Source organism: Dermochelys coriacea, chromosome 2, assembly GCF_009764565.3.
Source record: "Dermochelys coriacea isolate rDerCor1 chromosome 2, rDerCor1.pri.v4, whole genome shotgun sequence".
Taxonomy (NCBI): Eukaryota; Metazoa; Chordata; order Testudines; family Dermochelyidae; genus Dermochelys; species Dermochelys coriacea.
The window spans coordinates 179,812,017-179,879,142 of NC_050069.1; the positions used below are offsets into that span (position 1 = coordinate 179,812,017).

Genomic DNA, 67,126 nt, shown 5'->3' on the forward strand with positions numbered 1-67,126 from the left:
GCTGGGGGAAAAAAATGTCCTGTACCCTTAAAGGGGTATCACTGATTGCCTCCCAGCAGTCCCTGGTTGCACAGAGGGTAGCACAATCTGCCTCTAGCTACATGCCCCCATCCAGTCCAATACAGGAACAGAAACCAGCACTGAAATGAACTTGTCTGCCTACTGAGAGAACACTTCTTTCACTGAAAATGATACTGAGTTTGTAACTCTGAGTGAAGGATAGTTTTATTGGCGAGGACAAAATTCAAACCTCTCTTAGTGACGCGGATTGCAATGTAAAAAATGACAACTGAACTGGTGCCGTTTCAAAAACATCAAAACTGTTCGTTTGCGAGAGCTGTCAAGCTTGTGAAAAACCTATGGTATGTGAGTCTGGTGAGCTTTTCTTTTCTTTTTCCAGCTTAGCCATGTTTGCCTGGCTTGACTCAAGCCTGAGGTGAGCTCAGTTAGCACTAACTGGCTTTTGGAGAGGTCATGATTCACAATCAGTGTACTCAGCTAGCACATATGGGTGCAGTAGAAATACATGTATAAAGCTGGGGCTAGCCCACAGCATTTTGGCACCTGAGGCGGGGAGCTCAAATGATGCCCCCATTCCCCCTTGCTTGGGCCAAAACTTTGAAACTCTGGGTCCTAGTGGCGCCCTTCCCCCCCCCCCCCACGGTCTGGCACCTGAGGTGGCTGCCTCAGTTCGCCTCATGGTAAGGCCAGCCCTGTATAAAGCATACATTTGTTGTGTGTGTGCATCAGGAGGAAGACCCTGACAGTCCCTACTCCATAGAGTTTATAAGCTACATAAATAAGACAGACAAAAAAGTGGGGTGAAAAGAAATGCTATTATCCCACATTACAAGATGGAGTAGCAAAGCACATGTCATCTTGTAACATGGGGATAATAGCATTTCTTTTCACCCCACTTTTTTGTCTGTCTTATTTATGTAGCTTATAAACTCTATGGAGTAGGGACTGTCAGGGTCTTCCTCCTGATGCACACACACAACAAATGTATGCTTTATACAGGGCTGGCCTTACCATGAGGCGAACTGAGGCAGCCACCTCAGGTGCCAGACCGTGCGGGGGGGGGGGCGCCACTAGGACCCAGAGTTTCAAAGTTTTGGCCCAAGCAAGGGGAAATGGGGGCATCATTTGAGCTTTGCTACTCCATCTTGTAACATGGGGATAATAGCATTTCTTTTCACCCCACTTTTTTGTATGTTCACCCTTTTTACAAGACTATGATAAATTTTGTACAAAGCATGCCTTGTGAAGTATCACTTGAAAACTCATAATCTGCTGAACATTATTGTCCTGTTAAAATATGTGTATCAACATTGTATATAAAGTTATAAATTTCGACTGTATAACATTGCCATAACATGTTCCAGAGTTAGAAAGGCAGGCCTAAACCTGTTCTTTGGAGACAAAGACATGCTGGCACCCCAAAATAGGTATTAACAAAGTCAAGTGGGCTATCATTTACTTAAGCAGCCATTTTCTGGCAGGGGAAAGGCATGAACAAGAAATTTGCATTTCGTCACAAGGACAGTTCAAACCTCACGTCCACAAGAGACTGTTTGGACACCATGACTCAGCAAATATATTTCTAGCTCAAGAAATTGAATTAGAAAGAGAGGAGAAAAACACTTGATCTCACTCGTCTCCTTCTTCATCTCTGCTCATGACATCAGTGACACATAAAAAACTGAATGGGGGGGGAGTGGGAGACTTTTCAGTTAGTACAGACTGCTCTAAGTTTATGGTGAGGAAAAACATTTTAAATTCACTTAGTTTGTTAAGTTAAGCAATTAGTGTGTGTTTTATCTTATTTCTTTTGTAACCAATACTAACTTTTATGCCTCATTACCTGTAGCCACTTGAAAACTTTCTTTTCTTTTGGTAGTTAATAAACCTATCTTATTGTTTTATCTTAACCAGTGTGGATTAAAGTGTATAGAAAACTCGATTTGGGATAACAAGGCTGGTGCATATAATTTTCCATTGATGAAATGACAGACTTTATATGAGCTTGCATTGTTCAGCAGTGTTGGACAGCACAAGATACACATTTCTGGGGGAAAGTCTGGCACTAGAGAGCTTGCTGGTATTGCTCTGCAGTTTAATTCATGAGTGGCTACCTAGTCCCATTTACAATGGAGTTCTAATGGGACCAATCCGGGAGGAGAATCTCAACCCAATGTCAAGGTTAATTTTAGTGAAACAATCTCTTTGTAGTACTGCATTCCAGTCCACTAGTACAAATTGTTTTTTCCCCCTTTAAAGTTCAATGCATTCTTGTGGCTACACCTACACAAAACAAGGGTACAAATATTTTTCTACCCAGCGGAGAAACAAAAATGCCACACAATGAACGCAAGTTAATCACCAACTGCTAGAATTTTGCTGCCAATTTTAGATCAATCTCAAGTTCAGTAGCAGTGCCAGTTTCCATCCAAACCTTGCAAGAGAAACTACAATTTCATATAAACAACAATTGTGTAAGCATTACGTCAAATGTAATTGGGGACGTTCAGGACCTCTGCAAATGAGACCAGTGAGGTACCTAAATGTGGACTTTGGGTCAAGTTTCTCAGAAATTGGTGCCTAATTTAGGCATCTGAGGTAAATTTTTAAAAAACACCTCAGTGACTTATAAGCCTAAGTCCCACTGACAATTAGTTTGCTGCTACTTAATTTCAGTGGGTAAAATTTTCACAAGTGCCTAACTGAATGACAATGGGACTTAGGCTCTTAATTCTCTTAGGCTCTTCTACAAATTTTACCCTCACATCTATATTAAGGCACCTAAATAAATGGCCTGATTTTCACAAAAGCTCCCTACCATGAAGCCCTCATTGATTTCAATGGGAAAAGAAAATGTTTGATTACTGTATTACACCCAGGATAGTTGTTGTGAAGAAATTACTGTCCCAAAGTCTCATTTACAGGAAAGCCCCTTTACATCAGTCAGGCAGTGGAAATGGACCTTAAAGTGGGCATAAATGTAATTTACTCCCACTATAAAACACTTAACGCTGCCAGAGTGGTGTAAAAGAGTCAATAAGCAATGTTAAGGGCCTCTGTTGAAGACTATGATAACAAACTAAGCAAACTTTTTGGTTAATGACACACTCATTTAGAACAATGAGAAAACAAACCCAAGGCTCTTTGTTCTTTCTTTGACAAGTCCCTTTATTGAATATATAGAGCAGAACTCAAAAATTCAAAAACAGCATTGTTTTAAACCGTATATATTTTGCCATTGAAAATTAACTTGGATGTCACTGCAAAATTTTTAAAAGCACTTTGTGTTACAGACTTCTGCAAATGAATATTAAAAGACCATCTAATATTATTGTTAGAACCAATATAATTATAGACATGGTATTACACCCGCACGCAGAGAGATTACATAGTTATCTGTTAAACCACAACAAAGCCTTATGATGTGGAATCACAGTTCTATGTTTGCTAGCCAAGTTTATTATATTTTCCAGCTTTCAACAAGAAGCCCTAATGAAAACAACATGCAATTAGTATTTAAGTTGTCACAAAATTACAGAGGAATCACATAGATTAAATTCATACTAAATTGATAGGAAATCCAATTCTATTTCCACTAGCACATCTCAATAAACTTTAATGTTTGGGAAAATATCATTAATTAGTTATATTTCAGCTAGTTCACATGTATACTTGCAGGAAGAGCTCCACTAAAGAAAATTCCTTCATGACTCCAGCTCTGAAAGGAAAATACACATTGTGCTACAGTGTCTAAGTGATAAAAGCTAGTACTGCTAAAAATGTACATTACCTGGGACTTTTTGGTTTTAGTTCGTTTATTTATTTATTTATAACTAAGCTCTCATTCCTTCCACCAGCAAATAGCTATATGTGGATGATAATGTTTTGGAATGCTGATTTAACAATGAACATGTTCAGGGATCAAAGGAATGTGTGCAAACAAAAGCAGGATTGTCATTCGTGTTTGGCTCATAGTGCATTGTAATCATACCATGCAAAAGGCCTTTAAAATACCATTTTCCCTTTTGTCACACATTTAGGTTTTTCATTTGAATTGCAATGTGAGGAGCTGTATGTGCATTAATATAGCTTTGACTAGTTAGGTGACAGGAGCAGGTGCTTTTTACTTCTACCTGAAATTGTAAAGGCCTTTCATACTCTCTGAAAAAAAGAAAGACTTCTGAAAATAGGAGTTACAGACAATTATAGCAATTCAGCATGCAGCATCTAATAATTTCCTTGCATAGGTTAAAAGCAAAAATGCCTTGACAAAGCATGAATTAGAAATGAATAAAACAGAAAAATGTCTAATCAGAAAGGCTTCACTGAAGGATTAGTAAATGTAAAAAAACTTTGGCTTAATTTTTTATTTTCCACTCATTAAAGTATTACATCAGTCATATCGTATTATATGAATAGTCACTCTGGTTTCTTTGCAAAAAACCCAACAACCTCAAACCCCTGTACACTTGACTGACAGCTTTTTGAAGAGCAAGGATAAAAAAAACAAGAGAATGCATTTAATCATTCTGATGTAGTCTTTTTAAGCTATGCCATTTTATGGTTACGGTTAAGCTCTTAGCAGAATATATTTTACCAACTCCATAAAACCCTCCAAACAACTTTTCTTTTATGTTAATAGGAGCACAATATACTTTTGTGTTGGTATTTTAAAATATTAAATAATGAAACTTTCAAAAAATATTCACAGCTAAAATAGTGCCTATAAACATTTCTTCTTCAGTAACAAACACACCAAGTGCATCGTTGAACAGAGTTTAATTTAGTGAAACACTGAAATAAAGATATCCTTTCTGTTACACACCTTACCTTCCTGTTCAATTAAATATTGTGTTCTCTTTCAAATGAAAAATCACAATTCCAAAAAGAGCAAAAATCAGGTTGAAAATCAGGTTACATGTCAGTTGCGGATTATTAATAATTATCCTCCATGTTATTGTTTGCATGTGGCAACCCATTGTCCATAATCAGCATTCATCTTTCATCTTTATTGGCTGGGCTTCCTGGCAGGTGCTGGGTGGGGTAAACACAGAGGGGTCAGTAATACCCAGCTGTAGATCAAAAAAGCGGGTGGAGGTGGTCACGCTGTAGTTCTTGGTGTAGGTTTCCTGCACTGGGTAACAGTCCTTGACTGTATAAACGCCAACCCAGGACTCAACTATAATGAAGCACAAAATGTGACTATTTTATGGGACAAGCATGAATTATTTTAAAGTTGTTATTAAAGAGACAAAAGAACATTTGTACATTTTCCTGACTTCAGTGACAACTTTCCGGGGATTTTGGGCACCTAGAACTTTGAAAATCCCAGTCTTAATGGAGAAATGAAAAGAAAAATGTTTGTCATGCTGTTTCAAGATAAAATGTTTAGTCATGAGCTGAATATTAATTTCTGGAGCAGTTTTTGAAAACTCTGTGTACTGTATACATATCTTAAGCAAGACATGAGCTGGACTGATATCTGCTACTCTAATGGACATCAATCAATTTAGGATTGGGTTAATCCAATAGGAGTTAATCCCTAATTACCAGGAAATTGTTCTGATCAGAGAATCATGTCTGCAGACTCCCATTTTTCGATCTAATATTGCCCTAATTTGTGCCAATACTGCCTCCCTAACCCCTCCTCTCTTCCATTACTTTTCCTTCCTCAACTCATTCTCTCAGTTCTTTGGACTTTTCTGACATAATGCTTCCTTTGCCTTTATATTCACCTAAAACAAGACATGACCTATAAGTAGGGCTGTAAGTTTGTCTGGGTGGTAAAAATGTCATGGATGCTCTTACTTTTCTGTTTGTCTGAGACTTTTCTTTGTGCCCATTATTTTAATAAAGCAGTTATATTCCAAACCCTGGGTCATGACCCATAGTGGGTTGTGGGAAGCCTCTAGGTGGTCGCCAACCTGGTAGAGAGGCGAGGCCCCAGTGGAAGGGGTTGGAGAGCAAGCCCACCCCATACTCATCCCATGATGGCAGCTCCTGTCCTGCAAGACTGGCCCTGGCTCCCTCACATCATGATGGATTGGTGGCGAGGCCAAATTTGAGTGAGTTGCACTGTGACACGCATGACAGATGGCAACTCCCAGTGTGGGGAGCCAGGCCCAGTCCTGTGGGACAGGAACTGCTGCTGTGGAGTGAGTGTGGGATGGGCTTGCTCTCCAGCCCCCTCACTCCAGGGCCTTCCCTCCACACTGAGCGGGGATTAGGGCTGCTGTACCGAGGCAGAGGGAACTGCTGCAAGGTCAGTGCCTCCTCCCGCCCCTGCATTGCAGTGAGGGCAGTGAAGAAGGAGGCATTTATGTATATTGTATTTAAAGAGGTATAGTTGAATTTTCATATCCATGAATTTACAAACTGGTTTCCCCTAAACCTGTGACTTTTACTAAATTTACAAATGAGTTTTGATCAAAAAGTGCGTTGGCAAATCTGCAGCACCACCTATAAGTATCCACTTCTCATCCACGTAATCAAGAAAGTAGGTTTCTCTCACCTCTCCATCTGACTCTCTCAAAGCTCCCACATGCCCCTCACTTGGAGGGACATCACTTATTTTAATCCTAAATTTACTTACCTTTAACACAAATTTACATCATCTCCTTTTTATTCTCAAAAATTATCTACCTCACAAATAAAGAACAATGAAATTGAAGTTCTAGAAGGAGTTATTTACACTAAAGGGTGGAACTCCACAGCATTTTGTGTTTCCTGCATGAAAAATGTTTTGGGTCCCACATTTCGAATAAACATCAAACACTGCATCCCACATGTATTCTGAGGTAGTTTAAGAGGTCTGAGTATCCTTGATGGTCACCATAACTTGAAAACATCTCTCTTTCCCGTAGTTAACACATTGTCAAATGTATTTCTTCCTTCTGCTACTGAAGGCTCTTTCTCCAGTCTCATACTACTGGGTATCAGAGCCATCTTTGACAATATGCAATACTCAGTTTCCATAGCTATGTATCTGATTCCCTCTTACCTATGAAGTCGCTCATTCTCTGTTTCGGTGGGAATTCCTTCTCTACACCAAGACTCCTCCTTTGTGGAGACCCACAACCTTCTACCTTCATTCCTTTTAGTTATCTTAATTCCTAACTGTGACTTTTACACTGATGAACTTCAGCTGTAAATATTTTGTCTTTTGTCACATCTTTAATGAAAATATACATGGCTTCTTTTCATCTTCTTCTAACTAACTATCTCAAACTCAGAAGTGTTCATCCTGGAAAAGAAGGAGCATTCCCGAACACAACTCAAACTCTGCTACCTCTTTCCTAGACTCATTCCTCCCATCTCCCTATAAACCCTTGGGACCATCCTAATCCCTAAAATTTTACTTCTCCCACACTCTTTGTCTGCAAATCTGCCCATCATCCTCTCCACAGCATTTCCCATATAAGCCTTCCCCTTGCCTGTCCCCATTGTGGAAATCTTTACCCATACCTTCCTTAGGGCAACTTCCACCTCCCTAAGCATCTTCCCTGGCTCTCCATTCATTTGAAATCCTGTTCAAAACTGCACTCCTTGGACCCTATTCTCCACTGCAAGATACAAGTCAAGAACACAAAATTTGTATCCTGAGATGGAGAATACATCATGGACTAAGTCTCAGACCTCCCCTCTCTCTCTGGTCCTCTACCACTAGTTTTCCCTTTGTCAATTGATGTAATCTTGCCACTGCTGATGCAAGAATTTCTCTCTCTGTAGCTTCCGCCGTCTAGAAGGGCTTCATTGATTCACCGTTCTTTTTAAAATCTCACCTCAGAGCATATATTTTCTCTTTTGTCTGCACCTCTTAACTTTTCTCTTCTCCTTTTTTAACTTGGTGACTGTATAGTTTTAGGGATGTGCTCAAACACCTTGATGACCTAGAGCCTGCTTTTGCACATTATTTGGGATATAGTTTGTATGAAAGAGGTGATTCAAAGCTGAATTTTATTGTATTTTATTATACAGATTTTAAAAGGTGCCATAATTAAACACTGGCAGAACAGATATTTTTCCTTTGGTGTAATAATTAAGGGATTTCTTCTGTGGAAGGCTCTTTTGGGATTATAAAGATTGATAAAAAATTGGTTACTGTCTAACAAATCATTTGAAAAAAATGAGTTTCTAACAGTAAGACTAAAGGTGAAGAATTTAGGGCACTTTAAAGCTGTTGATTCTATCTTGGCTTTTTAAAAAATGTTATACTTCTTGAATTTGGATGTGTATATTATTTCAGCACTGTATCCTTACATAAGCTAGAATCTGCACTGAAATTTCAAAATTGGCCAGTGCACCAATTCCCATGTGTCTCCTTGCTCAATCACAAGGAGGTTAACATACATTACAAATTAAATTATAAGACATGCAGAGGGAGAATACATCTGAACATAACCACTTGATACTTTTTAAGTTTTAAACCCTAGATGCTACCAAGTCCAGAGATCTTTCCAGTAAACCCTAGTGCATTTGATTAGTATTTCTTATTACAAAAACCCTGATTCCAGCCCCTAATGGATGAAAAATATACACCATCATGCTAGATGCAGTGACAACCTCATTTCAGTAATCCCTATTAGTGACAATTTTTTTCTTTCTTCCAGCCCTTTAGTGGCCTCTACCTTCTCTTATCCAAATGGTCATGCACATATATTCTATCATTTTAAAATTCAGTCCACATTAACAACACAATTTGAGTGGTGATATACACACAGAACATCTAAATAAAGGCTGATAAAATGAGCAATAATTCAACACACTTCTCAGAAAGTCGTAATACATTCGTGAACATATATAAATAAACAAACAGTCTATAGGATCCTTTTCAGACCTGCTCATTATGGTTTTTGTGAATTTCATATAAAAATGAATGCAAAATAAAATGCTATTGAAATACAATATATTTCCATTGAAACCAGAATAACCCTACCATAATAACAACCTCCAGAACCCAAGCCAAATTAGTTCTGAGGGAGGGAGGGATGTATGGATACATAGACATGAACAAGACATTGTTTTCTTTCAATATTATCATATGAAACACACAAAAATAACTGTTGGTGTACAATATAGCCGGGCATATTCAAATGACTTCAAGAGTGCAAATTGATACTATCTGGATATCAAGTACCATAAATCTGCCAATGATACTGGATCTGAATAACAAGTTTCCTAGTGTGGGTGATGACATGTCTCTTGTGGAATGTTGGAGGATGCATCCAGTCTAGTTAGAGTTCTATCAATCTTTTCCTTTGTTTTATTTTTTAATTTTATTAAAGAAATATTTTCCCTTGGCTGAGTATTAAGGTTCATAACCAGCCATATAATTTGTTGGTCATAACCATAAGTATTGCTTAACTGGATAATGCTGTAAATTCAATTTAAATTCAGGGGGGGTTAAGAACTATTTTTTATAGTTAAGGTTTGGGTGTGATGCTTCCCAGAGGTACCCAGGATTGTGAGGTATCTTGCTACTACCTACCCTTAGCGCAAAGAAGCTTTGTCTATGCCTGCCATGGGACAGCTACCCAGTTCTTTCAGTTAGAGACAACACAAGCATCCCCCTCTAAGTCTACGTAGGCCCCACTGTCTCTCTACAGGTTAGCAACAGGCACACTCTAACCTACGACCTCTTCAAGCCTCTCCCTGGAGTGTCCAGTCCCTGATACACTGGACTCTGGTAGTATTCACAGATTCGCTGTTTCCAAAGAAACAGTACATCCCAGATTACCATTTCCACCTAAAATCACGGCTCTGCTTAAAGCACAGCACTTAGATATTGTGACAGGGTCGGGCCAGATGGCTACAAGAGAGTGATTCTATTGGGATCCGGGAAGTGGGTGGGTGAAGCCCGCCCACTGCTAAAGGATCCCCCTGCCCAGCCTAAGAGGGGGATCCACAGGACCTGGACACCAAGTAAATATGGGGAACAACTAATGAAATAACAGGGACAGGAGTGTGGTCAAAGGGTCGAATGAAGGGAACTGGACGGGGACACCAAGCAGAGAACCCCGGACAGCGCCCACTGCTCCTCAAAGGCGTCAAGGGAGTCAGTGGACGCCGCCCAGAGGAACTCTGCCCGGATATGTGAACGGACCGAGGATCGGAAATAGGCCCCACAGTCACGGGAGACTCCATTGGCCAACCTCCTCACTCTGGTTTTATAGATGGCTATTTTAGCTAGGGCCAGGAGGAGGCTGACCAGGAGATCCCGTGACTTTCTGGAGCCACAGATAGGGAGTGCATAAATAAGAAGGTGAGGGGAAAAGTGCAACCAAAAATGTAATAAAATATTGGTGAGGAGCCAGAATAGGGGCTGCAGCCTGTCACACTCCAAATATATGTGTGCCGGGGTTTCCCTCACGCCGCAAAAGGGGCAGGTGTCTGGAATAGGGGTAAACCGTGCCAGGTACACGCCTATGCTCACGGCTCCATGAAGGAGCTGCCAACTGATATCCCCGGCGGGCCTTGGGACCAACGTGAATATAGGCTGGCCCACCGGGGCTCTTCACCCTCCAGAGGTGGCAGGAGGTCCTGCCATTTTTTATCGGGGCGGGATGCGAGGGTGAGGACGTGAAGGGTATGGAGCACGAGCGTGTATAGATGTTTCCTTGGCGCGGTCTGGAAACAGATCGGCTGCAGCTCACGCAGCCACAGACCTGGTCATTGAAAGCAGTTTGCAGGTCCGGAGGAGGTCCTGGTAGAAGACCGGCAGCCCGGAGAGGTCTTGAGGAAGACCTCTCAGGTGGAGATAAAGGAGCTGCCGGTCGTATCGGAGCCCTCAGAAGGCACAGGAAGGCGTGCGCCAGTATGCTCCATGCAGGACCACCTGCACCAAAAAGGAGCCTCTGCAGGGCCTGGAGGCGGAAGACATGGACCTGAGCGCGCAGACACTTCAGGCCCTGCCCTCTCTCCTCCAGGAGTAGATGGAGAACCCCTGCAGGGACCCAGTGCAGTCCTGACCAAAAGAACTCCAGAATTGATGTCTGGAGGTTGGCCAGGAAACCCGGGGCTGGGACCAGGGTGTTGAGTCGGTACCAGAGCATGGCAGGACTAGTTGATTAAGCACCAGGCTCTCCCTTGAAGGGAGAGGCACCGGAGTAGTCCTGTCCATTTCCAGAGCTGCTCTATCACCCTGCCCTCTAAATCGTGCCAGTTCTCCAGCGGAGAGGGATGTGTGACAGAAAGTTAAACGCCGAGATAGAACAGCGGATCCATGCTCCACCGGATGGCCTGAAGCGCGGATGGGAGGGAGCTCGCCTGCCAGCCATCCCCGACCACCAGGCCAGAGCTCTTGACCCAGTTGACCTGGGTCTACAAGAGAGTGATCCTATTGGGATCCGGGAAGTGGGCGGACGAAGCCCGTCCACTGCTAAAGGATCCCTCCCAGCCTAAAAAGGGGATCCACAGGACCTAGATACCAAATAATTCCAGGGGACAACTAATGAAATAACAGGGACAGGAGTGTGGTCAAAGGGTCAAACGAAGGGAACTGGATGGGGACACCGAGCAGAGAACCCCGGACAGCACCCACTGCTCCTCAAAGGCATCAAGGGAGTCAGTGGACGCCGCCCAGAGGAACTCTGCCCGGATACGTGAACGGACCGAGGATCGGAAATAGGCCCCACAGTCACAGAAGCCTCCATCGGCCAACCTCCTCACTCTGGTTTTATGGATGGCTATTTTAGCTAGGGCCAGGAGGAGGCTGACCAGGAGATCCCGTGACTTGTGGGGCCACGGATAGGGAGTGCATAAATAAGAAGGTGAGGGGAAAAGTGGAACCAAAAACATAATAAAATATTGGTGAGGAGCCGGAATAGGGGCTGCAGCCTTCCACACTCCAGGTATGTGTGCGCCAGGGTTTCCCTCATGCCGCAAAAGGGGCAGGTGTCTGGGATTGAGGTGAACCGTGCCAAGAACACGGCCGTGCTCACAGTTCCATGAAGGAGCCGCCAACTGACATCCCTGGCGGGCTTCGGGACTAAGGTGGAATATAGGCTGGCCCACCGGGGCTCCTCACTCTCCAAAGGTGGCAGAAGTCCCGCCATTTTGTATTGGGGTGGGACACGAGGGTGAGGGCCTGAAGGATGTGGAGCACGAGCGTGTATAGATGTTTTCTTGGCATGGTTTGAAAGCAGACCGGCTGCATCTCGTGCAGCCGGCTTACAATGAAGGAGCGAGGGGGTCAGTTGGGTCCATGGGACAGGGGTCCAATTAAAAGGTCCGGTGGGCCTGGGGTAGTGGGTGGGCGGGGTGTGCCCTCATGCAGGACCCGGTCGAGATAAACCTGAGCAGCGGGCGGCAAAGCGGCCTTCACCTCCTGAAGTATGCGCCGGGGAGTATGAGGTCTGGAGAGCCCCATGCGCTAAGCAAGCATCAGGGGATCAAGCCAGTCTCCCCGGTCATAGTCCAGGAGGTCTCCGACTCTTGTGACTTCTGCCAGGACCAACCTCTGGCACACTGAGCGGGACTCCACCACTTGCACACGGAGCTGGGGGTTGTGTAGCAGGGGCTCCGCGAGGAGATCTGCCCCCTCGGTGGCCGCCACGGACCTGGTCGTTGAAAACAGATTCCAGGTCCGGAGGAGGTCCTGGTAGAAGACCGGCAGCCCGGAGAGGTCTCGCAGAAGATCTCTCGGATGGAGAAAAAGGAGCTGCCGGTCGTATCAGAGAGTGATAGAAGGCAAATATATTGGCCCCAGTAGGTCCCTTTTCCCTGGGTAAGGTAATAGGGAAGGTTCCAGAACAATCAGGAACTTTCTGGAAACAATTAAGGCAGACAGACTGATTAGAACACCTGCAGCCTACACAAGCAAGCCAAGAAGCTGCTAGAATAAAATTAAGGCAGGCTAATCAGGGCACCTGGGTTTAAAAAGGAGCTCACTTCAGTTTGTGGTGTGCGTGTGAGGAGCTGGGAGCAAGAGGCATTAGAAGCTGAGAGTGAGAAGGCGTACTACTGGAGAACTGAGGAGTACAAGCATTATCAGACACCAGGAGGAAGGTCCTATGGTGAGGATAAAGAAGGTGTTGGGAGGAGGCCATGGGGAAGTAGCCCAGGAAGTTGTAGCTGTAGCACAGCTGTTCCAGGAGGCACTCTAGACAGCTGCATTCCACAGGGCCCTGGGCTGGAACCCAGAGTAGAGGGCAGGCCCGGGTTCCCCCCAAACCTCCCAACTCCTGATCAGACACAGGAGGAGTTGACCTGGACTGTGGGTTCACGAAAACAGCCAAACTGAGGTGAATCTCTGAGGTGAGCAAATCCGCCAATAAGCACAAGACCCACCAAGGTAGAGGAGGAACTTTGTCACAATATGTTTATAGTGAAACCAAGTATAAGTTTATTTAGTATAAGTATAAGTGTAACAAAGCACAGTGATTCAAGTAATAACAAGTGGAAGTATTGGAAACAAATGGTCAAATATCAAATAAAATCATAACATGTTTTAGAACCCGGACTTAATTAACTAGATAGTTTCATGTCTTGTAGAGCAATGCTCACCCAAAGTCCTTCCAGTGTTTTTCAGCCAGGTTGGCTGTGACCCAATTTTCATGAGGCAAAACATGGTGTCAATTTGCCTTCTCAGCAAAGGATCCAGGGTGTTTGCACCCATAGAAATATCAGAACAATCCACTGTCCTTATTCATAAACAGGATGCCTATATACTCCTTTCTTGTAGACTTTGAAATCTCTTAATCAACAACTGGCTCAATATGCAAATAGGTCTACATTGTGAGCACACAATACACAATACCCAAATGGCCATACAGGGAGATAGGCATCTGCTACCCCTGTGCCTGAAAGGAATCCGCCCAAGGTATGTCACCTCCTGGTGATCTGCCTTAACACCAGGGCCTTTGGAACACAATTTCCAGTTCAGATACATAACTTCTCAAATATTATCCATGCACACATTTTGAAATGATTAGGATTACCATTGGGCTACTGGCTCTCAGCAGAGACCTCACGTGCTACCCTTCAGCGATTATTGTGCATATATCTGACCCAAGGGAGCCCTGTAAAACCCTATGGAGCCCCAATGCCCTCTGTCAGTTGACTCCAAGAAGTCCTTGGGTCACACTGAGTAATCTCCAAGCCACACAGGTCACGTGTAGTTACTCCTGAAACTGTGAAAGACTCTATTATATAGATTTTCTTATGAATAATTCTGGGATCAGATTACTGGACTCTAATGGGAAAATGGTGTGATTTCATCCCAAACTTTGTCTGAGACATGCAAACAACTCCATTATATGCTCCTGTAGCTATTTAACCCTTCTTAGATAATGGGGATATTTTCTTAATACAATACAATGAATATGATATACAGTATGTGCTGGATATTTATTACATGTTATTTCTTCCTGCAAATTTTGTGGTACTATGAAAGCCAATACTAACAGTCAGTTGGAAAATTATATCTTGGGTAAAGGAGATGCAGACATTTTTTAACAAAACCAAACCAAACACTTACATTTCCTGGCTGGTTTTCTATCAGACCATTCCTGTACCATAATTTCATCTCCAGGCCCCCCGATGTAGTACTGATCTTCATAAGTGGAGTTGTCAGGAATATCATAAGGATCCCATGGCTCAGTCAGAGCAATCTTTGAGCACAGCTTTGTGACTTGTTCAATCTGAAACATCACTGCATCTTTATAGAGAAATATATATTCAAAGAATCTGAAACATTTAAAAAAAGAAAACAGTTAACGTTTATGATGTTTTTACAGCTGGTAGCACTCCCTGTAGTTAACATTGCCTGAGACTTCTCTTTATAACACCCTGTTTTTAGTCGCTTATAACTTTGTCAAATTTTAACCATTTTGCCTGAAATTTTCCATACTGGGTATCTGCCTCAGTATGAAGGGTTTTATTTTTTTTTTTAAAAAAGTTTCAGCTGAAGTCCTTCAGCCATTTCTGAGAATGAGGTGAGGGGAAAATATGTTTTAAACAACATTTTAGTTTCGAAGCCCTATCACCTGCCAGTTTTGTGGAGCAAGGGCTTGACATTTGGCAGGAGGATGGCCTTTGTGTCAGGGTTATATCATTTGCGTCCCTGTGAAAGTCTGTCCAAATTTGGGCAAGGTATAAGCCTTTTAAAAATACCAGTTTCCATACTCTCAACTTGTTTGAGTTTAGTGGTTAAATTCTCTGAAGATTCTGTCCTCAGTGAGCATGCTTAGTCCCCTCACAGGTCTTACCATGTGAACTGAGGCACAAGGAATTGAGGCTTAGGGTAATTAAAGCCAAAATTTTCAAAACGTCCTCTAATTTTGGGTGCCCAATTTGGGACACATAGTGAACAATTTTCCAGAGTATTTAGCATGTATTTAGCAGAGTACAGCATATTATATGTTCAAAGCACAGCTCCAGTCAGATTTTCAGTCCAGTTGCAGTTGTAAGCACTCAGCACTTCTGCAAATCTGGTGTCAAGTGCAGAAACTGAGCACAAAGTTAATGGCCATCTGTGAACATTTTAATGTAAGTATTTGGCTTAAATGATTAAGCTAGATCACAACTCTGAAGTATAAGAAAAGACAGAATCCAATTCTTCAGGGTGGCATTCAACTTCCTTAACCAGAAAACCATTTCTTCTTTTCCTGGAATCACCTGCCTCGTTCACAGCACTTGCAACAGTGAGGCACGGCTCCTACAAACAACAGCCTTACTTGCTATACAACCTTGATTCATTCTCAGAGTGCCATCTATCCCCTGCACTGATGTAGGGGGCCTGTGGAATGATGTAGGGGTCCTGTGGAAAAAATAGGGTGTGATTATGTAATTAAAGACTCTGTCATAATGCATATGGAAAACCCTAATTGTGGCATTTCCTAATTTTTGAATGCTTGACTTTTCAACCCTGAACATTCCTTTAATGTAATTTTTTTAATGTAATATTACATAAGACCAGGTGGAAGTCAATGCAATTCAAAATTTTATTAATTCACCATATAAAATATATATGTAGGAATCACTTCACCCACTGCTCAGGTGAAGTTATTTAAAGGTTAAAACATGGAAAACATTTAACAGTGGTTAAAAGCCATTTAGCAACACTCACAGTGGCTCAAGAGAGAAAGTGAAGAATAGCGCATTCAAATACAGTAGGAAATGTAGGCAAGTGAAATGTAATTAGACAAACTGGAAGTTGATTAAGACATCCTGATTCTTGCGAAAATTGCCACAGAATCATTACTGGCCTAAAGTAAATTTACATTCTCTTTGTTGAAAGAAAAGTTCACACCATTGTGATGGGGTCAGGAGAACTACCTAGTATCTGGTCAGTAAAATGCTGAATTTGTGAACACTTAAGCATGTGCATAACTTCTGTTCCACTGAATTCAGTGGAGCTACTCATGTAAGTACAATTATGCATATGCTTAAGTGTTTTCAGGATCAGGTTTTAAGGGTTTAAATCCAGCTCAGCTTCCTCTTCTGCTTGCATAAGTTCAGCAGTGGCTTCTTGAGATTCAGAGAGAGAGAGAATGCCTTTGGGAAAGTGAGCTGCACACGTGCAGCTGAGTCTCATGGCATAGCAATAACTTTTGACCTTGAATTATCATCTGGAAAATTTGCAAATTAACCAAAGATAAAAATGCTGATTTATCTTTTAAAATGATGTGACATACACATTACATCCTGTCTGGTTTTAAAGGATTTCACTTCTCTTTCTTCCTTCAAATCCCTCCTCAAAATCTATTTTCTGTGGAAATTCTTCCTACTTTATTTCCCCTAACAATAATCTCTTCATACCTTCCTTTCCCTGAACTGTTATCCAGGGTCTTGCCTTCTCTATCTTGTCTCTCATATATTATAAGGTATTTGGGGGAAGGGAATATGTTTTACTCTATATTTTGTAAATCAAATTATATATTATTGATATTGCATAAGAGATATATTCTCAAAAAGAAAAGCAGTACTTGTGGCACCTTAGAGACTAACAAATTTATTAGAGCATAAGCTTTCGTGAGCTACAGCTCACTTCATCGGATGCATCCGATGAAGTGAGCTGTAGCTCACGAAAGCTTATGCTCTAATAAATTTGTTAGTCTCTAAGGTGCCACAAGTACTGCTTTTCTTTTTGCGAATACAGACTAACATGGCTGCTACTCTGAAACCTGAGATATATTCTGCCACCCTTACTCAAGTGGAGAGTACCTTAGGCTTCAATCCTCCATATGCTTATGCATGTACTCAACCTTAAGCACATGAGTAGTCAGTCTAACTTCAGTGGGACGACCTGCATGTTTAAAGTTAGGAGTGTGTATAGCTATGTGCAGAATTGGAGCCAAACCCTGTGGATACATTTAGTTGACTTTGCTTTCTCAAATATAAATACCTAGCAATGTGTATATTAAAAAAACAAAATAAAAAATCCTAACACCACAAGATACTTCACTGCACACACTTCTCACCCTGGGGAGAGGATGAGAAAAACTCATTTCAGAGGTTAGTAATGTCGCTTAATGCACAACTGGAGGGCACTCTGATACTAAAGTGATGAGCACAGAATAAGACTCTAAATAGAACAGAATAGACTACTATGCCCACAATGAAATCATTGGGATTACTTGCAGAGGTGTGCGTGATAATCTTTGATAATAAAGCAAGTAAACAAGTTTATACTGTAAATAAATATACTCTCCCTAGGTCTTACAAAAAATTCAGACATACCTATTATCCTAATTTTTACAGTGAGGATTGCTTCTGTGTATGTCTCTATGCCTCCACACAATGAACATAAGGTACTTTGCAGTTTTGCCAGACTTGTATTTCATTACACATGATTGAAGGTGTACTGCTAAATTGTTATTTTACAAAAAGAACTGTTTACCAGTCAAAATTAATAACAAAATGTGCATAGACTTAAAAATGACAACCTGGCATATTTTAAAACAAAAAATTTGAAAACCATTTCCTTCTTTACTTACCTGCCAAGTCCTAAATGTACTCCCTGTAGTTGTTTTAGGTGCTTGAGATGTCACCGGCTTCCTAAGGGGAAGCATGGATTCCTGAAAGTAGGTCTTTGCAGAAGAACGGATTTTTCAAATATTTTGTTTTTTAAAAAGTAAATGTAGTTGGAATCTTTATCTACAATTACTATTATTCTGTTAATAATTTCATTTCTTTAACAGTTTCTTAACACAACCCCCAAAATTCTTTATACCTCGCCTTCAAATATAATGTATAAGGAGCTACTTGGTCCAGTTTCTATCTTTCTGGTTTAGATTATTTCCCTTTCTCTCCCCTACTTTATGCTATGTACTTAAAGGGACTCTGTTAAAAGCCTTTACAGTCCCTTTTTATATGACTTAAAATTAATAAAACCCTGTACATTAGGGCATGTATATAGTGTTTACTTCTCCTTTTGTGAACATAATACTCCCTCTCACTTCAATCAGGCCTTATATTAGCTAATAATGTTTACAAAGGATTTGGAAGGTGAAAGGCAGAATGTTATGTATTAGTATTATTATTATTGCTGATGTGTTGTTCAAATATGAATGACATCATTTTAAATTGTTGCAAATGAACTTCAAAGTTAATTTTTTTCACCTCCACTAAAATAATTGGAAGTGTGGATAATCTACCTCTGTCTTGATGGTATTGTTTAGATTTGTCTAGCTGCATTTTCAAAAAGATCATTGGTGCAATTGGTTTAAAAACATTGTGAAAGCCTTCTTCACAACTAGAAGTGATAGAAATTTCACTTTTTAAAAAACAAGTGTTTCTATTCTGATAAATATAACAAAACCTTCAGGTAGCTCTAAATCCTTAATTCCTTGGCTTTCTTATGCCCTGTTTGATAATGTATACCACAACTTTCATAGAAATATTGCTTCCTTTTACAAATCAGTTTTCTAAACAAAATATTGACCAGTGTATTTCACAAGCCTAGTTCATTAAATGATGATAGCAACAGCTAATCTCTTCATATTAATTTTAAATAAGAACATTGTAGAGGAGACAAAAAGCTGCTGAGTAGACATTCAGACAGATGATAAATACTTTCTTCAGGTCAGGAAGACTTCATCTGCTTTTGGAAATCTCTGGCCAACTCATTTCCTAACTGTGAAGCATTCTTTTTTTTTTTTTTTGATATATTTCTGGGAACTCCATTCCTCTTTCCCATGATGTTTCAGTAATTTCAGACTTATGTTTTTCTTCTGGTGCATCTGACTTCAACAACAGTAATTACCATATTTCATCTCACATGTTTGGCAAAGATGCAGAATTATAATATATTGTACAAATACGGTATTGTACGTATACATGTGGCAGTATATGTAATCTAATGTGTCAATGCAGTACTTTTTAGACTGACCAAAAATGTTCTCAGATTTTACAGGATTTTCTTTTCCAAGAAGCCTAAGCCTTCTGTATCAAGTATCTAATTAACAAGTTATAAACAGAACTTTGACAATACAAGTTTTGAACTGGAAGACATAGGCAGCTTAATCCAGTTAGTTATGAAGTTCAGGTAAAAAGAAAATTTAAATATAAGAAAAGAATCAAAACCTGAAAAGTCAAAGCTAAATCAATAAGAGGATTACATATTTCTATGATTTTACTTAAAAAAACTCCTTAAAAAGTTACACAACCTTTTATTCTTTTGATTTTGATCATAAATTAGGTTAATTACTTTGCCAAAAATGACAGGAAACTAAGTTTTTCAGTAAGAAAAGATTTACATCGTTTTCTTTGCTGTTTCTTGTGGGCCAACTGATGTTCCATAATATAGAGCCTAATCTAGCAAGCTTTAATAATCCATTCTAATTTAAGATGTGATTCATGAAAACACTTGACACATGCTTAAATTCATTCCTATTTAGGATAGCACTTAAAGCATATGCTTAACTTTAAACACAAGGTTAGAGCCCACTGTCTTGTGTTTCAATGGGATTTAAGCATGTGCTTATGTTCTGTCCTAAATGGGGATGCATTTGAGCAAATCTTTAAGTACTTCCCTGAACAGGGATGTTTTCCTGAATTGGGACCTTTAGTAGTCCCCTTAAAGACAATGGGGTTACTCATAAGAAATGAGATGGAAAATAGTAACAAAAATATTATAATACCTTCATATAAATCAATAGTGTGGCCTCATCTGCAACACTGTGTGCATTATTGGCCACTCTATCTTTGAGTTTGTACAGCACCTCGCAAAACTGGGGCTCCTAGGGCATACAGTGTACAAATAAAAATAATAAAAGGATATTGCAGAACTAGAGGGGGTTCAAAAAGATGGAGAAAAGTCTTCTATTAAGAGGCTGAAAAGACTGGGTGTGAAGGAGCAGAAAGACCTCAGCCGGGCACAGCAGTGGTTAAAGAACACCTGTGGGTTCAGCTAGCCCCACCCCGTTATACCTGCAGCCAATGCCAGGCCTGAAGGGGGGAGAAAAGAAGGGAGCCTGGCTCAGTCAAGGGCTGACTGGCAAAGAAGCAGGAGCTCTCTATATGCCTGCCTGAAGGCACAGACCAGCAACCTGCCTGCCAACACAGCCACTGGAGGCAAATAAGTCTTCCCTGGCCAAGGGGAACCTGCAGACAAGCCCCAATTGTGGGAAAACTGGACTAGCGGGGCCACGCCCCAAACTAAAAGGACTTAAATAGGGAACAGCCCAGGAAAACAGGCCATGAAACCCTCCTCACGGCTGGGAGGAAGATCCATCTCCCCTGCTTAGGGTTGAGCAACATGGGACTCTAGGCCAGGACCTGAGGGAGGAGAGCTCAGGTGCCCCTTCAGCCCTCCCTAACCAACGGTCTAACCAGTAGGCTTCCTGGCCACTGAGGCCTCTATCACAAACAGTGGAGAGTGTGGGCATCGCCCTAGTCCCTGCTGAAGGAAACTTAAAAAAAAAAAGAGAGAGAGAGAGAGACAATCCCGAGGACAAACACTTGAATGGAGATGGAGCATCTGCTGAAATGGATGGCAGAGGAAAACACCCAGCATCAACAGCAACAACAATTACTGCAGCAGATGGCCACATAGCAGCAGCTAATTCGTAAATTGGCAGCCCAACAACAGCAGCAACAGCTGGTCCAACAGGTGTCATCCATTTTGCAACCTACCGCTCCAGCAGAGCTGCCTAACCACGCCCCTATCAGGCTTGCCAAAATGGGGCCTGGTGATGAGCCTGATGCTTTCTTCGAGACTTTTGAGCGAGTGGCCACAGTAGCCCGGTGGCCCAGAGACCAATGGGCTGCAGTGCTGGCCCCGTACTTAACCAGGGTAGCACAGACTGCATCACGTGCTTTAGATCCTACCGCCGTCCAGGACTATGCCCAAGTTAAAGCAGCGATCCTTGACGCCCTAGATATCTCGGAGGAAACCTTTTGGCAATGCTTCCAGGGGGATTGGTACCCACTGGGGGCCCGACCCCACCTAGTCACCCAGAAGCTGCGCAACTCATGCTGGAGATGACTCAAACCAGAAGCCAAGACAGGGACACAGGTTGCTGAGTGGGTCCTGCTCAAGCTGTTTGTCCAGATCCTGCCCCCTGGGGGAAGAGAGTGGGTGTTGTGGCATCACCCTGACACCACAACGAATGCCATCCAACTCATGGAGAACTACCTAGCCGGCCAGTCTCCCATAACGGCACCCCCTTCGCAGTCGGCTGCAAATAAGAGACTCACGTCCCTAAAAGACAGAACCACTCATGGACCCCAGGATCGTGAGGAACGCCAGCATCCTTCCTCCCTCTCAGAGCTCCGGAGGGCTCAAGGATCCAGAGGTGCCAGAGCTCTCCAATCCAGAGGTCCAAAGTCATTTACCCATACCCCAGCTTAGGAGACCACAGGTCCACCAGAGGCCCAGCCAGGGCCCTTGCTTGGCCCAGAACTCGGGGAGACCCATCATGACCCAACCGCCTAGGAAGGAAAGTAGGAAACCCCATGTGCCACCCAAGTGTTTCACATGTGGCTGTTCTGGGCACTGGTCCAAAGAATGTCCGTACATGAAATGTAGCTTTGGGAAGATCTGGACTCCGTGAGCACGAGCACATGCAGGGGACCCAGCAAAACTGACCATCACACTGCAGGTAAATGGGAGAGAAGTGATGGGACTAGTAGATTCAGGGTGTGCCCAGACCCTGATATGAAGTACAGTGGTGCCTAATCCCAGCCCAACTCAGGGCACCATTATGTTACAGTGCGTGCATGGGGACATGAGGGCCTACCACCACCCAGAAGTGACTTTAACAGTGGGGAGACGCGAAGAGCCCCTGATGGTCGAGCTGGCCCCAACACTGGCCTACCCAATTATTTTGGGCAGGGACTGGAACTATTTTGGGGAATTGTTAGTGGAACTGCTGGGACCCCCGTTCAATGGTCAAAGGCCCCTACCTCTGGCCACCGGCCGGCCTGAAGCTGCAACCCTTGTGGGGTAGGGGAGATTGCTGACCCTGCTGAAGGGATGTCCCAGTCCTCAGCGTCAACCCAGGCCAACCAGGCCCCTCCCAGCCATAGAGCTCCCCCTATTATCCAGATCAGAGATCCTGACTCGCCTCTCTGACTTTGTGGAGGAGCAACGGGCTGACGATACCCTGAGCATACCTTGGGCATACACCCAAGTGGCGGCAGTGAACAGGGAGACTATCAAACCCCACCAAGCAGGATGGTTCCCACGCTTTGAGTTTCAAGGTAACCGTCTGTACCAAATACATAAATACCAACCAACTGAAGAGATTCAACATAGCTATTGGTGCCCCGACCTTACTGTAAGGAAATTATGCAACTTGCCTATGCCATACCCCTGGCTGGGCACCTTGGAAGGGAAAGAAGGTTAGCCCAGATTTCAGCCCAGTTCCTTTGGCCAGGGGTCTACAGAGACGTGGCAGATTTCTGTGCCTCATGCCCACAGTGCCAGCTCCCTGCACCTCAGCCAACTGAGAGCCCCTTTGATCCTCCTTCCACTTGTCAGTGTACCTTTGAGCGAATTGGAGTCGATATAGTCAGCCCACTGGAGAAGAGCGCTGCCAGATACCAGTTCATTCTTGTTGTGGTGGACTATGTGAACTGGTACACCGAAGCAGTGCTGCTACGCTCCATGAATGACAAGGGGATGGCTATGGAACTTATGAACATCTTCACCCGAGTCAGGGTGCCGCAGGAAATCTTGACAGATCAAAGGACAAACTTTATGTCTCAGACGATCAAGCAGCTTTGCTGGTTACTTAAACCCAAAACCCTACGAAACGGATGGCCTGGTGGAGTGCTTTAACCAAACCCTAAAAACAATGCTCTGAAGGTTCATCCTGATGGATGTCCATCATTGGGACCAGCTGCTCCTGTCTCTCTTGTTCGCAGTCTGGGAAATACCTCAGTCTTCCACTGGCTTCTCACCTTTCAAGTTTTTGTATGGGATGCAACATCGGGGATTTTAGACCTTGTTTGAGAAATGTGGGAGGAGCAACAGTCCTGAGCCGACAACATGGTACAGTATGTTTTACACCTGTGCGAGAGTCTTCAGGCTCTAGGCTCGTCTGCCAGGGAGAACCTCCTACATGCCCAAGATACCAAGAGGCAGCCTACAATAAACAGGCACATCTCCGAGAGTTTCAGCCCGGTGACTGGATGCTGCTATTGTTGCCCAGTTCAGAGTCAAAGCTCCTGGCCCACTGGCAAGGACCGTATGAGGTGATCCAGCGTGTGGGGCAGGTGAACCAGACAAACGTAAGGTACGACAAATCTACCATGTGAACCTGTTAAAACCGTGGAAAGTTCTAGAAGGCTTGCTAATAACATCATACCCCACAGGCCATGAAGGCTTCAACTCCAGGGATCGTTAACACTGGGGTCAATCCTACCCCGGAGCTGAAGGGTCAGGCGCAGAAACTGATCACCGCTTTCTCTTCCATTTTCTCGACCCGACCAGGGCGGACTCACCTAATAACTCATCATATTCAGACAGAACCGGGTATTAAGGTCAGAGAAAACCCCCAGCCCCTTCCCCAGAAGCTTAGAGAGGCCATGAAAGACCAACTCGGGTCAATGTTAGCATTGGGGGTGACTGAGGAGTTGTTTAGCGACTAGAAAAGCCCCGTGGTACTGGTCCCTAAGCCCAGTGGAAACACCCGCTTTTGCATCAACTTCCGTAAGGTCAATGCAGTATCGAAGTTCGATGCCTACCCAATGCCACGGGTTGATAAACTGCTTGACCAGCTAGGAAAGGCGGAATAGACTTAAACACTTTAGACTTAACAAATGCCACTCACACCCGAATCCAGGGAAAAGACAGCTTTCTCCACCCCCTTCGGGCTTTTTCAGTTCCAGACCATGCCCTTCAGTTTCCATGGGGCCCCAGCCACTTTTCAGCAGCTAAGGGACAGAATTCTTCACCCCCATAGCGGGGTGAAGATGACATGGTGATTTATAGTCGCGACCAGCAACACCATTTGGAACATGTGACATCAGTCCTGCAGTCCCTCCAGGAGGTTGGCCTGACAGAGAACCCCACCAAATGTCACCTTGAGAAGAATGAGACCACCTTCCTCAGGTACACATTGGGAAGGGCTTAATCTGACCCTTAGTTGACAAAGTCCAGGCCCTCCACCTGTTCCTCACGCTGTCCTCAAAGAAGCATATATGCTGATTCCTGGGACTAGCCGGGTACTACTGCCACTTTATCCCAGGGTTCGCCTCCATTGTGACCTCCCTTTCCGATCTCCCCAAGAACGAGAGTCCTAAAAGGATCCTGTGGACCAGAGCCTGTGAGGAGGCGTTTCAAACTCTGAAGGCCCGGCTCCCTCAGGAACCGGTCTTGTACAGCCCTGACTTCGCCAAGGAGTTCTTGTTACAAACAGATGCCTCAAACGTGGGCCTAGGAGCAGTTCTATTGCAGGTAGTAAGGGGTGACCAACACCCCATTCTATATATTAGCAGGAAGCTATTCCCGCAAGAGAAGACCTATTCGGTAATCCAGAAAGAAGCCCTCGCGGTAAGGTAGGCCATGGACTCACTCTGTTATTATCTTCCAGGTGCGCACTTCACCCTCATTACCGACCTTGCCCCCCTCTGCTGGCTCCATGCCATGAAGGACACAAATCCCCAAATCATGAGGTGGTACCTTTCCCGCCAGCCCTTCTCCTTCCGCATCCAGCACCAGGCCGGGAGAGACAGAGCTCATCTGAATCCAGACTTCTTTTCACTGGATGGTGGAGAGCAGTTGGAGGTGGGGCAGACCCCAGAGGAGGTCATGGGTTGGGGGGGATGTGTGAAGGTGCATAGAGAGTGCAACTGGGCACAGCAGGGGTTAAAGAACACCCGTGGGTTAATCTGGCCCCACCCCGTTATACCTGCAGCCAATGCCAAGCCTGGAGGGGGGAGAAAAGAAGGGAGCCTGGCTCAGTCAGGGGCTGATTGGCAAAGAGGCAGGAGCTCTCTGTATGCCTGCCTAAAAGCACAGACCAGCAACCTTCCTGCCAACGCAAGTAACTGGAGGCAAGTAAGTCTTCCCCTGCCAAGGGGAATCTGCAGACAGGCCCCAATTGCGGGAAAACTGGACTAGCGGGGCCACACCCCAAACTAAAAGGACTTAAATAGGGAGCAGCCCAGGAAAACAGGCCCTGAAGCCTTCCTCACAGCTCAGAGGAAGGTCCATCTGCCCTGCTTAGGGGTGAGTGACACAGGACCCTGGGCCAGGACCTGAGGAAGGAGAGGTCAGGTCCTCCTTCAGCCCTCCCTAACCAGCCACTAGGTTGCCCAGCCACTGAAGGCCCTATCACACTGGAATAGTTTATATCTATCTTAGAAAGGAGATGGATAAGAAGGGCATGATGATAAAAGTACAGAAAATAATGAATGATATCGAGAAGAGAAATTGGGAACTTCTCTTCTTGTCTTATAATACAAGAACAAGGGGACATTCAATGAAATGGAAAGGTGGATAATTCAAAACTGACAAAAGGATATATGGTACTTTTTCACACACCAGGTGATTAAACTGAGGACTTCATTGAACTTGACAAGATTCAAAAAGGGACTGGATATTTATGTGGACATCAAGAATATCCAGAGTTCTCAAAATTAATCTTAAAACCTTGTCCTCATTATCTCTAACTATCAGAGACTAGGATGAGATCTATGTGGGAAGTAGATTAACCTACATTTGCCTACTGTGGGATTCTTACATCTGCCTCTGAAGCATTTGATACTGGCCACAGCTGGAGACACGATATTGGATTAGATGGACCTTGGACTTCATCCAGTATGGCAATCCTTATGTTCCATGTGAGAAAGGCAATGCAGGATGTGGCCCATATACTATGCAAGCAGTCAATTAAACATAGCTATCTCCTTTTTACAGAAAGCTATTTCAGAACAGTTGACAATAAATACACATTTTTAAACTGGGACTATGGACTGCAGCTTCATGCATAACTTAACTTCAGTACATACATAGGGCCAGATTCTGAGCTGGTGTAAATCGGCATTATTCTATTGAAGTCAATGGGACTTGTGCTGATTTACACCAAGAACCTGTCCCACAGACCCTGTATGGTATTTGACATTTTTGTTTTGAAAATCTTGCGTATACATTTTTGTATGTGAAGCAAACATTACATGAACTCTTCAGTGGACCTGCACAGAACAGGAGTTTGAGAAAAGTCAAGGGAGAGCAATAGGCTCTTGTGGATCCCCAGATCACCCATTCTAGTAGAGCAAAATATGCTTTCATAATGGAATTCTCTCAGGAAAAATCCTCCTATAGCTGTTTATTTGCCCAAGATTCCTTCTTCAGGTATTTCCTTGGGAGGGGGGCAATGTAGGCAGTTTAATCATCATTCTAATGTTAAAAACTAAAACACTAGCACTGTATTTAAGGAACTTTGGAAGACAGGCCATTTTGAGTCAGACATCACAGTAGGGAAGTTACATTCACTTTAGCTTTCTAACATCTTTATTCAAAGCTTTGAGTATAGTTTATTTTTAAATAAACTCTGTGCATGATGAAGATTCACTTCACTGAAAATAAATGCAACCTGAAGTTCTGGCTTTTTCATTAGGTTTCCTTCCCAACCTAAAAATAACTCTCCTTTGCCTCACCTAGAATTCTTTGTGCAGGTCTCTCTCTGTGTCTCTCCTTGCTACAGAACAAAGATAATATTGTGTATATCAAAGGAAGCTCAGTTTATACACCAGTGGATGGGCTCAAACCCACATAATTTGATAAGTTAAAATCCTGGGTGGAATAAACATTGATTAGTGTGACTGGTTGGGTCACAGAAACCCCCTTGGGACTGCCACTTAATGTGCTGAGACTATCTCTAAGCCCATTTTCCCTGGCAGCTTGGCACTTCAGTACCCTGTTTTGTTGAGCCAGACATGTTACCTGCTACAAACACAGACCCAGGTCTGAACCACGTCCCCCAAAAGCTGCAGGCTTAATGGAAAACAGCTTAAGAAGTGCTCCTGTCTCCAACACCCAGATACCCAGCTCCCAATGGGGTCCAAACCCAAATAAATCCGTTTAACTCTGTATAAAGCTTAAACAGGGTAAACTCAAATTGTTCACCCTCTATAGCACTGCTAGAGAGATATGCACAACTGTTTGCTCCCCCAGGAATTAATTACTTGCTCTGGGTCAATTAATAAACAAAAAGTGATTTTATTTAATATAAAAAGTAGGATTTAAGTGGTTCAAGTAATAACAGACAGAACGAAGTAAGTTATCAAGCAAAATAAAATAAAACATGCAAGTCTAAGCCTAATACAGTAGGAAACTAAATGCAGATAAATCTCACACTCAGAGATGTTCCAATAAGCTTCTTTGATAGACTAGATTCCTTCCTAGTTTGGGTCCAGCAATCACTCACACCCCTGTAGTTACTGTCCTTTGTTCCAGTTTCTTTCAGGCATCTCTTTGGGGTGGAGAGGCTGTCTTTTAAGCCAGCCGAAGACCAAATGGTGGCGTTTACAGGGCCTTATATAATCTCCTTTGTGGGTGGAAACCCCTTTGTTCTCCTTTGTAAAATCCCCTTAACAAGATGGAGTTTGCAGTCACCTGGGCAAGTCACATGTCTATGAATGATTCAGCTTTTGGCAGGCTGACGCTATTGTTTACATGTTAGTTTGAACGTTCCCAGGAAAGCTCAGATGTGGATTGGTGTCTCCCAAAGTCCATTGTCAGTTAAGTGTTTCTTGATTGGGCACTTACTGAGAATAGTCCTTTCTCAAGAAGCTGACCAAATGCTTCACTGAGGATACGTAGAATCAAACAAATACATAGCCAATATTCAGAACTTCAAATATAAAAATGATACACACATACAGACAGTATAATCATAACCAGCAAATTACAATCTTCTCATAGAAACCCAACTTGGCCTCCTCTGTATAAGAACTGGTGCAACCATAGGACCCTGGTTGCAGCAATGATCTATATGGTCACAGTTTATGTCAATAATGTCACAGTTATATGTGCAAAACAAAGAGTATCATGGGAGATAAGAGGCGGCATGTGCATGAGAGACAGGCAGTGACATAGGGAGAAAGAATTAAGCATTCATAGTTATATTCATAAGGGAAATGGCACTTTGGACAATCACTGCAGTAAGCAAGTGTGGTACAATATATAACAAGGGTTTAAAAAACATAGGTTTGTAATTATGGATCAGTTTGTGACACTTAAATTGAGCAATTCCATCGCAACCCTATACTACCTTAAAGGTAGTGAAGAGACAATAGGTTCATCAGATCACCCAAGTGGTGTCAGTCTCACTCAAGAAACCATTTTTAGACATGAATAACCCTGCCAGTTGTTGTCCTGTCTCAATTCTCCTAATTTTAAGGAAGGCTATTGAGAAAGTAGTTCTGGGCCAACTCCAGCTGCCCCTGGATTCCGTCAGTGTCTTAGATCCCTCTCAAGTCTTGGTTCAAACGGTAGGAAAATGAGACTTCATTGATATCAGTGGTTAATAATCTCCTTCTGGAAATGGACAGGGTTTAGGTGTCAGTGTTGTTGTTATCAGATCTGCAGCTTTTGATACCAAGGTACTGCCATCTGCAGATCCATCCAACTGCCAGAGTGGACCAAATGGCTTTCCTGAGAGTTCCCAGAGAGTAGCGCTGGGCAACTGCTCATTCTCTTTGAGGGTCCTCACATGGCAGTTCAATAGGAGCCATTTTGTTACTCTTATTCCATGGACATATGAAGCCACTGAGGGAGATTGTGAATTATGGGGGATTGCAGTGTCTCCTGTACACTGAGGATACTCAGCTGTATGTGTCTTTTTCAATTAACCCAAATTACACCATCTCATTATTCCCCAGTGCCTGAATGAGTTAAAGGCCTGGACAAAAGTTGCCTGGCTAGAGCTCTGTACAGATAAAATGGCAGTGATGCTTCTTGGCACTGGGAGACATGTGGCTGCTTTTCACCAAAATGGTTCCAAGTCTTTGGTTTCTATTGAATCCATTGTACCTTTCATTAACTACAACTGGTCAGAAACCTGCAACTATTCCTCTGATCGGGAGGTCTTTCCACTGTCACCCACACATTTGTCACCTCCATCACTGTTACTTTATGCATTGGCTGTATCCTTGCTGCTGTACTGGAGATAAATATAAGGACAGATCCTGATCCCTAATCTTACCATTTAAAATATACACACAGATAAAACAAGGTGCACTGGGAGAGCCAAATTAGAGTGCAGGATTAGAGAGCTTATTTTATTTTGTTTCATTGCTCTCACTCTCATCTCCTATAATGTAATATTGTGTGGAAGAGGCATTCAACAGAGGCTAGTGTTACTGGGCGCTACAGAAGCGAGGCTTTGGAAGGGAGTCCTTTGAAGTATACTGCCTGGAACCTCCCTCAGCTTGTGGAGAATACAGCTGGCGACCTCTGGAATGGGTCACTGTGAATACATAACTCTGTACTCAAGTCTTCCCATTGGCTTCGTGGTCATTTCTGAGATCAGTTTAAGGTGTGCATCCTAACCTTTAAAGCCGTGAATAGTCTGTAACCCAGCCATTTTAGAGGAGGCTTCCTCTCACTCTTTCCCTCTGTGACATTTAGATCAGCTGGAAGGCTCTTCTCTGTCTATTCTTGAGGTTAAACACTGCACAATCAGCTGCAGGGCTTTCTCCGCAAAGGGCTCTTGCCTAGAGAATTTGCTTTCTTTGCAGGTCTGCCAAAACATGAGTCTAGTGAGTGCACAATGTAAGGCAACGACATTTGGTTAGGTATCTTTCAGAGCATTTGTGCTTTTTTATTTCTGTTTGATTTTATTTCCATCAAAAGCAGTTTTTAAATTTCACCTTTATTACATTAAGATTTGTAATGACAATAGGTATCTAGCTGCTACTGTGATAATTGTTAATAAATTAATGAATAATAATCTTTGTTGTTGAAACTAATTTTGACTGTAAAGATGTAAATATTTAATTAGGTAAATAAGAATTTTTAAGTATGTTTTTAAAACTTTTAAAAATGTCTAGTGTTTGCTCTAAGGTAAATTGGTAAAAGTATATTTGTTACAGAATTATTTCATACATTACCTGTTAATATACTGCAGAAATTGACCATCATTGTTAAACAACTGTTCCTAAAGACATGACTTTCAGCTAAAACAGATTGGCTAAAGACACATTTCTATTTTTAAGTTATATCCATTTTAAATGTATTAAAAAAACAGGTGTGACTAAAAGCCTGACTGACACATTTATTTTTTATTCAAGGACAGTTCTAAGAAATAGTAGCAAGGAAGACAAGACAAGACCTGTAAATAATAGTGGTATAAAAATACAGCACTGGCACTGCTGAAAGTTTTCCATTGCTCAGGAAAAGGTCACTAGACCTACTTAATATGTTTAGACTACCCCATGCTGATTAAAACATGACAGAAATAGGTTTACCATTTGGCATCTGACATGAATACAAAACCGAAGTCTCTGGCAAACAGGTAAGACTGTCAACTTTCCTGACATGAAAGTGTCTGTGGCAGGTATCAGCTGGAAAAAAGAGCTGCTGTTCACTTTGAACTTTTTTCATCAACAAGAACTGAGAAATTTTCTTATATGTGCAATAATGATTTACCTTTTTCCTTCTAAGAAACATTTCCTCCACCATAACAATAAATATTCTTACCAAAGTAACTTATCTTTTGAGGTGGACAAATTATTAATTATTATTATTATTGATAACCATCCAAAGTGTGCATATTGTAATTTTCTTGTATTTCCAATTTCAGGCACATTTAATAAGAAGTAATGGCAAAGATTTTCAAAGGTGACTAGTGATTTTGACTACCTCATTTTTGGGGTGTCTGATTTTCAGAGAATGAGTATTCAGCATTTTCTGAAAATGAGCATGGATGTGCAGCATTTTCTGAGAATCAAGTCTGTTTAAGTTGTCTCAAGTTGAACACCCAAAAATTAAGATGAAAATCATCCAAAATCATTACTTAAATTTGAAAATCTTGATCAATGGGCTGCTTGCTCTCTATTGTTTGCTTAAATCAGGGGTCTCAAACACACAGCCTGCGGGCCGCATGTGGCCTGTGGAGTTATTTCCTGTGGCCCGTCATAGCTCCCCTCACCCCCCGCCTCCTCTCCGCCTCGAGCGGGCTGCATCCCTGCTCCTCCGCCTACCTCCCAGTACTTCCTGCGACCAAACAGCTATTTGGCAGTGCTTAGGACTTTCCACGAGGGATGGGGGAGGAGCAGGGACATGGCACGCTCAGGGGAGGAGGTGGAGAAGAGGCAGGGCCGGGCCGAGGATTTGGGGAAGGGGTTGGAACAGGGGCAGGCAGATGGTGGAGTTGGCACAGGGACTTTGGGGAAGGGGTTGGAACAGGAGGAGCAGGGGCGGAGCCTCATGGAAGGGGTGGAGTGGGGGCGGAGCTGGGGGTAGAGGCGGGTGGCTTTTGTATTGTTGTATGAAAAGGTGTAAGTGATGCGGCCCTCGGGCCAATGTACTAGTCCTCATGTGGCCCTCGTGGTGATTTGAGTTTGAGATCCCTGGCTTAAATTATTATCCTAATATACCAGAAGATCAGTCTTCCTACTGAGGGGGTCTCATGCCTCCAGCTTACATTTTCAGGACTTCCAAAGCTTAGGCATTTCTGGCACAACCCTACCTCTTTACATACACATTCTTCAAGCTGTATATCCAACCCTTTGGGGTTCTTTTTTCAAAGGCTACCTTCTTGCATCTGTGACTGGGTAGGTGACTCTTCAGAAAGAAAAGGAGGACTTGTGGCACCTTAGAGACTAACAAATTTATTTGAGCATAAGCTTTCATGAGCTACAGCTCATTTCATCGGATGCATTCAGTGGAAAGAGCTACATCAGCATTAACCACTTATTCACCAATACAGTTGAGACCTGTCCCTCCAACCTCCCACATGGCTATCAAGAGCCTTTTCACACCTCATCATCTACATTAGGTTCCCAAACACCTGCTACTATTTACAGATCCCATTCCAGCACCCTCTCTATGAAAAATATGTACACCAATATACTTATCTCATTTTCCATCACAGTGTGAGCATGAGACCCAGCCATCCCAGTATAACCAGATAATCACTGGTTTCAGAGTAGCAGCCGTGTTAGTCTGTATTCGCAAAAAGAAAAAGAGTACTTGTGGCACCTTAGAGACTAACAAATTTATTAGAGCATAAGCTTGCATGAGCTACAGCTTATGCTACAGCTTATGCTCTAATAAATTTGTTAGTCTCTAAGGTGCCACAAGTACTCCTTTTCTTTTTGCAGATAATCACTATCACTCCAGCTACTGTACAAATACCAGCATAGACTACAATGAACTGTAACATATTTTCCAAAACAAATTTAGGGCCTGATCTAAAGCCCAATGAAGTCAGTGGAATGAAGTCAGTTGAATTAAATAGACTCTTAAATCAGGTCCTTATTATCTGTTACATATGGAGTACAAAGAGTAGTTGAAAAAAATCTAAAAAAGGCATTTGAAATACTTAGTACAGATGCCAATATCCATCAAGTGGATAATGCAGATTATATGGGTGCATGCTGGAGTATGGAAGGAGGGCAGAGAGAACATTGTTTGTAAAATCTTAATTTCCAAAGGTTTATTTTTCACAAATTTATGGTAACTGAATTTTCTGGTTTTAATGTTCTAGAATTTATTTTAGGCAAAATAACTAATAGAATACATCTTTACATCCTTGATTATAACCACCTGAATTATCTGGTGCATATTGCCTGTCATAAAAGAACTGTGCTGGTTTTGGGGACCTCCTTTTTTATCCTCACCAATCTTCAAAGTTAATCTGATAACTTCTTAGGGCAGTGGTTTTCAACCTGTGGTCTGTGGACCTCAGTGGGTCCACAGACTATATCTAAGATTTCCAAAGGGGTCCACACCTCCATTCAAAACTTTTTAGGAGTCCTCAAATGAAAAAAGGTTGAAAACCACTGTCTTAGAGATCTGAGATGTAGGAAAGTGAGAGACTTTTTTGCTCCTTGTAGCATTTTATTGTAATTCCATATCTCAAAGATGCCATGGTCTAGAGAAACTCCGTATTTTTTGTACAAGATTGACCCTGAAGAGGAGTGAGGTAGTAGAAGTTCTTCAGGGAGTGACAGGGGCTACTGAGAGTTTCTCAGAGATGGGCTTATAAGGAGTTAGTGAATCAAAGAACAAGGATCTGAGGGGAATTCATTGCATATGAGGGGTGAAGATCCTGCTGCGGCTCATCTCTTCTGGCAGGAAGTATTTGTGGGTAAATATGGCAGAGGCCAGGAGCAGGATCTTAAAACAGAAAGCCAGACTGTCCTCTACGCTACATGACTGCACCATCTGGAGATTTGCAGAATATATGTTGACAGGTTTCAGAGTAGCAGCCGTGTTAGTCTGTAATCGCAAAAAGAAAAGGAGTACTTGTGGCACCTTAGAGACTAACAAATTTTGGGGTTTTGGGGACCTCCTTTTTTGGGGACTAACAAATTTATTAGCGCATAAGCTTTCGTGAGCTACAGCTCACTTCATCGGATGCAGTACCCCTACACACACACAAATACTAAAAATACAAAACCAAGTACAACTACCTTCTCCTCCAACAGAATTCCCACTCAAACTCCCCTGTTTAGAGCTCTGTTTGCTAGCTCCTTTGCTGCTGCAGCTGTCTGAGACGAGGTGGGGATAGGGAGTTGGGAGTTCCCCAGATTGTGGGTTTCTGCGGTGGGCAGAACCTCTGGTAAAAGGCACCGGGGTCTGGGAAGGACACGAGGGCCAGGGGCAGGTGAGACATCAGCCAGCAGAGGGCGCTCTGGGGCTGGAAAGAGCTAATTCCCTGGACAACCAGCAGGTGGCACCATGCCGGTGAGTCGCCACCCCGCCACAGTCTCCCATCCTAATTTCCTCCTCATTTTTACAAAAAAGTGTAAGAGACACCAGAAACATCTTGACTCTTCTACCACCTAGTCAGTTATATAGTCAAGGTTCCTTTTCCCTCTTTTGTAAGGCATGTAGAATAACATAACAGACTAATTGTGTGTGTGGGCGGGGGGAGGATGGGTTATGTGTATGTGCCACAGTGTACGAAACAATGAATGTGTATCTACAACAGTAGGTATAGGATAATGAATCTGGATTAATTTAAATTATAATAACAATGCCTGATCCTTTATGGAAACAGGTTTTCCAAATATACAATCCCTTGAGAAAGAGTCATATCCATGCAGAATGAGTAAACTTTCCAGTGCTGTCTGCCTAAAAGTGTGACAGAAACACAAGTTTCCTGGCAAGAAAAGCATTCAAATATCAAAGAAACCACAGATGCTAATGATATAAGGAAGTAATGAAACTGAGTACAACAAAATGTCTTACCTCGCACTTCTAAACAAATGGAACTGTTCTCCACCTGAGCATTCAAAAGTTTTAGCACAGTCATGTAAATCATTACACTTTTACACTCTTCAGGTGAAATCTAGCTTCTCCCCCTCAAAAACATAAGTTTTATATGACACAGGTAGGTATATATTTCCTAGTGAGAGAGGGTGAAATCTACCACTTTGCAGAAGCTTGGCACAAAGTCTATGCACCACCTTCCCCCTTATTTTGAGGACTAATGTGAGACTGAAGAGGTGGACAGAATTCATGCTAGCCGTCTGCACAGGAGTGAATGCCATTCAAAATGTGTTAAAGAACTGAGAAAAGCAAAGGGTGCTACATTTTTGTGCACTCGTATATGCAGAACTCCCTGATTCTAGATGAAGTATCAACCTCATCTTGAACTGCAAGGAGATGACAGAAGGAAGCTGATAGGTTTTGCTATGCTAAATATGAAAGTTCAAGAACTGACAGAGAAACAGATGGACAAGATTAATGCCTGAAACCTGAGTGGACAGTGTTGTAACTGGTGGTTTTCATAGCTATCTTATATTGTTTTCTTTCTGTAATTAGTCACAGGTTTAGAACAAGAACGCAGCAAAAAAAATAAGCATAATTATTTTGTTCTGTTCCTGTTGGGAACTGGTGCCATTTAATGATGTGGCATTTTATGATGAAAACCTCAAGGATAATTACATTAGTTCTCTGAACAACTTCCATAAGAAAACATCATTTAAATTATAGTAGCCGCTTTTGGATATTAGCTGCAGACTTTTAAAAACATTTCATCTTGAATAAACCCCACAACAGCATGCTTTTAACAGATATGCAAGGATTTGTGATAACACTAAATTAGTTACATAGGACCAGATTATGATACCCTTACTTATTCTGAATCATTAGTGCTCGAAGCTATATGCATGGTACCCACAGTGTATACCACAGGCCAGGGGACCAACTGGGGAGGGGCAGGATTGCCCAGGGTGAGGATTGGTTTTCTCTAGGCCCCCCCATTTGAGAAGGCCACCAAACCAAGTGAGGTTGTAATCTGGCATATGAGCTCGCCGCACCACTCAGGTTTGGTCCATTGGCTCCTTGACAGACGGGTGCTGGGCCAAAGCTGAGTGGTGCGGCGACCCTATGGAATGGGTTGCAACACCACTCCATGAAATTTGGCTCAGCAGCTCCTCCCTCATGACATTTTAAGTTAAAGTGAAAGTGGTTCAATTGTGCATACTATGTGATAAATTTCTAGAGATGCCTCTGTTCTGAATACCCCCTTTAAATTGACTTCAGAGGGACTATTTATGGAGTAATGTATTATTCCACTTGAGTAAGTACAGAAGAATTTGGCCCACTGTAAGGTAAATAAGTCAATGGAGAGTGGAACCTTTTTACAGAGAAGTAATTTTTCTAACAGATCAACTTTACTATAAGAAAATGTTCACTGTAACCATTATTAAAATGTTTACATTGCACTTCACTGAATTAATTTTGGACTTTATATTATTTCACCTTAAGTTTCACAGTATCAGAGTTTAGTAAAACTGATTTTCACTGTATATAATACATAGAGAAAATATAATACTCAGTTTAAAATGCAAAGCTACATTTTCTCTCAAGGAGAAAATAACTTCACTTTAAAGAACAATACTGCACTTCCACCGATACGGTATTTTATTTTTGAAGAAAATTTTAAAGGTAGTTCTGACATATAGTATTTGGCCCTTTGAAGATAAATGTAATGTTGCCAGTCTGTGTCATCTTAATTACATCAAACCTCAAGTTGAACTAGAAACTAATATAAGATCATGAATATAAAGATTTCTGTGTTTAAAGTGTTTGTATAACTGCTCAGTCATGTCATCGCCACTGCCTATATCCTGTCTGCAAACACAGAACAAATTAAGAATATATATATATATATACACACACACACATATATATATGTCCTAACTCCTTTAGTCAGGATGCCAAAAAGTCCCCTAATGCAAATAATAACAATTTCTCTTGTGAAAACATTTGTCTGTGTATCTGATTCAAAGACACCCAGATGTAATGTACTCCTAGTTCAGATATCGTTTTGCTTTACTTTTATTAATAGTAGTATTACGGTAGTGTATAAAGGTACCAGTCAAAACTGGGACCCAGTGTGCTAGACACTGCACACACATATAGCAGAAACAGTCCCTTTCCCAAAGAGCTTACAATCTAAATAGAAGAGATAGACACAGTGGGAGGAATAAAGTATTATCCCCACTTTATGAGATTCAGAAATATTAAGGATTTAATCCAGCCCCCATTAAAATGCAATAGCAACCTGGTCCATAAAGAACTATGAATTAACAGTGATTCTCACTAAGAAGACATCTTTTTTTTAACAACCCCTCAGCAATATTTAGAATCTACAAGACACCAAAGATCCCCTGAGAACCTCAGAGTTACGAACATCTCCAAAATGGCGGATGAAGCTATAGGCAAAATTATCAAAGTGCCTAAGTGACTGAGAAGTCTAGGTTCTATTTTCAAAAGTGACTTAGGCACTTAAAAGCTTAATAGTTACTTAGGACCTAAGTCCCTGTTAGTTTGGAAAATGGGACTTAGGCTCCTGAGTCACTTAGGCAATTTTGAAAATTTTATCCGTAGTCATATTTTATTTCCTAAATGTTGAGTAGCAAAAACCACTCTCAAAACCAAGTCTGAGAAACAAATTTGCAGTCACTCAGTGTTGTGAGCTCAATGACTTAGCCTGTTAAGTCATCATAATGGCCACAGAAACAAAAAGAATTACATTATTTTAGTAGGTCAGATACCACTGTTTTCCTCTTTACAACCGCACAGCCTTAAACAATTAAGAATTGGCCCAAGATAAATCAGAGACACCTGCCCACACTCTTGTTTATTTTGAAAAGTGATCATCTCATCTCTGGACAGATGCTGTTATATTTGCACCTGACCATATGGTTGTTCTTATCAGTCTGGGAGAAGGATTGACATAAGTATGCAGACAGGCTACCGGAGTGCAAGATGCACTTGCCTAATCATAGCACTGTGCCTCCTGTACAGCATCAGCAGCTTTTGTTCTCAAGTCAAAGAGTTAAGCAGATTCATAATTCATGTCTGTCCTTTGCAAATGCCACAGAGACTAGAGAAATAATCAATAGTCACTTTTGTTATTAAATAAATATTATCTTTTTAATAGTTCAGTTTTTTTACTCTCCATTATTACTGCCATTATGATAGGTGCCAAAAGGAATTGACCATATTAGGGTCCCATTATGCTAGGCATTATACAAACATACCGTAATTGCAGTTCCTGTCCCAAAGAGTTTATTGTTCATGATATACTTATAGAAGGTTGAAAATTAAATTTCTTCCTCTCTTGATGGTGCTGACCATTCGGTGAATTTAATATTTTTCTTGTATTTCTTCTAGAGTAGAAGCTAACACCAATGTGGATTCCTTTTTGTGTATATCTCTGTACATGTAAAAGCTATGAGGAACCAGGAGTGAAATTTTATGAGTCCTGCAGCTATTGTTCTCCTTTCAATTGAATCCAAAAGGTATCAAAAAGACCTACACACTCACATTAAATTGAAGCTTGCAAAATATAGCATGAAGGTAAAATAGCACCTGAGCTTCTCTTCCAATGTCTCACTGACTCATCCTATTACCTTTGAAAGCGATCACATTCAAATAAAACAAATGCCTCAGATCCCAATGTGTAAAATAGGGATAATGATACTTACCACATTTATATAGTGCTTTTCATCCATGGATCTCAAAGCACTTTACAAGAACTAGGTATTACTGTTACTATATACAATTGGCACACTTAAGTTCCTTCCAGCATTAGACAGTAAAGATTTAAGAGATATTCCCTATTTTTAAAAAGGGGAATACCAAAATAACTGGTAATATCTTTAGAACCAGGATGATCTTTTTAAGCATGCTCAGTGGATAGCACTACTGGAGTGAACTACGGAATAATATAATAAAACATGAGATGGCACAATCTAGTGGATGAAATTATTGTTTTCTTTATTATTTGTATTACGATAGCACCCCGAGGTTCCAGCCAGAGTCGGGGCTCCATTGTGCTGGGCGATGCACAAATGTAAAATAAGACAGTCCCGAGCCCAATTTTATAATTTTATAAATCTTTTATAAAGAATTTTATAATCTACAATAATCTGAAGAACACAATGCAGTGGAGAATGGCAGAAGACATGAGTGAGTGAAACAGGAATACAGGGCTGCCTTTATTAGCTAAAACTGGGATTTTCAAAGAAGTTAGGCACCGAGCTCCCATTTGAATTAGATATCCTTTGTAAACCTCAGCCTAAGTGCACAATTTGCAGAGTTCAGTGTTTGTTTGTTCTTAAATAAGGTAAGTGAAGAAAAGAGATTAATGAAACATTAAGAATGTCTACACTGCAATCAGACACGTGTGGCTGGGCCGTGCCAGCTGACTTGGGCTTAGGGGGCTCAGGCTGCAGTGGCTGTTTAATGGCAGTGTGCACTTATAGGCTTGGGCGGAAGCCCAGGCAGTAGGACCAGAGGTGCTGCTAGACCATTGGGGGCCCTAAGCAGGAATATTTTTGCTCCCCCCAACACACAATACATACTAATAATAGGGGGGGCCCCATGAGCTGCTCGAGGCCCTAAGCAATTACTTAGTCTGCTTATGCCTAGTGCCAGCTCTGTCTAGGAGCCTGCAAGGTAGGAAAGTTCCAAAGCTCAGGCTGCAGCCCAAGCCCGGAAGTCTACACTGCAATTAAACAGCTCCACAGCCCGAGCCCCGCAAGCCTGAGTCAGTTCAGCTGACACGAGCCAGCTGTGGGTTTTTAATTGCAGTGTACACATACCCTAAGAGGCCACCTACCTCACTATTATCTTTAAGCAGTTCACTGTGGGCATCATGACTGAAGTGGGTATGAAAATACCACATGATTTGTTAGGTTCATTTTTAAACGTATACCTCAGTGGTGGGCAACCTGTAGCCCATCAGGGTAATCTGCTGGAGGGCCGCGAGACAGTTTGTTTACATTGACCGTCCGCAGGCACAGATGCCCACAGCTCCCAGTGGCTGTGGTTTGCCATTCCCGGGCAATGGGAGCTGCGGGAAGCAGCAACCAGCACGGTCCCTGCCCGCAGCTCCCATTGGCCGGGAACAGCGAATCATGGCCACTGGGAGCTGTGGGCGGCCATGCCTGCGGATGGTCAATGTAAACAAACTGTCTCGCGGCTCGACCGCGTATTACCCTGATGGGACGCAGGTTGCGCACCACTGATGTACCTACATGGAAAGCCCTAATAAGTATAGTCCTTACTATGGTTACCATCCTACAAGCAGGCAGATCCTTGCACTCCTTTGGGTCCCATTGAAATCATCCAGCTTCAGTGGGGCTGGGCATTGGCACAAGAGTCCCACAGCATGGAACAGTTTTCAGGATTAAGGCCCATATTTGTAGGATTTAGAAAACATTTTGTTATTTACAATTTAACTAAATCTTTGGTCAGCACTGATTACTGTATCTTAGTTACATTTGATATGAGTAAAGTTTGTATATTGCTGATCATGAGAAGTGTTACTAACAGTTCTCTAGAGGGTTGCATAGCAGTTCTGTTTGTTTTTGTAGTCAGTGCCTTGGCCTAATTATCTTTCTCTTGCCAATAACAAAACAGAGGTTAGGAGACAGAACTATTTTTTTCAAAAATCTGGAAAATTCCTTTTGATTTTAACTTCTGATGCCTTCAGGATATGACTCACTATGTCCAAAGTAAAATGAAGTTATGATCATACCTTGAGGCCTGATCCAACACTTACTGAAATCCATGGAAATCTTTCCATTGACTTCAATGGGAATTGGATCAGGCCCTTAGTGGACACTATTGGCACACGTGATAAAATCTCCCTACAATTTTGTTTGACAGGAAATCTGCCCACCAGGGATAGTGAAGGTCAGAGGATTGTCTGCAATAAATGAATGGTAATCCTGGGGGAATTCTACGTAACTACACGTGTGCAGAATTCATGTCCCCTGCAGATTTCTTTGCTTCCCCGCAGAAAAATTACTTCTGATGGGGAAGCAAAGGGAAGCCACAAGAGTGATCACGTGCCCCTCCCTGGCAGCACAGGCACATCAGTTTGGGTGCCTGGAGCAACTGGTAGAAATGTAAATCACAGGCAGGGGGAGATGGGCGGTTGTGCATGTGAGAGAGAGGGACACTGTCCCGCTTGCTCATTATTGCGGCTCGTTTGGCATGGATGGGATGGGCTTCGGGGTGTTTCTGAGAAGATAGGAGTGGGATAGGCTCTGTCCCCAAATGCAAATCATAATGTATACTCCTGGGGGAATTCTGAATGCAGAATTTGCAGAAATTAATGTATGTGCAGAATTTATTTTCCTCCACAAAAACGGGCTGTAAGGCCCTGTGGCTGGGCTCTGGGAAAGAGGAGGTGTGGGTATCTTGGCCGGGGGTCCTTGTGGCTGGGTTCTGGAAGGGAATTCAGGTGTATTGGCCGGGGGGGCATGGCTGGGCCCTAGGGAGGAGGGCTTGTGGGTGTCTGGTCCCCCAGCTGGGCTTGGAAGGTGGGGATGGGGCAGAGAAACAGGAACTGGATTCGCAAAAAGAAAAGGAGTACTTGTGGCACCTTAGAGACTAACAAATTTATTAGAGCATAAGCTTTCGTGAGCTACAGCTCACTTCATCGGATACGAAAGCTTATGCTCTAATAAATTTGTTAGTCTCTAAGGTGCCACAAGTACTCCTTTTCTTTTTGCGAATACAGACTAACACGGCTGCTACTCTGAAACCTAGGAACTGGATTGTCACCGGGGTTTCTTTAACTCTCTACTCCTGGGCGAATTTGGGTGCGTGTTTGTATTGTTAGACATACTTGCTGACCGGTATTTTTAAATAAATTACCAAAATAATTGAAACTGGTGTGATTATGTAGTGTTATTTTGACAAATAAAATTTTCAGAATTTAAAATTATTGTGAGCAGAATTTTTAATTTTTTGGTGCAGAATGCCCCCAGAAGTAGAATGGGTAGCACTAATGAAGGGACGCTTCGACTGCACCTGTCTGCCCTGTGCCCAGCTCTATCAGCTCAGACATAGTTGAATCCAGTCCAAATATTTAAAATATTAAAAAAATATTTTAAAAAACAGAATCTTCAAATAATACAGCAATATATTTGTGCAAACATGGGAATATGTGTTGTACAGTTTGCATATCAGAACACAATACATCAGATTTTCTAATGCACTTTTCTACACTTTCTAATGCACTTGTTTCTGTTTTGAAAATCAATCTAGAACTGATATATGATGAAGAAACTTGTACCTCATAGACCTCCTGAGATCAATTTAAGACATGCATGACAAGGAACAGATCCCAGGAATGAATTACCACCTTTCATGTTTGACCTATCTTATATTTAACACTGTTAAAACCGTTCCTTTTCAAAATATCACTAAAAGAAAACCCCACAATTTAGAAAGGGGAAAGAAAATTTAGATTTAAAACAGGATACAGAATAAGAATGTTGTGACAACCATTCTGACACAGAAAAAGAATTCAGGAGCATGCAGTTTAGAAAGATTTTTAAAATGATTATATGATGCTGGAAAGAATGGAAATTATTAAAAAAAAAGAGCAAAAATATCATTTTTGTTACATTTTAGTGCACTAAGAACTGTATTAATTGTTAAAGTATCTGTCAACGCATGCAAACAAACAGTACAGTTTGTAAATGTCAAAAATTTTGAATTCATTGGTCTGAAGTTTGGGTGGCCAAAGGATGGGGATCAGGTCTCCTGAGGGAAAATCCTAAACCCAATGAAGTCAATGGGAGTTTTGCTATTGATTTCAATGAAGGCAGGATTTCACCCATATTTCTAGCTCTGCCATTGGTTTTCTGTGTGATCTAGTGTAAGTCACTTAACCTCTGTGATTCATTTTACCCGTATGTAAAATGAGGTACGATGAGAATTAATAAGTATTTGAGATATCTGGATGAAGAATAAAGAAAAGCAGTACTTGTGGCACCTTAGAGACTAACAAATTTATTAGAGCATAAGCTTTCGTGAGCTACAGCTCACTTCATCGGATGATGTATTCTTTTTGCGAATACAGACTAACACGGCTGCTACTCTGAAACCTGGATGAAGAATGTGACAGAGTACTGGGCAACAGCAGCTGAACCAGCACACTTATCCAGGATATTAGCTGGTGGCCTGGACAGTGGAGGATGGTGATGCAATGCTGCAATGACTGGTAAAACAACAGGCAGAGATGCCGAAGATGCTGCAAAGCTTCCAGCAGTTCCACCATCTGGAGAGGTAAGCCTTATGCGCTGAGCAACAGATGAGCCTGCAGGATCTTATAAGAGAACAAGCCAAAAAACAGCAGCAGCTTTTACTGCAGATGGTGAGTTTTGTAGTAGTGAGCACCAACTGGGCACCATCCCTGGGGCTCCGTAAGATGGGCCCTGCGGACAACCCTGATGCATTCCTGGGTACCTTCAAGAGAGTAGCCATGTGTGCAGGCTGGTACAGGGAAACCTGGGCCCTACAGCTAGCCCCTTATTTGACTGGGTAAGCTCAAGTGGCCTCTATGGCCCTGAATGGTGAGCAGGCCAGGGATTATGAGGGGGTCAAGGTAGCCATCATAGATCAAGTCAGCTTCTCCCCTGAGAAATACTGCCAAAAAATCAGAGGCGTGAGGTGAACTCGTGTGTGTGTGTGTGTGTGTGCGCGTGCGCGCGCAGCCCCAGGCATTCATTCAAAACTCGATGGATTTCTCTACCCTTTGGCTCAGGCCAGACACCCAAATGATGGGAAAGACAATGGATGCTCTGGTGCTGGCACAATTCCTTCAGGGCCTCTCCAAGAATATACTGGAATGGGTTAGATGGCTTCAACTGATCTCTTTTGATGCAGCTGTAAAACTGATTGAGAAGTTTGAGGAGTTGGACCTATGAAGGAAAGAGGGTCAACCCTATAAAGGACTGGAACTAGGGAGGAAATTCAGGGAACCCACAGCTAGGGTGTGGAGATGAAGAAGGAAGAGCCCAGAACTAAGAGCTTCAGCTGAGGTTTGACATGACATGTTTCCAGTGCAGGCACCAGGGACCCATAAAAAGGTGCTGCCCTGTGGCAGAGGTAAACCTGGAAGACCAGAGGAGGTTTAATTGGAAGTGAGTTGGGGGAGTGGACAGACTGCCCCACCCTGTTGTGTTGGGCACCAATTGGAACCCGTTCCCATTAGGAAAAGAAGGAGGTGTTAGGGGGCCACAGGCAGGGAAACAGAAAACCCGAGAGGGAAGAACCAGAGCCCAAATAGAAGGGAAAAAACCCTAGATAACAGAGCCTAACTCAGGTGAAAGGGGAGAAAAGGAGAGTCCTCACAAAAATTGATGGGGAGGGGATAGGAATTAAGGAAGCAGAAATAGTGGAGAAAGACAACCCAAGCTCCACAGTGGAGGTTGAGGGACGCTGTAGCCCACCACATCACAGCACCAAGGAAAAGCCGCCCAGGTGCAGTTCAGAGGTCTGGGAGAGTCCGAGGCCCTGAATAATCAGGGGGATGAGGGAAGTGCTCTCAATCCACCGCCAGACATAGAGGGGGAAAGCACTCCCCTAGGGTGCCCATGATGTGACGAACTGTGGGCTGAAATGGAACTGTGGGGGTGTCCTCCCCAAACCAAGTGTGATTTCAATGGGTGGGAAATGAAAAGCATCTAACTCCAGAGCAAGCTGGATTCCATCCAGGCAGGTCACACCCCAGTGAATTGCTGAACATCGCCCAATACACTAAAGATGGTTTTGAAAATGGAGTGGTAGCAGGTACCATGTTTGTTGACCTATCAGCATCATACGACATAGTGAATCACTTAAAGCATCTTACTAAAACATATGTGATGAAATATCACCACCTCCTATGACTGATACAATTTCTATGAGAGAATTACTGTTTTTATGTCAAACTATGTGGAAGCAGAGCCAATGATGGCAACAGAAAAAAAGCCTATAACAGGGGAGTGTATTCTCATCATACTCTTTAACATCTATACCAATGATCAACTAATCCATCTTGACACAAGAAGTTTTATCTCTGCCAACAACCTATGTGTTGCTGCCCAAGCCAAGGATTTTGCCCAGACAGAAACGGCATTAACATCGGCACTGTCTGGTCTCTCAGTCTATTACAAGAACCAACTGCATGCCCAACCCAGCCAAAATGCTAGTGCAGTGGTTCTCAAACTGGGGTCTGCGGACCCCTAGGGGTCCACGAGAGTCATGTCCAGCTCCAGAGGGTCCACAAGTCCAGTAAAATTCACAAGCTGCCACTGATAAATATAATAAAGTATATTTATTGAGCATGGACATCAGTCAAGTCCCTGATGGCTCTTTTCCTGTTGCTTGTTGCATAAGTACCTGTCATCATGATATGACAGCTCAGTTCACTTAAAAGGCTCTTTCTGGTTTTGCCTTTAACCTCCATATCACCTCCCTCTCCTCAGAAAAAAAAATGTAATGGGGGGAAGCCCTCAGTCACCATCCACCAGAAATCACCTCATCTCACTGTGCTGTATCACCCATCACTGATCAGATCAGTTAAAAACATGATGCCAAATCCTGCTCTCAACTAGGCCAGTGTAAAATCAGAGACATTTCACTGACCTCAACTAAGTTACTTTTGATTTACACTGGGGTAAGTGATCTGAATCTGATGAAAATGAAAAGGGCAGAATCTGCTCTAGGGTGTCCACCAACCTGTGGGAGTCCAGTTTTTGGGCATGGGTCTGAAGGGAGCTACACAACCTGCCAAATTACTGGGGCTGAAGTAAATGACGCGTCCGTGACATTCTTTGGGCAGGCTCACAGCACAATGGTAAAGCTGTGGCCTGGGATGCATAAATGATATAGTAAGCGTGCGGCGGCAGACTGATAAACAAACGCTGGGGAAAACAGGAGGAGGAAGAAATGCATCCCCCCCCCCCCGGTTGCCAACTGAGTAACGTACTGCTGGTGGGATGGATGGAATGGCATCCGATGGAGCGAGCTGCAGCTCGAATAAATGTGTTAGTCTCTAAGGTGCCACAGGTCCTGCTTTTCTCTCTCTCTCTCTGGGCGTTTACACCACCTTGTCGGTGTGTGGAGGGGGGCGACAGCCCCTGAACCGGGGACTCTCCGGGACGGCGGCGCCCCACTAGTGTTCGTGTCGCCGTTCGGGGCGTGTTCCAGGGCCCGCCCCAGTCAGTGGCAATACTCCCATGGACTCCCATGTGCTCTGACTCGGGCCCTGGGTGCACCCGAAAGCTTTGACCGAACCGCAGCCTGCTCCAGCTCTCTCCGGAGAGGTCCCGCCAACGCCAGCGCCGCCCGGCTGGAGGGGGGCTTGTGCAGGGCAGGTTTGCGGAGGCAGCGGGGCCCTGAGGGCCGAAAGGGAGGGAGGGGGGGGGGATTTCCCGCCCCCAGCCGCCCCTTCCCCAGAAGGGACTGGCTGGACAGGCTGCTCTCCCCTCCCCCGGAAGGGAGGGGCCATCCCCGTGGAGCTCGCGGCACCTACTTCTTGCAGGGGATGAGCCCCTTTCTCTCCTCCAGGAGCCGGAGGCGCTGGCTGGGGCCGTCGTAGGACACCGCCGCCCTGGTGTTCCTGCCGCCGCTGTGCTCGTACGCCACCGTGCGCCCTTCCCACTGCAGCGGCGCCCGGCACGGGGCCGGCGGCTGCCCCCGCCCAGCGCGGCCCTGCGGGGCGGCCGCCAGCGGAAGCCAGCCCGGCCGGCACAGGAGGCCGCCCAGCAGCAGCAGCAGCAGCAGCCGGGGTTGCCCCAGGCAACCGCCGCCTCGCGCCATCCTCGGTGCCCGCGCGAGCCCGGAGCCCGGCTCCCGAGGCGCTGGTGGGGTGAAGGGGCGGGGGGAGGGGAGAAAGGCCGGGCCGGCTGAGGCGCTGGAGCTGCCGCCGCTCGCTCGCTGGCCCCTGCTGCGTCGCTGTCCCGGGAAGGCGAAGGCGGGTCTGGCTGACTGCGGCTGCGGCAGGCGCGGAGCCAGGGCCCAGCAAATTGTGCAGCGGGGAGGGAGGCAGGAGCGGGTGCAATGCTGAGCAAGGGCGGCTGCCGTGTGAGCTCTCTCTCCGGCCAGCAGAGGACTGCGGAGGCAGAGGGCCGCCTGCAGCCCGCCGGGCATCAGTTTTTTAAACGAGGGACGCAGTGGGCAAAGATACACACGCCTCCTTCCACCAGCTCCCTCGTGTCCTCTCCCCGTTCATTTCACCTCTTCCCTGCTACCTTTCCTGCCGCAGGCACTGCGTATGAGGTAGATCGCCCCAATTCTGTAGCTGGATTTTAATACCAGTGCTATAGGAGGGGAGACTTCATCTGATGCCAGGGTCAGGGCTAGGGGGCAGCACATGATGCCAATGCCACAGCTGGGAGCTCTGCACCTGATGTAATACTCGGACTAGGAATACTGGATATTAAGCCTGTATTGATATCCGTTTCATATACCTCTTTATGTTCAGCCCTGTACGTTTTCTCCTTGAAGGCTTGATTAAGATAAAAAGGAAGCAAACAATATATATGTTAATGTCATTGCTCAGTTTACTTATAATGATCACATATTTCTTATTCAGCGAAAAAAAGGGACGATATGTGCTTTAAAATACATTCATGCCCGTGCTCCATATATAAACCAGAATAGGAAAGTAGACACTTTTCAGCAAGGAGCAAAGTGGCCACTTGTTTGGGAAGTTGATGGTTTGCTTGCTTCACATTTGGACCCTATATTTTTGCTTTGTCTTTGACAGGAGCATCTGTGATGTGGAATTGGATTGTGAGCAAGTCTGATCACTTTTTCCTCTGTGTTCTGTGCGTGTGTACGGTCAAGGGTTCCTGTACCGTGGGGAAAGCACGTATTTGAGCATACAATTTTGCTGCTCCCCAAATTCCTACTAGTCTCAAAGCAGAGCTACTAACCGAAGGACTGGAAGCTGCAGCCAGTTTTATCATATCGACATATATTCGTGTTCATTTGTTGTGTGTTTGGGGCTCATGGAGGAAGGGAGTTGAAGAATGATCTGCTTAGAGAGACCTGTCTAAAATGTTGCTTTTGAGGGAAAACATTTCACTTGGCACCTGCTCTCCAATGGCTAATAGCATCACCCCCTTCCCCCAAACGTAGCCGTTCTTCCCCCATTTGCCTTGGAGAGCCCTTGGCCTAGGTTTGCTGTCTCCTCCTGAGCAGTTTCCTAGAAAAGAGGGGGAGAGACTAACATAGGTTATAAAGTACACACAGGGAACTTGAGGTGAGGGCGCTGCTGCTACAAATAGGAAAGCACATCAACCTGAGTTTACTGAAAATGCATCCTACAAAAGAATCTTAATGAGAGGGGATGGGAAATTGCTCCCCTAGGAGGGCTACAGTCTGCCTTCAGTTACATCCCCGCTATGCCAGGGACTGCAATATGCCATTGTTCTCAGCGGAGTTGCACAGTTGAACTGAGGGCAGAATTTGGTCCCTGGTAATCAAGGATGAAATGCAAATTTTTTAATAAATTGTAAATCCGGAGCAATTCCAGTGAACACTCTGGGGTTACTCCTGAATTACACCGATGTAAAAGTAGAATTTCGTCAATGAAAACCTCGGCGTTCAGACTAATGAAAGGGACAAAACGACTCGAAGGTGAACGGTCTGCACTGTTTTCTAAAACTCTGGCGGCTGCTGGTTTGTGACACAAAGTGCTTTTGAAAAATTTTAAATAATATATCTTCCCCTCGCACCGATTCCTTTGCTGATCCGCTTTATGGGGAGATTGTACGAGGGCGAAGTGGGTAGCTAATGGGCTTTCTCACAGCAGGTGCAACACGACTATTGGAGCTGTGCATTGAGGTTCACTCGAGGCTCGGATTGGCTGCTGCTGCTGCCCCACCCAAGATCGTTTCCAGAAAAAGTAATTGACCAGTTTGTATATTTCTCTTTTTGTTTGTTGTAAAGTCTAAGTTTCACATGCCGTATCTACCTCTGGAGCCATTGCAGTAACTGCGTAACCACCTACAGGCGACAGAAATAAAAACATTTTTTAAAAAGCTGCAAAAGTTTCTGTGCTTTGTCACTGAAAATGTAGGAAAAGGGCATAAAGTTGAGAACTGCTTAAAAGAGTATCGTCCTTGCTCCTATTGAACTTCCCCTCCTTGTCTCTTAATTCTGCCAGTGAATTTGCAGACCCGAGGTAGATAAGGGAGGCGCTTTTTTCTCTCTCTCGTCTTGAGAGAATTTATTGCACAGATCAACACTGAATGGCTTGTTGAAATTTATTTTGAGGGCGCAATGAGAAATTTAGTGATGTCGCCCTGGGATTAAACCGAGTGGAGGTGATGTCACCCTGTCTGAAAAGAAAAACAAACACCCCCCCCCCCCATGAATGATGCTGCCAAGAAAGACCAACCCCCACGTCACTTGTGGCACTGGTATAAATATGGCCCTACAATTTCCATGGCTGTCTGTAAATCTCAGATCGCTTGAACTTTGGAACAAGAGAGAAGCTCTGTGTCTTTTTAGCACTGAGGCACAAGGAGATACAGAAGTTCATCTTTGCCTATGGTTTTTATGTGCCAAAGTGATAGGGAAGAACGGGGATAGACCAGCATCTCTTTAGCCCTTTCCACTGAAAGCTGAGTGAGCGACAGGATCAGCCTGTGAGATTGATTACCCAAGACTTCGGGAGAGGAAGCCGAGAATCTCCGGAGCGCCAGACTTTAGTCCCGCAGCTAAAGGCTGGGAAAATGCTAGCAACCTTGGCAGCGCTCTTTCTGTGGCTGCGGGTCAGCATAGGGGTGCATGGTGCTCCCTGCGAGGCTGTGCGCATCCCCATGTGCGAGACCATGCCCTGGAACATCACCAGGATGCCCAATCACCTGCACCACAGTACCCAGGAGAATGCCATCCTGGCCATCGAGCAGTATCAAGAGCTGGTGGACATCAGCTGCAGCCAGGTGCTCAGCTTCTTCCTGTGCGCCATGTATGCCCCTATCTGCACCCTGGAGTTCCTCCACGACCCCATCAAGCCCTGCAAATCTGTGTGCCAAAGAGCCCGCGATGGATGCGAGCCCATCATGAAGAGGTACAACCACAGCTGGCCCGAAAGCCTGGCTTGCGATGACCTGCCTGTGTACGACCGAGGGGTCTGCATATCTCCTGAAGCCATAGTCACCGATGTCCCTGAAGGTGAGGAGGGAGACCCCCCCCAGGGGGCGTGTGTGTGTGTGCGAGGGGGAGGGGGGCGGATACACAAAGGCAGGGCTCATGGAGTAAAGAACCTTGATTATAAAGTGGCAATTTTGAATTCAGATTTGTGCCCTTCTTCACCAAGTCTCTGGAAAGCAGAAAGCTAGAGTGCAGTGGGTCCCAAAAGCACAGAGCTCCAGAAGCTCCAGCACTGTGTAGGCAATCTATCTCTCAAATATAACACAGAGACAGGTTTTGGCGAGGATTGCAACTAGTCTCTCGGGTAGTTTAAATATTTGTCTTAAAAAAAAAAAAAAAAAAGGCTTCTCAGCAACAAACAAACAAATCCAAACAAGAAGAGATTGAATTTCCTATGGGCAGGCAGCTTTTCTGAGAACACTGAAAAGCCAAAAAGGACTCCAATATCCTCTCCAAATCTCACTGGTGTTACTAGTCAAAACGAGAGGATTTAGAGTTAGGCATAAGTAAACATTTAATAGTGATGTTTAAGCACGCCTTTCAACTGTAAATGTCAAATTGGCAGTGCACTACACAAAACTACACATCAGGCTTTTGGCCATGAAGCGAACTAGCAATCATACAATTATATATTGCAGATTTTATTCCCTTCTTTAAAACAATTTACAGTGCTGTTAAAAAAAAAAGTATAAGACCTGATGCAGACATATTTTCAAAAATACAGTGAATCAGTTGTTTTGAGGACAGATTAACTATTTTAAATGCTCCCCAAGATGTGTGTGCTGGGGAAGTGATTCCGGAGATATCAGAGATGATTTTTTTTTCCCGTATCTTCTTGTGTTCATTTCTTTTCGGTAGCAGAAACCAAAGTCTTCGCAAATCTAATTTTGTATGTTTTTAAATAGATGTGAAGTGGATGGATTTTACTCAAGATGTAATGGTCCAAGAAAAACCTCATGAGTCTAATTGCAAGAATCTAAACCCTGGTGCGTCTTCGTAAGGGTCGCCCTTTATTTCTCTCGAAAATAATTCTGTAATTAACATTAATTTGTAATTTTTCCTTATGATCTTGGATTTTTTTCTTTGAAGCTCGATGCAAGTGCCGGAAGATAAAGCCTACCCTAACAACATACCTGACCAAAAACTACAGCTACAGTAAGTCAACCAGTGAAATAATCTCATTTTCAGCTCTTGGCAAAATTTCTCTATAATCGCACTATCTTCCGGTTCCCTTCCCCTGCTTCTTTTGATATTATCAAATTATTATAGCTCCTCTATTTGTAATCCATGACAAGTCACAGCGTAGGTTTTAAGATTAAATCCATAAATGAATCATAAAGAAGCAGTTTTATCTGGCACTTTAAACGATGTTGCTCCCGAAACCTTGTTTTCCCGAAAAACAAGAAGAAACAAATATCTAAAGTTAACGTGGTCATTAAAATCGCTAACTTGTTGTAGTGTTTTTAGAATACAGACCGGTCTAACACAACTTAGTGGGACAGATTGTTTAGCAAAAATAGAGAGGATCATGTGAACCGTTTCTAAATTTTCCTGACATTGTTTAACGCGACTCAGTCTAGTGACAAGTCACAAAATAGCTGGAGATCCTATGACTTGCAATTTTTATTTTGCTATTTCAGCTGGAATAAATTGGAATCTTGATTGAACCAGTAAGCAGTTCTCACTCGATGAAATGAGTTCATGTGAAAACACTGAAATTGGAGAGCCATGAAAAGACTGAAAAGCAACTTTTTTGTTTTATTTAATCATAAATTAAGTCATAGAATGCTTACTATATTTTGCATACTAGCCATTAGAGTCCAATGGCCAGATCCTTAACTTATGTAAATTTTCATAGCTCTATTGACAACATACACCAGCTGAGATCTAGCCCCTGGGTTTTATAGTACATTGTATGGCATTTTGACAAGCGCCCAGCCACAAAAAGGATTTCTGACTAGAGGAAGTCAAAATATTTATTTATAATTTAGTTCTTCTTTCAATAACAAGTCTGTAAGATTAAGAGTGAATGCAAAGTGAGCTGTGAGTTTAATATGTAATATTATGGTTTATTGCAGTTTACAGTGACTGTTTCTGGGGGATATTATTTTAATTCTTTTATTTTAAGCTATGGATAGGCAGTTTAAAAAAACGTATTGTATTCAATATCAAATTAAAACAAAAATGTTTGTGTTCGTGCTTAAGTCTTTGTTGTTAAATAGTGGTTTAATTCAAATTCAGTTTGCTATTAGCAAGACAGTTGTGACATTAACCTTACAAAGCAAACTGTAAACACATTTGTTTTAAATTGTTATATTTTGATGCACTTATATGAAACATTAATATTTTCTAATATCTAATTTCCTAATCTCTCTCTCTCTCTCTACAACACACACTACCATTTGGTGGAACACTGAGATTCCACATTGTGTAATATATACATACATTTATACTCTGTGTGTGCATATAAATATATATGGTAACTTAAAATGTCTGTATTCTGAACTGAAATAGAATTTTTTAAATCATGTTTGGCCCAATCCTGTTTCCATTGACTTCAACAGGAGTGTTGCTGAAGAAAGACTGCCGGTACTGGTCCTACATTTAAAAGAGCTGAAAACACTGCATTACATTGACTACATTTGTAGTCAAGATTTTAGCTTTGAGATGCAGGGCCTTATTCTACCCTCAGTGAAATCAATAGAAAAGTTACCATTTGAAGTAGGATGGGGAGATAATGTGGGAGAAAAGTTGAAGTACAAATCTAGTTTTGCTAGAAATCCCCTTTAAATAATATATACAGTTAACCAGTAATTTGTAATGAAAGAGGGGCTGGGCCTCAAGCAATTTTTTTTATATTCATAACTGATGCAGCAAGTCCAGAGGTGCCGGGGCTGTGAACTGCCAAGCCTAGAGGTGCCGGGTTTAGCGCTGGCAAGTCCTGGCACAAATTAAGCACTGCAACTAACTCATTCTTCCAGTTGACTGGGGGGGTACTGTTTAGTTGTAAATACAAAAGAATCACTGATGGTTATCTGGGTTTAGCTATGATATTATAGCTTATTTTGTAAACAGTTCCCAATAACAATCATATTTTATAGTATGTCTATATGAAGTCTTCAGCTTTTTAATTGTAAAGCAAATTTCCAACTAAAAATTCATGTAAAGATTATGGGTAGACATTTTCAAATGCATCTAAGTTACACAGGATCCCGAATCCCATAATGTTTCAGTAACTTTTGAAAATGGGACATAGACTGTTAACTCACTTAAATGCTTTTGAAAATGTCACCAATATCCCTAAAACACTATGTGGATGCTACAGATTTTGATATAGTTACTGTTAACACAGATAGCACAGATTGTGTTATAGCTACTGTTCTCAATAGATATTATTCCTCCTTTATGTGAAACCTTGCTATATTTCTAGAATTTGCAAATTACTAATGTTATTTATTGAAGATGGAATAAAAAATGTTAAAAAAGAAAGCGGAGACACTGCTCAGGTACAGGATGTGCCGCTGATCAGGTGTGTCCTTTGAGACTAATTAGTGGCCCTTTCTTAAATCCACATAGGTGTATAGTTTTTTTCAGGATGTTTAGCACTCCAGAGTCCAAATACAATCTTAATTTCTCCTTTATATAGTCAGGTAACAAGAGTCAATGGATATTGTATTTGGGTCTCTATTCTGGGTAAAATCCACAGTTGAGATACCACTTTTAAAATAGTTTCTCAAAGACTTTTATTTGAAGGAAGACTATAAACTATATACATTGTGAAAACCTTAGCCTATTAATTTTTCAGGTTTTCATTTAAAATCAATGTTTTTTTTACAGTGTGTTTGATGTAATTAATTTACACCTGGAAAATGTATCCAGTTTCTAGATGCAATCTAGATATCAGTAGTTTAAATGGTTTATTATTTAAAACAGTGTGGATTTCATGATAAATCTTTATGAGAAATATTTTTAGCTAATCATAAATAACATGTAAGGAGTGAAAAAACAACTTTTACTCATATTAATAGTTCTTATTAATTTACATTATAATTTTCTTTGCCTATATATTTTCCTACTTGCAGTTATTCATGCTAAAGTAAAGGGAGTAGAGAGAGGTAGCTGCAATGAAATAACTACAGTGGTCGAAGTGAAAGAGATATTTAAATCTTCAGTGCCCATTCCTCGGTCTCAAGTGCCTCTTCTTACTAATTCATCCTGCCAGTGTCCACATCTTCTCCCAAATCAAGATGTTCTCATTATGTGTTATGAATGGCATTCAAGGTAAGCAATTACAATGCAGTGCAGAAATGTACTGTAATCAAATTTAATAGAAAGCAGGCAAGCAAGCAAGAAAAGGCCATTTTCTCTGTTCAGAAGCACATGTGAACCTAGTGCTGTGTTTAATTCCCTGGATTAGTATCCCATATACAGTTCAGGGGAAAATATATAAATATTCTATTACTTTTACAAGACCATGGCTTCAGGTAACACCATTAACATTTCAAAATTCACTTACACATTTCATAAGCAACCTGAACTCTGACCTATAACACATACTTACAAACTTTGATGTATACATGGAAACGAGACTCAGACATGTAGCATGGTAAAATGCGGCCACCGCAACTTTATTTGAAATTATTGCCCCACTGGGTTAACCACCCCAAACTACCCGGCAGGAACAAGTTAGAGAAAAACAGTGAAAGATCACCATCTGCTTTTTTATTACTGTGGAAAACTAAACTAATCACCAAATATGTTGTGAATGATTTGGAAAGGTTATTGAGGTTTTTATTTTCATATGCTCTGCTAAAATGGATTTGAAAAAACTGTTATATGTTTCCTGTTGAACTCAGTTGTATATAAACAGAAGGTTTTGAGTTACAGTGGCTTTTTACAATGTCAGAAGTCACAACTGATAAAATCCTGTCTCCACTGAAGTTGATGGCAAACACCTATTGATTTCAATGGGACCAGGATTTCACCCAATAACTAGTTTTGAGCCGAAGTGACATCAGCACTGAAGGAAATATTACATTGTGGTTTCATTTATAATGATTTCCCCTTCAGTTTAATGCTACTATTTTTTTCTATAATCAATACAAGAGGAGGGAAGGAGTGGTCTATAATATTGGCCAGATTCTCCACTGCGTTATCTGTGTAGTCATTTACATCTGTGCAAAGTGGGTGTAAAATGCTACCAACTCTACATGTTACCATTTTATACTCACTTGCATTGTGTACATGACTACCTGGGGTGCAAGACAGTGGAGAATCAGGCCCTATATTAGGTAGTGCAGATGCCCGATTAACAGTTAAATGATTGAACCTGGAGATCAGGGCTTAAATTCAGCTGGAGCTGTCCAGAGCAGAACTCCGGTTAATGTTTTCAACCCCCCTGGAGTATTTATTGCATGTTGAGTTGGGGTGTGTGGGGGCTCCTGGAAATACTTTATAAGAATTTAAGCCCTGCTGGAGATACTCTGAAAAAGAGCTGTCAACCATGCTTATAGCTGTTTCCATTTCTTCACATTGACTCAACAGACATTCTAGACTTCAGAGTGACATGCAGTTATGCAAGACAAACAAAATGTAAGATTGGACAGTGTGGTATAAAGTTTTTATACCTGCATAACTCATTTGTGGTTAGGGACATGGGAGTATTAATATTGTTCTACTGGATCAAATCAGTGGCCCATCTAGTCTATTCTATGTCTGATAGTGGCCTCTACCAGCTGCTTCAGAGGATTATGTTTCTCATGAGTAATACAACTGTCATAAATAAGTGCCAATGAAATCTTTATACCACAGTGTATAATCATGTGTTCTCTTTCTCCTGGTGACATTTCCCAGCTGGAGTTACAGCAGAAGCCCCTCTATGTCACTGTGTGATATGGCCACTGGAGCCACATAAGTTCAGTTCTGACTGCCTTTCCTCTAGCCCAACCCACCAAGGCCCTTGGCCGCAGCCTGTGTTGGACCAGCATAGAGACCCTCTCTGCCTAACAGTGGGGGTATGGAGGCATTCAGTTTCTGCCCAGCAAATCTCCCAGTGAGAGACTGAAATGATTGGGCCTTGTGCTGTCCCTCACAATACAGATATAGTTAAACAGAGAGAGAGATTAATTAAATGGAGTGTCATGGGACATGCTACCCAACCCATCATTCTTCTTTTTACCTGGTGAAGCTGGGGTATCTTTCACCTACAGCACTATGGCAGGTAAGGACACAGATTCTGAGTGTTTCATAGGCAGCAGCACAATGCCTATATTGTATGGGTTGCAAACATGTCAGGGGAAATGTTGATATTTTTTAAAACAATGTTTTCATTAGAATTTAAAAATTAATAATGGAAACACTTCTGTTGGTCTTAGGTTTTGTAAAAGTTTATTTGTGGAAAACTTAAATTGGGATCATTTTGACCTGACTGGTTCCCTTTGGAAAATATTTTTGTCTATGGTAAATCAACTGGAATGATGACTAAGCATATAAAAGCAGGATCATATCTTTAGATACCTGGTATATAGGAAATTAGCTATAGCTCACATTTTTATCTTTTAAAAATTTTAGGTTGATGCTTCTTGATGGATGTTTAGTTGAAAAATGGAAGGATCAGCTAGATAAAAGATATAAGGTAAATATAACCAATGAAAGTAATTCTTACATTCTTAATAAAAAGTCAGCCATCAAAATCTATTTGAGCACCTGAATTTCAGAGATTTTGAGCAGTGGCAGCTGCTACCGTCTTCGGTGAAGATGTTTAGCACCACTGTAAGTTGGTCTTCTATTTAGATGACCAAATGTAGATTTAAGTGTTTAAGTTTGAATATTTTGGCCTTAATTTTGGAGAGGGTTTCGTCATGATGAACATTTATATTTATATTTTCTTAGAAGAAAACAATTTTATCAGAAACATCTATGAACATTTAATCTATAAACATTTAACAAAAATCTAAAATATTTCGAATATGTAAATGTTTTATGTTAGTGTTCTTTTCTTAAACACTGATTTGTTACAACAATGAACTTGTGAATTATTTTCAGAGTTGCTAATGCATTAACCTATGAATGAATAACCTATCATTGTTAAGTATAACAGTGCTCATTACAAAGTGAATATGAGAGTAAGGCCAAATCCTATTGCACGGAATAAAGCCAATGTAAACAGGCTTTGATCCATTTAGAAACATTGCAGGACTGAGGCATGGAATCCTACACACTAAGGTCCCACCCAAAGTCTGCTGAACTTATTGGGAGTCACCCCATTGATTTCAAGGGGCTGCGGACTGGACCTTAACTGGCCTGGATGCCTGTGCAACTACATTGTACCTCCTTCTGCATGGGGAGGAGGAGTAGACATAGCGCACTTCTCCCTGACTTTACAAGGTCACTGACCACCACCACCAGCAAACCCCGGCCTGCTCACAAATCTTCCTGTAAGTCCCAGAGCCGAGATCCACCATGGACAGGGTGTTATGGAGTCCTGATTCAGCTGTACTCAGCATGGAGCCTGAGCACATTAGGAATTGGAGGCAGGATTTGCCTCTTCGTTCTGAAAAAAGTTTGCAAAGATTTAAATAATGGGCTGAGATCATACTTTTTTTTTTTTTTGCTTTTAATTATTGGCTAGCTGGAGAATACCAGGGAGGAGAGAAAGAAGGCTCATTTTTCACTAAAGAAGCTTTTAAGTTACAAATCAACTCTTTGCTGCGCTGTGTGTCTGCTACATTTATTATTCTTTTTCCAGTCCTTTGACTATAAACTACCTACGAAATGGGGAAACACACTTTTAAAAAGAGTTTAAAAAAAAAGAAATGGGGGAAAAAAGTAAAACTAGATTATAATAACAATAAGGCAGCACAGGCTGTGATTTATGGAACCATTAACATATGACTTGGGCATTTGAAAACACTTAACCTCATGCCTCCTCTCTGGTTCATGGTGTGATTTAATAGCCTTTGCACCTTTGTCATGTCTGAATACATAATTAGACATCTTAAAACCTGCTTAAACAATAATTTATAGACCACTACAGGTTTTATGGATATCTTACAACTTGTGGTGCTTATTCACTGTATTTTCTTCAGAGATTAGTATGTTTTGTCCACAGTACAGGAAATAATCACCTTTTAAAACCTGTTGCTTTTAATATGATAAGCCTGAGTACTAACTGGTATTTTGATTTTGTTTAATGGGCTGTGTGGGGTTGTTGTTGAATCACACATGACTCTCTGTCACTCTGCAACACTTCACAGGGCTGATGCTTTATATTTCGTCACCCTACGCAAAAACCACACAAACTTTGTTCTTCACAGGTGTCACATTGTACCCCTAAAAATTCAGTGGCTTAGGTGGCCATCTAGCTATCCTATTCCTAACATCATCCCTGTTATTTCTAGTCTAGTGAAAAGATTAATCCATAAATTAAATATAGCTTTCCTATATGGTGATGAGATAGATAGATAGATAGATAGATATATACACACACACTTACATACATACACACACTTTTAAAGGATAGGCTGCTCTCTACTTAGGCGAAACAATAGGCCAAGTAGGCATGTTCTGTAAGTCATTTAGTAGTGGTCCTGCAAAGGTTGTGCACATACAGACCCTTATGCCCACTGACTTCACTGAAGTCCCAAGTTTGTTAGTTTTTGCATGTGTAGATCCTTTGCAGGATAAGGGCCATAGTATGCATCTATCTATTGCACCAGTTTCATTGACAATATCACTGAATCAATGGGAATTTCGACTGCATCAGGATACAGGACAAGGTTACTGTAGACGTTGGTGACATACTGACAGTTAAGTAGAGTAAAATATTAAATTACTGAGAGCTGCACTAGAGGTCACAGTTTGTTAGCTTTTATGAACTAACTAGAATGCAGTAACATTTCTTTCGAAGTGTTTTGTTTTGAATTAGTTCCCTAAGGTTGGAACAGAGACTGCAGAACAAAAGTGCGAACAGCCCATGATAAAAATAAGAACGTTGGACCGCACTGGTCGAGTGGTGCACTACAAAACTGAACACTAAGAACCCAGCCCAGTGCTGGGGACCCCCAAAAAAAAACCCACTAAAATAAGAAATGTCAAGAAAGAAGCAACCCCCCAAAAAGTATGAGTTATGAATTTCTCTAAGAGAAGACTTTCTTGCATGATGAGGTGTCACAAACTGGCTTGAGTGGCATGTGTATTACTTCCAAACTCATCAACTGAGGTATGCTGCATAGACAATTTTTTGTAGCACTTACTTTTAAATGTTTGCTTTTTATTTTAAGCCACTGCAAAACCATAGATTGTGGGTTTGCACTGATGTGTGGTAGGCATATTAAAGCTGATTGATGCGCTTATCATATTCAGCAGCAGTCGAACGCATAGTTTACCAAAAAGCATCGGGATATGCATTATCCAATTTTTTGTGTGTGCCATAAATATCTTTCACTATTAGGGTTTGAACTGTGTGTGTTTGTGTAGCAAAAAACACATCGCAAGGAAACTTTATTTTTATTGTACTTCAGGCTGGCTTCTGTTATAACTTTAAATATATTTAAACATTTAGATGAAAGATCAATTTTTTAAAAGGAACAAATTAAAGTGAAACAAAACCATAGAGTGCTTAACAGTAACATTTACACGTTTGCCATTTGCTGAAATATGGCTTTGTTATGAAAAGTGATTTAAAACAACTGGAAGGAAAATATTATTGTTACTGTAAACATGCCCTTCAGTTACTCTGTAGTGCAGATGTTAAAACATTCAAGAGAGGGACTAGTGTATCTCAGGAGTAAAGTGGGCAATTAACCATTTTACCACTGGAGACCTGATTTTAAATTCTGCTTAGATCACACAAGCAAATGAGATTGCTATTCCCTGTTCATAAATTCCTCTACACTACTACACAGTTTGGCACAACTGGAAGGCACTTGTATTGAACAACGTCCAGGACAACGTTGATGCAGCTACTCATGTGCTTATGGATAAGCATGTGCTTAAATGCTTTGCTGGGTCAGGGCTTAAAATTGCAAAGGTGTGAGGTAACTTAAATATGAGGTACATTGGCAAAACTCTGTGGTGCAGTTTACGCTGCTCCTGACTGCATTTTACCTGGCTCAAGCCATTGCTACTATTTTTTGCTAACACCTATTTAATGCCATTGCCTAATGAACATTTAGCTGTGAAAGTTTCAGTACCCACGAGCTTTAATTAAGGAGTTAGAGCTCACAACAAATGTCTCAGAGAACCCCCAGAAATCTTACAGCAAAACCAAAAAATACTAGACTTAAAACCCCTGATATTTTCTATTTTTTAAGGGGCAAAATACCATTCTTAAAAACATGCAAGCACACAAACTTTCCTGCCTTCTTTACCCATTAATAAAAAAAAAAAAAGACACAATCCCAAGTTTTAAAAAATCCTTTGCATGTCTCCTGATTTATTGTGTCAACACATTAGCATGCTGATCTACGTTACTGTAGGAATCCTAATGAAGGTTGCATGTATTTTATCTGAGGGCATAATTTGTCACCCTGACTCGGTAACAAAATGTTTTAGCACAAGCAACAAAAGATGCTCAAATAAATCCAAATAGCATCCAGCAAAAATATTACTTTCCTTAGCCATGCTCGTACCTGTGCAGCATAATCACCTTGCTCGCTGGCATACAAGCTAATGAAACTTTCATGTGTGCAATTTCTAGCTGCGAGACCCCTAAGTGGCAATGGATGTGTGCTTTGTGTACTTACACAACTAGAAGAACAAAGTGATGAAAAGCTCTGGCCAAAATATCCAAATGTGGGCATCCTAAGCTAGGCACCTCCAGCCGTTATCTTTGTGCAGATGCAGAAATTCAACCTTGAATATGTGGGTCCCAGATCTATGTTTAGGTACCTAAGTGGCCTAATTTTCAGAAGTGCTGAGCACCCAGAGTTCCCATTGATTACAATGGGAATTGGGGATGATCAACTTTTCTGAAACTCAGGCCATATAATTAGGTGCCTAAATAAAAATTATGGATGAAATCCTGTTTCCATTGAAGTCAACAGTAAAACTCCCACTGGTTTCAGTGCAGCCACGATATCACTTGAGATGCCTAAATTAGATACCCAAGTTTGAAAATATTGACCTAAACAACCATAAGCAAAAAAATCAGTATTTTTAAAAAGCTTCTAAAATAGTATGCTTTTAGAGCAGGGATCAGCAACCTTTGGCATGTGGCCCATCAGGGTAAGCCCCCCTGGCAGGCCAGGCCGGTTTATTTACTTGCTGCGTCCACAGGTTTGGCCGATTGTGGCTCTCACTGGCCGCGGTTTGCTGCTCCAGGTCAATGGGGGCTGCGGGAAGCGGCAGCCAGCACATCCCTTGGCACGTGCCACTTCCCACAGCCCCCATTGGCCTGGGACAGCGAACCGCGGCCAATGGGAGCCACGATCAGCTGAACCTGCGGACACAGCAAGTAAAGAAACTGGCCCGGCCCACCAGGGGACTTACCCTGGCTGGCCGCGTGCCAAAGATTGCCGATTCCTGTTTCAGAGCATTATGGAAGTTTTAATGCTTTGTTTTCATATCAATCTCAAGTTAACCCCTAAAAGAAAGCTGAGGAATACATGTAAGTGTAATTATTAAAAAAAATCAACATTCTTAACATTGCATCGTTAAACCAGCAAATACTGTAGCCGTGATACTTCACTTTAACAAGCTTTGTTGTGAGCATACAATATTGTGAGCATAAGTGTGTTTGTTGAATGAAACATCGCTATTTAGAAATTATAGCAGCATTACATATTATTTTACATCTGTTAAAATCAAACTTATCAATAGCTTTTTTGATATTAAAGAAAAAGTGTAAAAATTATTTGCTACTTAGAATTTGCGCCATTCCTTCATATAATAAGATCATTCAACATTCCACTGTATGGGAATAAATGTTGATGCACCAATACTAGTGGTTTTGTATGTTTGCTTTTCCATGTTCCCTAGTGTATGTTATATGCACATTTTATGCTGACTGCACTTTCACTTTCCTACTCCTTACAATTGGAAATACCTATGGTTAAAAATGCTTGGGAATGAAGAACAGTACTGCAGATAGCATGGGGCAATACTGTATAAGAAGCAATCCTATCCACACAAAGGAGATGGACTGGATGAACTAACGTTCTATTTTCCATCTCTAATTTTTCTGATACCATTATATAATAATAATACTATATACATATGTAGTACTAATATAAGTCTTTACCTTTACAAATTACCTTACAAATATTGGCTCACAAATCCACATAATGCCTATGTGAGGCTTCTAAGTGAATATTTTAACATTTGAGTGCTGTTTTGTTGCTGAAATATGGATTTAGGCACCTAACTTTAGCTACTCAGGTTTGAAAATTTGGTTAGAAGTCACATGTCAGAGGCCACAGCAACTCATTGTCCTAGCCAGGGTTAGAACTAAGGGGTTCCTGACTCCCAGTCACTAAGATATATGTACAGTTATTGGAACAACAAGGCAGAGTGGCACAATGAGAATGTGCTGGACTCATAATGTATATGTTGATGGACAGAAGTCATCTTCTCAGTTTTTTTTTTTAGTGTTGGGCCCAATAGGAATTGTGGGGGTAAACAATTTGGTTTAAGAGAGAACTGGACAAATTTATGAGTGTGATTTATATTTTGGATTTGTTTGTGATGGTAGGGGGCAGAGGTACTCTGGGGCTCACTTCCAACGTATGTCTTATGTTCCCAAAAGCTTATGTTTAAGGTTTCAGCTGGCCAACTACAGGGGTCAGGAAAGGATTTTCCCCCCTCCTAATGTATTCTGGATGTGGTTTTTTTAGGGCTTGTCTTCACTACAAGGGTAAGTTGACCTAAGTAACTCTACTCCAGCTACGTGAATAACGTAGCTGGAGTCAACATAACTTAGGACGATTTACCATGGTATCTTCATTGCACTGCGTCGACAGGAGATGCTCTCCGGTCGCCTACCTTACTCTTCTCAAAGTGCTGGAGTACCGGGCTCGACCGGAGAGCGCTCTACTGTCAATTTAGCAGGTCTTCACTAGACCCACTAAATCACCCCCTGCTGCATTGATTGCAGCAGAATTGATCTCCCTGTAGTGAAGACAAGCCCTTAATCTCCTTCCTCTAAAGCACTGGGAATGGCCATGGCTGGAGATGGGATATTGGATGGGGTGGGACAGGGTTATAAGGGGTACCGAGCATTCTCCCTCTTAGGTTCTTGGCTGGCTGGTTCTTGTTCACATGCTCAAGGTCTAACTGATCACCATATATACGGTCAGGAAAGACTTTTTTTTTTTTTTGCTGGTCAGATTGGCAGTGACCTTGTGGGGGTTTCATCTTCCTCTGCAATGCATGGGTGGGGTCACATGCCAGGATTATCTGGGTATATCTCACTTAATCATTTATCTGCCATTGTGGGGGCCTCAGCCAATAGTCTACCTTTGCTCCTCCAATTTGCTGTCTGTGGCACATAATAACCTAGTCTCCTGTTGACTGTAATACTTGGGTGTAATTTTGGTTGTTGGATTTAGTGTGCAGGTGCTGGGTGGTTTTGGCGGCCTGTGATATACAGAAGGTCAGACTAGATGACCAGGTGGTCCCATCTGGCCCTAAACTCTGACTCTGAGAAGGTAGCAGGCCAAATTGAAGGGCCCCAGCTATCTTTTGTGGTTATATGGTTGCCTGCCTACTACAGGATCTGTTTTTGAGGGGGTGGGGGTAGTAAATTGGGAGTTGAGGACAGGGAAACTTACAATTCTCAGAGTCAAAGCTAGGGAGTTTTAAATGTAATTGAGATAGAACTTTTTTTTAACTATTTCTAGTTTTCACAAGGAAGCCCTGACAAGACTATTTGGTGTGCATTGCTAGTCCCATCTCCTGTGTAGCTTTCTTCCAGTAAAGTTATAGCACCACCTTGCCCTAAAATGGGTATCCGTTTTTTAATATGTAACTTTGACAAATTGAGAAGAGAGCGTTTGACTGCATCACTAATGTAGTTAATATGCCCAGATCCTAGATGCTTTAGCTCCGACTCTTTTGTCCCCACACAAACATGTATCCAGTTTACTAAGAGATAGAAACTTATGGATCACAACTTTCTTATTAAGCACATAAAATATTTCAATGAAGTCCCCTATAAAATAAACTAAATGCCCCAGTCACTGTATTAACTCAGTTCTTTGTTGCTACTTCATTTGCTTATTTTTGTTATTCTGATCAAATCATTGCATTTAACTAAAAAGCATTCACTGAACAAAAATAAAATTATAAATCTAAAATAACCCAAAATTGCTTTTAAATTATTTCACCCAACATTCTAACCCGAATTCAAATAATGAGACCTGAAAAAATATTTACTCTAACTACACATAAATGACACTAAATCTGCTATGGTTGTACTTAGCAGTTGACTGTAATTGCAAATAAATCCTAAAATGTTTCCTCTACCAGATTTTCAGGAAAGTTGTCTCATCAGTTAATTTTCATGGCTGAATATGAATAGAAACATAAGAATGGCCATACTGGGACAGATCAAAGGTCCATCTAGCTCAGTATCATGTCTTCCAACAGGGGCCAATGCCAGGTGCCCCAGAGGGAATGAACAGAACAGGTAATCATCAAGTGATCCATCTCCTGTCACCCATTCCCAGCTTCTGGCAAACATAGGCTAGGGACACCATCTCTGCCCACCCTGGCTAATAGCCATTGGGGGAACCTATCCTCCATGAATGTATCTAGTTCTTTTTTGAACCCTGTTGTAATCTTGGGCTTCACAACATCATCTGGCAAGGAGTTCCACAGGTTGACAACGCATCGTGTGAAAAAATACTTCCTTTTGTTTGTTTTAAACCTGCTGCCTATTAATTTCATTTGGTGACCCCTAGTTCTTGTGTTATGAGGAGTAAATAACACTTCCTTATTTACTTTCTCCACACTAGTCATGATTTTATAGACCTCTATCATATCCCCCCGAGTTGTCTTTTTTCCAAGCTGAAAAGTTTGTTTGACTAATGTCTCATCATATGGCAGATGCTCCATACCCCTAATAATTTTTTTGCCCTTTTCTGAATCCTTTCCAATTCCAATTTTAGAGATGGGGCGACCTCATCTGCACGCAGTATTCAAGATATGGGCCATATGATATTTTCTTTGAATTATTATCTATCCCTTTCTTAATGATTCCCACATTCTGTTTCCTTTTTTGACTACCACTGCACATTGAGTGGATGTGTTCAGAGAACTATCCACAATGGCTCCAAGACCACCAGCTCCTCCCCAGCACTACACCTAAGTCTATCTAGATGAGATCCGCAACTTTCGTACTAGGCAGGTAAGTCACCATGTGGTTCTCCTGGTCATTGCAAACCCAGCTATCTGTTTCTTATACTTGAATCGCCCATTACTAATACCTGTCTCTTCCTAATAACCGGGATGCCCTCCCCCAGAGAGGTATCCTCAGTGCGAGAGGATACACAACATCAGCTGGAAGGAGGCTCCCAATTGTGGGTTCATTTTCCTCTGCTCCAGTTGGATGTTCTCCTTCCCTGAGACTTTCATCCTCCTTAACAGCACAGAGGCTGTCAGACTGGGCATGGGACTGTTCTACTATGTCCCGGAAAGTCTCATCTATGTACCTCTCTGTCTCCCTTAGCTCCTCCAGTTCAGCCACTCTGGTCTCCAAAGCCCATACATGGTCTGAGGGCCAGGAGCTCTTTGTACTGAACGCACACATACACCACCTTCCCATAGGGCAGCTAATCATACATGCTGCATTGGGTGCAATAAACTGGATAGTCCCCACTCTGCTGCTGAACTTCTGCCTGCATTCTATTTTTACTCCTGAAGTTTAGTTCCTTTGTTGAGGTTTTGTTTTTATCAAGGGGTGTTTTTGGCTTAAGTTTAAAGATATTTAAGGAATGTTATGTGTATTTAGTCTCCCCACTTCCCCTGTAAACTCCCTCGCATTAGCCGTTCCTGTTTGCTAGCTCCTCTGGTCGCTTAGGAGTGGGCTTTTTAAAGCCCTGGTCTTCCTGAGTAGTCCCGCCCTCTGGTTAAGGGTTGATGGGTGCTGACAGGCTTAGGGATCAAAGCCTCATTAAGAAGCTCTCAGCCTTACCTAGCACACTGCTAGGCTCAGCACCCACAAGGTCAGCACACAGTCCCCCAAACAAACAGACCACATGGTATATTTCAGTCCAGCAGCAAGCACACCACAATAAACACAGACAACAAACTTACCTCATGGGTCATGTAATCGCTCCTCCCTCACCTGGAGAAGTCCCGCGCAAAACTCCCCTGTTAGCCACTCCTGTTTGCTAGCTAGAATCAAATCTAACTCAACACAAAACAAATTGCCTTTCCATTGAACTTAAAATCTGTATCGCACAAGGATCCACAGCCTAGGATTTCCATAAAAAACACCCCAAAACAAACAAACATAAAAAAAGAGCAGGATACAATGTAGAATCAGCAATTGGAGGTTGTTGCAAAAAAAGCAAATGTAATTTTAGGTCACATTAACAGAGGCATAGCATACAAGTCACAGGAGATGATAGTACTGCTCTCCTTGGTGCTGATTAGGCCTCAACTGGAGTACTGTGTCCAATTTTGGTCACCAATGTATAGAAAGGATGTGGAGAAATTGGAAAAGATCCAGAGGCGAATGACAAAGAGGAATGGAATGCAAGCCATACGAGCAAAGGCTGAAGGAACTGGGTATGTTTCATTTGGAAAAGAAAAGATTGAGGGGGGACATGATAGCTGTCTGTAAATACTTGAAAGGCTGCCATAAATAAGATGTAGAAAGTTGTTCTCTCTTGACACAGAGGGCAGGACAAGAGGCAATGGGTTCAAACTGCAGCATAACAGATTTAGATTAAATCTCAGAAAAAACTTCCTAACTGTAAGAACAGCAGGACAATGGAAAAAACTGTCTAGGGTGTTGTGGAAGCTCCTTCACTGGAGGCTTTCAAAAGAATGCTGGATAGCCATCTATCTTGGATGGTTTAGACACAACAAATCCTAGACTAGATGACCCTTGCCTTCTAACCTATAACT

At 42.3% G+C, this 67,126-nt stretch overlaps 2 protein-coding genes across 2 annotated transcripts; one reads left to right on the plus strand and one right to left on the minus strand.

Annotated features, from left to right (window-relative positions):
- Positions 1–3,835: 3,835 nt before the first annotated feature.
- Positions 3,836–47,038, minus strand: EPDR1 (ependymin related 1). Its single transcript, XM_038391725.2, has 3 exons — positions 46,422–47,038; positions 14,498–14,706; positions 3,836–5,200 (listed from the first exon to the last, which is right to left on the minus strand). The coding sequence occupies exons 1-3, from the start codon at positions 47,036–47,038 to the stop codon at positions 5,010–5,012; spliced, it is 1,017 nt and encodes a 338-aa protein (XP_038247653.2). The 3' UTR covers positions 3,836–5,009.
- An 89-nt stretch (positions 47,039–47,127) lies between these two features.
- SFRP4 (secreted frizzled related protein 4) lies at positions 47,128–60,310 on the plus strand. The gene is made up of 7 exons (XM_043508729.1): positions 47,128–48,800; positions 49,468–50,074; positions 50,959–51,039; positions 51,143–51,208; positions 54,136–54,334; positions 56,624–56,687; positions 58,987–60,310. The coding sequence occupies exons 2-7, from the start codon at positions 49,633–49,635 to the stop codon at positions 59,029–59,031; spliced, it is 897 nt and encodes a 298-aa protein (XP_043364664.1). The 5' UTR covers positions 47,128–48,800; positions 49,468–49,632; the 3' UTR covers positions 59,032–60,310.
- Positions 60,311–67,126: the final 6,816 nt, after the last annotated feature.

What these genes read in the sequence shown, in the direction of transcription:
- EPDR1 (XM_038391725.2), bottom strand. Translation starts at nt 47,038, where the DNA reads ATGCCCGGCGGGCTGCAGGCGGCCCTCTGCCTCCGCAGTCCTCTGCTG. An exon ending in GGGCTCATCCCCTGCAAGAA is followed by an intron (nt 14,707 to 46,421) that starts GTAGGTGCCGCG and finishes TAAATGTTTCAG; the next exon opens with ATTCTTTGAATATATATTTC. An exon ending in TAGAAAACCAGCCAGGAAAT is followed by an intron (nt 5,201 to 14,497) that starts GTAAGTGTTTGG and finishes GCTTCATTATAG; the next exon opens with TTGAGTCCTGGGTTGGCGTT.
- SFRP4 (XM_043508729.1), top strand. Translation starts at nt 49,633, where the DNA reads ATGCTAGCAACCTTGGCAGCGCTCTTTCTGTGGCTGCGGGTCAGCATA. An exon ending in AGTCACCGATGTCCCTGAAG is followed by an intron (nt 50,075 to 50,958) that starts GTGAGGAGGGAG and finishes GTTTTTAAATAG; the next exon opens with ATGTGAAGTGGATGGATTTT. An exon ending in TGTTATGAATGGCATTCAAG is followed by an intron (nt 54,335 to 56,623) that starts GTAAGCAATTAC and finishes TAAAAATTTTAG; the next exon opens with GTTGATGCTTCTTGATGGAT.